This window comes from Camellia sinensis, chromosome 8 (assembly GCF_055761805.1).
Source record: "Camellia sinensis isolate YWXY chromosome 8, ASM5576180v1, whole genome shotgun sequence".
In the NCBI taxonomy this organism is placed as follows: domain Eukaryota; kingdom Viridiplantae; phylum Streptophyta; class Magnoliopsida; order Ericales; family Theaceae; genus Camellia; species Camellia sinensis.
The window spans coordinates 48588949-48661037 of record NC_138968.1 but is presented as its reverse complement, the minus strand read 5'-3'; the positions used below and the strand labels follow the sequence as shown (position 1 = coordinate 48661037).

Sequence of the window (72089 nt, the reverse complement as noted above, 5' to 3'; positions counted from 1 at the left end):
AGATTCCTCTCACAATCTATACGGAAAATTTCTAAATATACCTGTGTAATACTAGAGGGTGTATAACATACGTAAGATATGATATTTGTGAGTTTAATTATTATAAATGTTATAATTAAAATTTTTACAAGTCATAACTAAATAAATAAATAAAATTATAATCAAACATTACATGTAATATAACTAAAATAATTTCATAACTAACACTTCGATAGATCATAATTAAAAATCGAAAAGGTCATAATTAGGAGGCATATGGTACTGCCCCAAATATAAAATTTCCCAATACACCTATTAATTTGTTGAATTTGTCCCCTCTTTTGACAGAAATTGAGAGACCTATTTAGGTATATGGGGTCTATTATGAATATTGTTTCGATGATTTGAACTATTCATTTTGTGAGGCTCTCTATGATACACAAAGAGAACTCTACAAAATAAATGATTTAAATTATCAAAACATAATCCATGATCATAAGTTCAAACAGTTGAAATGAGATAACCTCAACCTTACATTATTCTCTACACCTACTATTTGTATTTCAAACGTTGTTTTTTTTAAAAAAAAAAAAACCTCTCAACTCCTATAATAAACACGGGTGCAAGAAAAAATATATTAGGGCATATTTAATTTGGAACAGAAAGCATCACAGAATAAATGATTAAATTATCAAAATATAATCCATGAAAAAAAATTCGAACAGTTAAAATGAGAGAACCTCAACCTTACATTATTCTCCACACCTACTAATTGTATTTCAAACGTTGTATTTTAAGGAAAAGCTCTCAATCCTTATAATAAACATGGGTGCAAGAACAAATATATTAGGGCATATTTAATTTGGATCCTTTTCATTTATGTTACATTGTTAATGATTTTGAAAAAGCCACTTCAAAAAGCTCCGAATTAGGTCTAGAAAGAGAGAGGGCAGAGCTTCTTTCTCTAGGTGATTTCCGGCCAAACTCCGGCGACTTTTTGGTGATCTTTGTTCTACTTTTAAAATGTAGATCTACATTCCTAGAGTATAGATTTCCCGTTTTCGAGTGTAGATCTGGACTTTTTATGCCTGAAATAGGAGTTTTGAGAGTTTTCTTCTCCGATTTCGGCATAGATTTTTTATTTTTCGACACTCACAATGGTTACCTCCTATCTAAACCCTTCTCCCATACCATTGTGGGTGTTCTTTCTTCTCTGGCGACAGTGGCAGCGGCAATGGAGACGTTGTCGACAAGGACGACGGGCTTTCAAAAAGATCTTGCTTTGCAGATCACATCTTTGAGCAAATTAGTAATTTTTCCTAACTCATAGTTGTTTTTTTTGTTTTGTTGTTTAGTTTGAATGACCCTTTAGGGTCTTATTTCTGTACTCTTGTTATTTTATTAATATATTGTTTCCCCTGTTCTCAAAAAAAAAAAGAAAAAGCCACTTCAACCTCTCTTTATTTTAAATTAAAAAATAATTAAAAATATTTTAAAATTTAATATAGTATAAGAATTATAAATCACTGATTTTAACTTTAATAACATCATATAATTGTATTAGAGATGTCCATAAGGGTGAGCATAGTCCGGATTGGACCGGATTTGGGTAAAACCAGGACCAATCCGTTATTTATGGTTTCTGAAAAATTGGAACCAATCCAATCCGTTTAAATCATGGAACCAATCCGAACCAATCCATTTAAATACGGATTGGATCGGTTTAGGACCACGGATTCACATAATTAAATAACAAAAATATATATATAACACTTTAATTTCATAAAAATATAAACATAGTGTTATATTAGTTCCACAATAGCAACATGTTTTTCTATAATAGCGACATACTGTTTTAGAATTTAAACAACTAGAAGAAAACTGGTTTGACCATAAGTATTTAGATCATTACAAATTAAAATTAAAAACTAACAAACAAAAATAATAAAAGAAGATATTATACAGTTTTATGTTTGAGTTTAGATTTTATATAAAATAAGAGAAGATACTATGGGGGAGGATATATAATAAAAATATAGACTATTTGTATACGGTTCGGATCGGTTCCTATCCGGAATCGTGGGGTTCAATCCGGAACCAATCCGTGGACTATGGATTTTTAATTCTTCAATCCGGAACCAATCCGCGGATTCAAAAAATCAATCCAAACCTATCGGATTGAATTGGACTAGATCGGATTATAAATTTCACGGATTCCTTGCTCAGCCCTAGATGTCCATTACACTTATGGTCTATTTTGACAATTAAGAAAAAAACAAACTTATTAGTTTATTGGCTTATTTAAATCATATCGGGTATGTTTGGTTTGTGTTTGAGAGATGTGTTTTAGAGATAAAAAGTACGAAAAGTTGTTTGGTTTGGTTTTTTTCAAAAGATGTTTTGGAAAATTATTTTGAGAGAGAGTTTTGGAAAAAGTGATTGATTTGATGTGTGTGAGAGAGAGATTTGTTTGGAAAATTTGTTTGGTTTACAAGTTTTGAGAAATTTTTTTGGGAAAATTTGTTTGGTTTGATTACTTTTAAAAACTTATTTGTAGAGAAAATTTTCCAAAAAACTTTCAGAAATACAAACCAAACGAACCCATCATCTTTCTATTTTTTTATTTTTATTTTTTTACGCTTTTTTTAAATTAAGGAATTGTTTGAGATGTTCTAAATAAGTGTAATTTTTTACTTTTTATGAAATATGGGTTGAGTTTGAAGTAATATACTAGAGAGGTGATATGACTTAAATATAATGATGTGACTTAAATATGATTGTGACTTTTTGACTTTTTAATTTTTTTAGAGGATGTCAAACCTAGCATAAAAAAAAAAACTAAAAAACACTAAAATGTTATCCCATAGTAAGCTTATAGGGGCAATTTGGAAAGATTGGTTTTTTAGTTTTTTTTAACTTTTCGACTTTTTTAAGTCACATCATATCTCTAATTTTTTATATTAAAAAAATCAAAAAAATTAAAAAGATAACCTTTTACTATCTTTTCAAAATACTACAATGGGATGATTTAAAAGCTAAATTTTAAACTTTTTTATCCTTTTATATATAAAAAAAAATATTAAAAAAATGATGTGATTTAAAATAAATTAAAATTTAAAATTAACTTTTTATTAGCTTTCTAATAAACCCTCTGTAATGGAGTTGCTTCCCGTATATCTTTGTTGTCGTGAGAATGTCAAAGAGTACAACGGAAGAGTACAACAGATGATGACAGCAACATTGACATTATGATTGTTGAAAAGTGAGAAGAGATTTTAAAGGCCATTGGTATATACTATTTTTTCTCTTTATTAATTTTTTTTTTCTTTTTATTAAAAAAAATAAGAAGATTGAAATTAGAAATAAATTTAGAATTTGTTTGGGATGTGAGTTAGTTTTTTAGCTTTTTAATTTTTTTGATTATTTTAACTTAGGGTTAAAAAGTCTCTCTTTAATGGACTTTTTAACTTTTTAAACTTTTGTGAAAAAAAAATGAAATGATTATGATTTGAATGAGATATTTTATTTTATTAATTTTTTAATTAATTTTTTATATTTTTGTTGTGACTTTTAGCCAAAAAGTCTTAAACACAAACAAATATGTATTTCTAAGTCATTGCAAGATCAGCATCACGTCGTATATTTCTCCATTGAATTAAGTTCGTCCATTATTTTCTCAGCTAAAAAATATATATAGGATGATGGTAGGAAAACTTACAAGCCAATAAATACTATTTCAAACTAATATGTCTATATTTTCAGTTTTATCTTCACAATACAATCTATTTACCTACAATTTTTAATTCATATCGATTCTCACAACAAATTTATTATTTTTTTAAGAGAAGTGATTGAGAGCCGAATTCCTCCGCCCCGAATGCCCCTAAACCACGAAACGACGTCGTTTCGTGGTTTTAATTTTTTTTTTTTTTTTTCAGCAGAAGAAGGGAGACGAAGACGGAGGAGGGAGAGGGGGAAGGAAGACGAAGACGGAGGAAGGGGAGGGGGAGAGGGAGGAGGGGGACTGGAGGGGGCCTAAAAAATGGGCTGGAGGCGGAGGCGGGGGGCGCGGCGATCGGCGATGGCAGAGGCGACGAGCAGAGGCATGGCGGAGGCGACGGAGGCGGAGGCGCGGCGATCGGCGACGGATCGGAGACGGCGGCGACCCCTCTCCCTCTCCCTCTCCCTCTCCCTCTTCCTCCGCTTCGACCTTCCTCTGCGTCGAAAATGGCAGAAAAAAAGAAAAAAAAAAAAAAAATTCGAGCCACATTCGAGCCAGGCATTTCGGGCCCTCAAACATTTTCCTTTTTTTAAAACACAATTTTTAAGACTACTATATCTATAAAAAAAACTTCACTCATAATTTATTGAGTAATAATTTTAATTTGCCATGGTGGGATACTCCATCAAAGGCTTAATGGTAGGACCAGTGATCATTTAGAGTATATATTTAAAAGTAAGTGACAAGTGGGCAACTTAGCAAGAGTTTTTTTTTTTTTTTTTTTTTTTTAATATTCTTAAAAAAAATAATCTAGAGAATTGACCTATTTCAAACTATTTGAAAAACTAACTTATTTTTAAAATCGCGTTTTAAAAATATAATTTTAAATTGAAAATTGTATTTTCAACATGAAATCGCATGATAAAAATGTAATATATCTTTGTGAAGTCCATGTCATCATAAATTTACATTTTTAAAATGTGGTTTCAAAAAAACAAGTTAGTTTACAAATAGTTTAAAAAGTGGATCAATTCTCTAAATTTTTTATTTTTTTTTAGAATTAAAAAAAAAAAAAAAACACTCACTTAACAAAGATATGAGATCACCCAAGAAATTGGGCAACCTAGGGCCTCAAATGAGATCACTTTCGAAATTGGGGAACTAATGGCCCATTATCTAATGGGATGCAAATGAGAAGCTATTTGCATCAGTTTTCTTCCATCTCTAACAAGGATTTTTTTAATAGTTAGACATGTTTTAGCATTGTTGTGTATTATAATTAGTCAATAATCTACATTTTTTGAAGCCCAATTGTTGCACATTGGTTTGGATTGGCCCAATTTAAGGCTTCGTGAGCAACAACGATGGTGTCGGTTGTAAATGCAGATTTGATCCCAGGGATAAGGGATGAGAAATTGCCCCCATTCCTATTTTGTCCCCGTGTTCCTAGTCATGTCCTGTGTAATTTTTTGTAGCTTCAATAAGAAAACAAAAAGGGGATAGTATTTATTTCATTGCCGTAATTTATCGACCCCCACCCAATTATATGTATTAATATTTTTGTATGTATTTATATATATATATATATATAATTTAGTTTGTTTTATATAATCAGATTAAACTATTAAAATATTACACAAATTTCATATTTTTCATGTTTTTATTTATTATCATACATCTTTTAATTATTAGTGTAAATTACACTTTGTACTTTTGCACTTTGCACCAAATTCTATTTTGGTCCCTACATATGAAATCATAATAATCAATTCTTTGCATTTTTAGTCAAATCTCACTTTGGTTCTTACACAAGTGTCAATGTTTGATAAGTGCTTGAGCCTCTATTTGGCAAGTGAGGTTGGAGGCTTTTTTGGCTATTTTAGCCACAAAAAACAAAATAGGCTATTTTAGCCATAACAAACAAAACATCACATCCAACCCATAATCATTACATTCTTCTCTCACAAAAAAACTCAAAAAAGCCAAAAAGCCAAAAAGCCATTCCCAAACCAAGCTTTTAAGCCCAGGCTAAAATAGCCAAAAAAGCCAAAAAGCCAAAAAGCCAACCCACTTCCCAAACCAAGCCTGAATGTTTAAATTTAAGCCCCCAAAGTGCATTTGTTAAAGGGTTGTTTGGGATGATCTAAATAAGTGCACTTTTTGACTTTTTATAAAATATGGGTTGGGTTTGAAGTGATGTGGTAGAGAGGTGATGTGATTTAAATAAGATAATGTGACTTAAATAGGATAGTGACTTTTTAACTTTTTTGTGTTATGCCAAGCCTAGCCTAAGTCTTTAATTCTAATTATTTGATATATTTGAAGGCATTTTTGCACTTTGTAAGTATTCGAGCTCTTAATGTTAAAGACTATCAATTTGGAGCTCCTGAGAACTTGATGGAACATGTATTGAAATCCAAATCAAGCCAAGGGAATGAAGTGTTGAAAGTTGAAAAAGAGCAATCAAGTTTCTCTTTTTGTGCATGAGTACAAAGTCTAAGTGTTTGAACACTTGAGTTGTTACGGAGAAAAATATTTTGTGTATGTGTGCTCAAGTACAGACGCGACCTGCTCAAGCACAATCTATTTTGAATTTTATTATTATTAGGGTTGTTTTTAGCACATATAAAAGCTAGTAGGTTCTTTGAAAAGGGGAGATTTGGGACCTCAAGTATTGAGAGGCACGAGAGAGAAGAGAGGGAAGGAGATCCAAAGAGTTTTTCATGGAGATTCAACCGAAGTTTTGGATCCCTCTGCCATGAGCAACTATATTCTCCATCTTAGGGTTTGATGAAACCCTAATCAAGTAATTAGGATTTTGTATTTTCCCCATGGATTTGATTTATTATGATGTTGATTGTATAACATTTATAGATTTGCAGTGCAAACATGTTCTTTATTTCAATTCATATGCATTTACTTTTTGTGATTTTAAATGCATAATTATACAATGGTATTTCTCTACATATATTGAAAATGTCGGATGAGTCATACCAAGGGAAGACAAAGCGTGCCTATGACCATAATTTAGCATAGGTGCTTTGTGCCAACTGATGATGATTCATGCTCGTGATTTGAATGTATGAATATTGTTGAAGATGTTTTTGGGACTTATAGCAACAATACATCATTTTCATCATAATAGTTATTTTTCATTAAGTGAATCAATAAACCCTAGTTAGGAGATTGGTGGTGAATTCAATAGCCCTAAGATTATCACTTCAATATCCCAACTCAATTTTATGTTGCTTTTGCTTATTTTTAGTTTTTAATTAATTTAGTTACCATCATATGAACAATCTTTGTTGAATTAATTTAGGAATTATTCTCAAAATTGCAAATTTCACTTTACCCCATTGTGGTTTGAGCCATAAGTAGTTTACCTCTTTAACATTTGGAAATGACCACATAACCCCTACGTGGTTTGTGGACTGAAATGCACTTTAACCCCTGTGTTTTATTCCATGTGCGATTTACCCCATTAAAATTTGAAAATGAACATATAGCCATTTTATGTCTGCCACGTGTTTAATACTTGATGTTAAGTTGGATGAAATGTTTAACAATACACTTCAATCCACAAATCATATGGGAGTTATGTGATCATTTTCAAACGTTAAGGGGTAAACTGCACATGACTCAAATCACAGAAAGGTAAAGTGAAGTTGGCTTTCTAAAATAATGTACACTTAGCCTCGTTGTCCCTATTGGAACGATATCTGGTCTTAACCACTATTCCAAGAGTAATAGTTTCCACTTGGTTTTTAATATTTTATTTTTGGTGAGAAAAACGACCTACCAATACCTTGTTTCTATTACTCCATTGTTTAAATTTTTAACAAATTCCAGTCATGTGACAAGAATATGAGTACAAAATGAGAGCAAGAAAGGAAAATCATCTACATTTCCCACCAATATACTTTGTCCTGCATGATAAGCGTGTAAGAGTTACATATTACTATATATATATGTATGTATATGTTTGTATGCTAAAAATTGGGACGAAGAGACAAGAAAATAGAGTTTTTGAAATTAAAAAAAGGCAACAAATAAATTGAAGAGAAAGGAAGATAAATAGACAGAAGGCTGTATTATTCTAAAAAACAGAATTTCGTGATTCCAATTTATGCGAAACCCTAGTTCATCTCCTTAATTGTTCGCAATCTATATTTTGTTTTAGCCTAATATAGTTACAATTTAATGTAAATTTTGGGACGAAATGTGTATTAGTGAAAAATGCGGATGATTTTTCTCTTTTGCCCTCATTTTGTAGTCATATTCTTGTCACATTATACTAATTTCTATTAAAAACTTATACGCTGGAGTAACAAAAGGGGGACTTGACACTTGGCCATAAATATAAGGGATTGATTGTCATGATTTCATATGTAAGGCCAAAGTGAGATTTAGTATAACATGTAAGGGTTCAAAGTGTAACTTACCATAATTATTATTACCTATCAAATGATATTTTTCATATTCCATATCATATATATTTCTCATTAATATACTTCTTTTCAACAGGGTGCCAAATTACTCTGACAACACCCCGTGTTAGGTTTTTGTAATTGACAATCTTGTTTGGCAATCTCGTTTGACAAAATTCCTTTCCGTTGAAATTTTATTCTCTTTTATGTTTTAGTGAGGCTATGAGTGTTTAGATGCGAATCCAACTCGAATTGTGCCTGTGCAGAGGAGTTTGTGCTGACATTTCGTATCTTGAGCATTCCTTGTTTGACCCTTCGCTAACTATATGCATGGAGCAATCATTTGTGCACTTGAGCGGTGAAATAGAGCTTCTAGTATTTCAGCATACATTCAGAACTTCTGGAAAACTTGATTTACTGCTCGAGCGGTGAAGTGTGCACTCGAGCGGTTGGCGTATATGTTTTTCACCACTTTTCCTCACACTGTTGGAGCGGTGAATTGTATGCTCGAACGGTCTTCGCAACCCTGTTTTCTATAAAGTGCGTCGTTTGTTGTTTTTAGGGTTTAGCCCGTCCAGATTCTTAGAGAGGAGAAAAATACGAAGCGTTCTACATTAGAGGGTATATTTATATGAGTTTCCTTGATGTATAGAAGGTGATCGATTGATCAACGAACAATAGAGTGTCAAACATCAATGGTTGATTTTGTTTGTTTATTCACATAAAGAGAGAGGTGTTCTTTAGTGGATCCTGCGTATCTTAGGCCTAAAGTTTTTGTCGATTCTAGAGTAGCTCATCGTCGTGGATTCAACATCGGCATTATGGATTTAACGTCGGGCAAAGCAGTTCCGTGGCGAAGATGGTGTTGGAAGAGACAGATTAGGCTTGATTCAATTTGGACGTGAATTCGATAGGTAATTGAGAGTACTCATGTGTAATTCTTTTTTATCTTTTTAGTGGATTGTTTTGTAGTTTTGGCCTGTTTTTTTTTTTCACAATTGAAGATGCTCCAATTGTGATTTTTTTCACGTTAAATCGTTATGTCGATTTATTTTGATTGTTTGATTGGTATTGTTATTTACTGTTTTAAATTGAAACATAATCACAAATCAATATCTCGAGGGTTATTTAGATTTTTCACCTTACTCCTACCTTATCCACGTCACCTTCCCGATTTCCCTCAACTAAAAACCCGACCTCACCCATAGCTATTCCTACTTGAGTCCCACTCCAAAACCATAAAAATGAAAAGTTAAGTTTCTCTAGTTATTGTTAGGGCCTAGTGAGCCTACTGCAAACTAATATCGATGATTTAAAGTTGTCAAACAAATTATATATCAAAAAAATAAGTTGATTAGATATCGATAATTGTATAATCGCATCTGATGTTTTACATTGATAATTTACTTATTCATCCCTACAAAATAAATAATTTTGATCACCGAGATAAATCTGGCGTGGGATACCAATCCCCAACAACAACTGGGAGAGAAACCCTACAAAAAAATTTTAATGCTTCATCTTTCTACAATGGGCTGGAATTTTATGGGGCACTTTGAAAATTGTACTATGATTTCCAAACTTGCTTGACTTGTTGAAAGAAAAGAGTGTTTGGCAACATGGAGTTGGGGCTTTGGAATTGGAGGCCCAATTCCAGATGCGTTGTTTGTTTCTCTAAATAGGCCTTAGGGTTGGAATTTAATGGTGAATATCTGATTTTAAATGTCCAGATTCTACAAAACCAATTCCATTATTGTAAAATAAAATAAAAAAGGAAAAATTATAAAAAAAAAATAATAATAAAAACTCAGAATTTAAATTTGTACCAAAATAAATTTTGAATTTTTAATCTTATCAATTTAAACCCTAAATTTTTTATTCATTTTCAATCTAAACAATTTGTCTATTTTCGTTAAGTAAAATCAATAGAAAAATATATATTTTAGTTATTAAACTTAATGAAAATAGTATTTTAGATGTTTTATGTATATCTATATTGAGTTTAATGATTAAAATATTTTTTTTATCGATTTTACTGAACAACAATTTGTGAATGTTTAGATTAAAAATAAATTAAAATATTAGATTTTAAATTAACAAAATTCAAAATAACAAAAAAAGCATGCTTTTCTGACAAGTTTGATAAAATTGAGATCCAATAGTGCCAGATTCCTCTCATATTCTATACGGAAAACTTCTAAATAAACCTATGTAACATATGCAAGTTATGATATTTATTAGAATTTTTTAAAAATATTTTTCAAAAAATTTATTTTTTTGTTTTTTGTATTTTTTTTCTTTTACTAAATTTTTTTAATATTTTAAGTAATTTTTTTAATTTTTAGACATACCTAACATAAATATACCTAAAAGTATAAAAAAAAATTGTGAAAAAACCTTTTAAAAATTCACTAAATACCAAAAATATAAAAAAAATACGAGAATTCAGTATATTTTTGTATTTTTATGTATTTATTAATTTTTTAAAATATTTTTTCATAATTTTTTTACTTTTTAGATACATCTAAGTAATGTGCATCTAAAAAAATTAAAAAAATGTTTAAAATTTTTAAAATATTCACTAAAAACAAAAAAATACGAAAACTAAAAAACTCAATTTTTAAAAAACTTAATCCAAAAAATTCAAACCAAACACATTGGTTGGAGTGTTTTGAGAAGTTGATAAAAAGCTGACTTTTTGACTTTTTGACTTTTTTGGTGACTTTTTTAGCAAAAAAATTGACTTTTTTGCTAAAAGAGCTAAAAAATCAAAAAACTTACTTTTTTATCTTGTTGCCAAAAGACTCTTGAATAGTGCCAGATTCCTCTCACATTCTATACGAAAAACTTCTAAATATACCTATGTAATACCAAAGAGTGTATATAACATATGCAAGTTATGATATTTGTGAATTTAATTATCATAAATGTTATAACTAAAATTTTTACAAGACATAACTAAATAAAAAATAAAAAGTTATAATTAAGCACTACATGTGGTATAACCAAAATAATTTCATATTAACATCACAATGAATTTTAACTAATACCTCAATAGATCATAACTAAAAATCAAAAAGGTCATAATTAGGAGGCATATGGTACTATCCCAAATATAAAATTTCCCAATACACTTATTGATTTGTTGAATTTGTCCTCTCATTGGACAGAATTTGAGAGACCTGTTTAGGTATGTGGGGTTCATTATGAATTTTATTTCGATAATTTGAACTGTTCATTTTGTGAGACTCTCTGTGATACACACAGAAAGCTCTACAAAATAAATAATTTGAATTATGAAAACATAATCCAAGATCATAAGTTCAAACAATTGAAATGAGAGAACCTCAACCTTACATTAGTCTCTGCACCTACTATTTGTATTTCAAACCTTATATTTTAAGGAAAAGCTATCAATTCTTATAATAAACATGGGTGCAAGAAAAAAATATATTAGGGCATACGTCGTTTGGCAAATTTGACTTTTTGGTTTTTTTGACTTTTGTAGCCTGAGACTTTTTTATTTGTTTGGTTTTTTTGTTTGGCTTTTTTGGCTTTTTTGCATTGGAATGACAAAATAGCCCCCCACTTGAAAATGATGCTTTTTTGACTTTTTGTTTATATATGGGACAATTTGGTAATTTTGCATCAAAAGTCAGTATTTTGTCATTTTGTGATTTTGTGACTTTTTTTGTCCTTATGTGTTTATTTAGTCTCAATATGTTTACCAAACGAAGGCTTAATTTGACCCAAAGAGCTCTACAAAATAAATAATTTAAATTAATTTAAATTATCAAAATATAATACATGATCATAAATTCAAACTGTTGAAATGAGAGGACCTTAACCTTACATTATTATTCTCTACACCTACTAATTGTATTTCAAACGTTGTATTTTAAGGAAAAACTCTCAATCCTTATAATAAACATGAGTGCAAGAAAAAATATATTAGGGCATATTTAATTTGGATCCTTTTCACTTTTGTTTACATTGTTAATGATTTTGAAAAAGCCACTTCAACTTCTCTTTATTTTGAATTTAAAAATAATTAAAAATATTTTAAAATTTAATATAATATAAGAATTATAAATCACTGATTTTAATTTTAATAACATCATATAATTGCAGTAGAGATGTCCATTACACTCATGGTCTATTTTGACAATTAAGAAAAAAAGTCTTAATTTATTGACTTATTTACACCATATTATTTTCTTTTTTTTTACGCTTTTTTTAAAACAAATTAAAAAACACTAAAAAGTTATCCCAAAATAGGCTTATAGGGGCGATTTGGGAAGTTTGGTTTTTTAATTTTTTTTGACTTTTTTGAGTCATATCATTTCTCTATTTTTTTGTATAAAAAAATTTAAAAAAATCAAAAAATTTAAGGATGATTTGAAAAACTAGTAAAAAACAGACTTTTTAAAATTTTTATTATTTTGTATATAAAAAATAATATGATCTAAAATAAATTGAAAATCTAAAGTCAACATTTTTTTTGTAAAAAATGTTTTGGAACTCTAATTTTTAAGTTTTAAAGATAACTCTAATGAGTTAACAGTGGAATCCACCCATAATGATGTGATATTTTGATCTTAATTTATTTATTTATTTATTTTTATTCTTCACTATGTTATTAATATTTCATTAAAACACTAAAATTAATGACCTAAATTTTTTTTATCCCTAGCCTTTCAAATTATCCCTATGTAACGGAGTTGCTTCCCGCATATCTTTATTGTCGTGAGAGTGTCAAAGAGTACAACAGAAGAGTACAACAGATGATGGCAGCAACAATGACATTATGATTGTTGAAAAGTGAAAAGATATTTTAAAGTCGATTGGTATATCCTATTTTTTTCTTTTTATTAAAAAAAAACAAGGAGATTGAAATTGAAAACAAATTTAAGACTTAGGCATTGTTTGGGAAATGAGTTTGAGACTAAAATAGTTACAAAAAATAAAATAAGTTATTTTAATTATAACAAACAAAATATTACATTTAACCTATAATCATTACACTCTTTTCTCACAAAATAAGTCAAAAAATCTAAAAAGTCAAAAAGTCAATAAATTCTTCCCAAATTAAGCTTTTTAGCCCGGGTTAAAATAGCCAAAATAGCCAAAAAACCAACCCACTTCCCAAACGACACCTAATAATTTTTAACAATTTTTTAACTAAAATATGAAGTAAAAAATTAGTATATTTTGGAATGATTTTTTAATTTTTTACAAAAATATATGTAAAAAGTAGAAAAAAAAATAGAATTTTTAATTTTTTGATATAAATTATATATATATTTTTATTTTTTTTAGTAATTTTTTAACTTTTAGACTAAACCTGTTACATGCCAAACAAGGTCTTAGTCTTCGTTTGGAAAGAGCTAAAATAGCCTGGCTTTTTGACTTTTTAGCTAGATTTTTTTAGCCTCGTTTGATTTTTATTTTTGACTTTTTTATCTTTTGTAAGAGAAAAAATATAATGATTATGATTTGAGTATGACATTTTATTTTATTAACTTATGTAATCAATTTTATTTTTTATATTTTTTTATCTAAAAAGTCAAAACCAAACATAATTTTCATCATTTCTAAAAAACGGTAACACAAGTTTCAAAATTTAAATGAAAAATAAAATTTTTAATTATTTTCAATTTTTTTTTTTATTATTTTCTTCATCCACCACACCTCCACTACCACTCCTAGCATTTCCCTCAACTTTTATGTTTTTTAAAAATATATATATGTACTAAAAATATATATATATTTTTTATAGTGGTTATAAAATATATTTCTTAACACACAAAAAAAAACATTTAAAAAAAAACAAAAAAACAAATGGGACAAGGGGCACATTGACCGAGCTCGAGTCTGAAATCACTCGACTTACCGAGCTGATCAACTCGGCCGAGGCAGACAAACAGAAGGCTTTGGCCGAAAAGAAAGACCAATATCTATACAGATAAGGATCTAGGCTGACGAGGTTGACAGGAATAACCAACATTTGTCTCTCTTCAGCCGAGATAAGGATCTAGGCTGAAGAAGTTAGCAGGAATAACCAATATTTAGCTCTCTTTAGCCGAGATAAGGATTTAGGCTGAAGAGGTTGGCAGGAATAACCAACATTTATCTCTCTTCAGCCAAGATAAGGATCTGTGCTGAAGAGGTTGGCAGGAATAACAAATATTTATCTCTCTTCAGCCGAGATAAAGGATCTAGGCTTGAGAAGGTTGGCTGGTATGACCAACATGAAGTAAACTGATTAAAAAGCTAATAAACCAAGATAGCTATCTCGGCCAAAAAAATTCAAGACATGCCAATTAAAGTTGAGAGACAAACACAAGTAGGATATGAGCCGGGCAAAAAGAATGGAAAAATAGCAGATTTCATTCAAGATTAGAACCACATTACAAGAGGTGGGGCTTCAGCCCGATTACAAATTCTTTCAAAAAGTTAGCATCAAAAGAAGAAAATACAAGATTAGGCAAATAAATCGTCCAGATCTACATCCAGGTCAACCCGAGCTTCACCACCTGGTAGCCCGGCTCCAGCAGGTAGGTCGGTCATAGCCACATCTTTAACCGTAGTGGGCACTGGTAGCTCCACCCGAGCTGACTGAGCAGTTTGGAGACCATGATCTTTGGTATCAACTGAGGCGTTGTTTGGCTCTAGGGATGCCTCCTCATCCTCCTCCCCCCCTACTTAGAGCAATTTTTGTTGAATGGCATTGGCATAGTCCGCCATGTAACTTGGAATGAAGTGAGGAGGAGGGTTCTGGAAGACCTCGATTTCTTGGCCATAACCAAGCTTTGACACAGCTGTCTTTTATCTGCATTTGAAAAATATATCCTTTGCAGCCTCACATTGCAGGATGTAGGTGGCTTCCCATTCCTTGTAGCCGCGATCCTCAACATCTTCCGCGCTCTTTCTCAGCTCGGCTATTTCGGCGTCTTTTTTCTTTTCAAGCTTGGCCAGCTCGCGCAGATAGCGTTCTTTCTTTTCGGCCAAAGCCTTCTGTTTGTCCGTCTCTGCCAAGTTGACCAACTCGGTAAGTTGGGCAATTTCAGACTCCAGCTCGATCATTTTTTGTTTGGCTTTGTTGAGCTTGGTCATCCGTGCGTTGGCATCTGCTACGGCTAGTCGCGCTGTCTTACGCAGCTCCAACACACGCTTATGTGCAACGTGGTTCTTCTGCATGGCCTGCAAAGAATGGACTGAGATTATAAGTAAAACTGAGCAAATAGATGTACAAAATTGGAAAATAAAAAAATAGAGTATTTGCCAACACCATTGACTTAGTTGCCGAGCAGATGGCCTTGAGCTCGGTCAAGTGGTCGTGATGCTCCATGTCGGCTGGCAGACACACGCTCTTGGCAAGGTTGAAGGCCAGCGTGTGGTCCCTGTCTGCAACCACTGAGTCTGTGTTCGAAATAGCCCGGTTCTTATAGGTCATCTTTGGTGCCCACTCAGAATGACTAGCTCGGTCAGAGAGCACGGGTTCAGGGCTTGGCAGCGTGGTTTCAGGGGACATAGTGTCATCCTCGTCAACTAGGCGTTGCGGCTCGGTTGAAGCAGTTCGTACGCATTTTCTCGACTGAGATGAGGAGGCCCTAGCTGTTGAAAGGGCCACCATAGCTTCATGTGCCTAACTGGCTTGAGATGTCCCGATTTGAACCTCGCTGGCGGGAGTTGTTTCGGTGATTAGTGCTTGAACAGCTTGGCGCTTGGCCATTTCTTGTTCTTCTGTTAAGGAAATAAGGTTGATCTGTGGCAAGTTGGGGTTCGGTTCTGGTAATGGTTTGAGAAGGAAGTCAATTACCCTGGTCTTCCTCCTTCCGCTGTATGTGTATGTCGGTTCGAAGTTCTAAAGCTCGGCCCAACCACGATGTTGATACCGGAGCGCGGCGCGAAAGGAATCCTGGTTAGCGTATGGGTATTGTGATTTTAGTTGGTTCAAATTTGTAGAAAAAGAAAAGTTAAACGGTTAGCACGACGAAAGGTTATAAACAACGAAATAAAACAGGTAACTAAGCCGAAGTATTCATACTGGCTCCTTTTATTCCAATTAATATTGTAACCCGGTATCTAGGCTTCCTGGTCTTCAAAATTTCCAGAAACCCAAAAGAAGTCGTCGTCATTCAAGTCTTTGTTCGGTGTATTTTTAATTATTTTCTCTCGACCTCTTCTTATTCTTAACTAATACACCCAGCCGTCATCATTTTGGCCAAGCGAGTATTGGTAGAATAGCTCCGCCAATCCGAGGTTGAGACCGAGCCGACGGTTTAGCTCGGCAATGCCATTTATTATTCGGTAAGAGTTGGTGCTGAGTTGAGTCGGCCATAATCTAGTTTGCCTGAGGAACTCGCATATTAGTGGCTGGACTGGGAATCGGAGACTGGCCTCAACAATAGACATTACGGTGAAGGAAACGATGCCGATTTTCCCCAGGGCGTGGTATCTAGTTCGGCTAACGAAAGGTGAACATCATCAAGAATGTTGTAGTCCTTACGGAATTCGGCAATGGCCCCTTGTGAGTTTACTAAGAACCGGTATTTACCCATCTAATGTAGATTGTTTATAATTTAACACGACAGTCTAGCTTGGTTTTGAGATGATGTTGAGTATCTTGGTTAAGGGTGCAAAGGTGTGACTGGCCGACCTAGTCAAAGTGGAGAATAAAAAGTGTTATGCCCAGATCACTGAATCGGGCTAAGCAAAAAGGCCAAAATTGAGATAAACCCTAGTTCGGCTAAAATGGATTAGAATCCGTTCTTAGTTCGGTTGTAGCTCGAGTTTTCCAGCTCGGTTATTAAACAGTGGGTCCTTACGTCGGTCGAAACACAAGGAGAGGTTTTCTAGTTTGGTTGTGTGAGCACCTATTACAAACAGGTTCCTAGTTCAGTCGTGGTGTTATTTTGGATCGAAAAGATTGCATAAACAGATTGATTGTGATATCCAGCTAAAGTGTGATTAAAGTCTGGGCATGGGGTTTTTGGGGATTCATGTTAAGACTACAAGAATGTGTTTCAAAAAACATGTGCACATACTGCTATACTATACATGTTTACAGAATAAATAGAAAAAGAAAGGGATTGAGCAACTTAAGTTTTTAAAATAAAAGGATGGGGATCAAACCAGTGCCAGCACGAACACGAGCTTTGTAGGTGCTATGGTCGTGAGAATGAAGACTTAGAAGGCAGGGAGCGGAGATGAACAGTGATGTGTTTGATTAAAAAATGAGGTGTTTTGTATAAAACACTAAAATGGGCGGGACTATTCCAAATTTTTGAAGTACGAAGATGGCTGTGACAGTTGTATTAGACCAATGAAAGCAAGCCACATGTCCAGGGGAATAGATAACGATACATATGTACTTGAGAGGCGAAACGACGTATCGAGTTAATTGACAAGACGTTTCTGAAATCGGGAAAATGGGTGACTCGGTTGAGAACGAGCTCGGTGGTATTACTTATTTTAATTCGGTCAGCTTAGCTCGACTGGAGAAGAATAATCCCAAATCATGCGCTGCAGATGGAATTAAGGGGCAATTGAGTGGGTAATTTATATAAAGCTTGGGCCAAGCTAAGATCGGTAGAAAGTGGGCCGAGCTATGAGTCGAGGTGAATGGACTTTGCGAATTGGGCCCTGTTAGCCCGGTCAGAAATGACTATATTTAGCTCAGTCTAGGTAATTTGAACAGAGGTATAAATGAACGACAACCGAGCTAAGCATCGCTTGTGAAAGTGCCGAGCTAAGGGTATTTGAAGGTTAGAGATAGGTCGGTCGTACTGTTATTATACCGTGGTAAACCTATCCCACTTGGTTAAGCAGTAATGAGGGGGTGGAAAGATGAGCATTATCTTTCTAACTCCTAGGAAGACTCTGCTGAGGAGAATAGAGTCCTACTAGGAGTGTGCAAACCATTTCACTTAGTTGATAGTGAGTAGGGTGTGTGATTTCTAAGAGGATTCACATAAGGAGAGTTGGAATCCTACTAGGATTGTGCCAAGCGGAATCTATAAAAGCTCATAGTAGGACCTATGTACAGGTATCACAACTTTGATTCTCGAATATACAGAGCTGTTGTCCATTTGTCTATTTTACTAACTTAGGCATCGGAGAGGTATCCGGTACACACCCGCTGGCTAGCTCACGTTTGTGTTTTCAGGGAGTAGAACGATGACGTTTGGAGAAGTGTAGACTTGATCAACAGGATTATACGAGAACATTATTTCGTGCTCGTATAGTAAGTTTTTGTCATATTTAGCTCAAAGAAAATATAGTTCGCCCAATAGTTCATATAACTATTCTCTAAGACAGAAAAAATGTTAGAAGTTTAGATTTCGAGTTAATAGAGGGACGAAAGTTGACAGTTGTGCCCATTGCACAACAGTCACTATTGTGAGGGCAATGGGCCTATTTCGAGTTCCATCTCGATGATTTGAATCGTTCATATTTTAAGTTATGCTGAGTAGAATATTCTTATAAAAAATCATGTTGATTAAAAATCATTAACTGTTTAGATGAGAAATTGTCATGTGTAACACGTGATGATTATATTAAATTTTATGACTACATTACCCTCTTTTACGTAAAATGTACCCGTCAATAAATATATGCGAAATACTATGGTACACACTCCTTCAAAGGTTGTGTACCATATGCACTTGTTATGTATTTTTGTAGTAAATATTATGTATTTTTCTAGTAAGAGTTATGGCAATTTGTAGTTCAGAAATAAAGTTACACATTTTGTGATTGTGTTACGCATTTTTATGGTAATATTAGATTTTTTTTATCCAAATATTTTCTAACCACAAAATGTGTAACAATACCACAATATACGTAACATTATCACAAAAATGCGTAACTTCATTTTTTAACCACAAATTGTTGCAACTCCTACCAAAAAAATAAAAATTGAAACATTCACCACAAAATATGTAAGACCATCTCCAACGTTTTATCAGATCCATCATCAAATTCAAATTTGGTGAAAAAGTACATCTTTTTATGCTTCAATGGTTTCACTAAACCTGTACCAAACTGAGAAAATAGCAAATGTTTCACCAAACTAAGGATCTGGCCACCTTTCACCATTATACTGTGCAGGACCGTTGAGAATGGACCCACCGGATGTCCCCCACGGTCATCCTCTTTTTTGAACAATTCCTACAAAAATAGATAACACAGTGTTAGAAAATTGGTTTGTGTAACCATGACTTTTGACTAATTTTGAGCCTAAATTGAGATGGGCTTCGGACACCGATTAAAGTGTGTCCGGTTGGAAACACATTCTTTGCCGAGTGGTGATTCACTTCTTATATTTGGTTGGTCAAACCATTTTCCGAGTTAATACGAAATTGACTCCGAAAGAGACTTCAACAACACAGTAGTTGCTCTGTTTTCTTCATCATCAAAACAGTCTGAGCAAAGAAATCGAAAGGAGGAACTAATTTTTTATTTTATTTTATATTATCAAGAGATTGGCCAATGAGCACAAATTCTTAATCACCATGAAGGAAGGTTCCATTGGAATCACTATAGGAATCACATGAGTGTTGAGAGGGTAATTTATACTTATAAATTGGGCCAAGCTGGGTAATGGGCCGTTATGGGCCACATTGCAAAGGACTGAGTAAAAAGCCCGTGAAGTTACTCCGACCCAAGAGAGATGTAAAGTTACTCCGGTCCGCGAGAGATCTGAAGTTACTCCGGTCCCAAAAAGCTTATGATAAGTTTGGAGTCACTCATAAAGTTATCCCGGTTTGGACCGTGGTATTGGTTATTTCGGTCTAGACATACCATGGTTAGCATTGAGAAGAGCCGAGGTAAGACTAGTGAATGGAAGAGCCGAGCTAATGTTATCTCGGTCTAGTCTGCGGCTTAGCATAGCCGTGCTTACCTCGGTTATGTTGAAGTCTGACCATGGTAGAACCATCTCACTTGGTTTATGGAGTGAGGGGGGTGTTGAAGGATAAGCATTATTTTTCAGGAGTATGAATCCTAGGAGGACTCTACATGGAGGAGTAAAAGTCCTACTAGGATTGTGCCACGCGAAACCTATAAAAGCTCACAAATATCACCTATGGAGAGGTAACACAATTTTGATTCCTGAATACACATAGCTTTTATCTACTTATCTATTTTGCTGACTTAGGCATCGGAGGGGTTTTCGGCACACACCCGTCGGTTAGCTCACGTTTGTGTTTTCAGGGAGTAAAGCGACGACGTTTGGAGGAACGCAGACTTGATCAACAGGATTATACGAGAAGGTTTATTTCTTTCCCGTACAATTGGCGCCGTCTGTGGGAATTTAGACAAGAACAAAACCTCTTGATCAAGCTTTTCCTCTTTAGAAGCAATGGCGCACAATGAAGATTTGCCGCAGTCCGCCATCGACAGACAAACACCAGAGGGGGTTGCAAGACGCGAAGGCCTACCTTTTATCCCTCCTATGGCGGACTTAGAGCCACAGCGACAAAATCCCAGGAGGGATACAAGGGGGAGGAGGCGGACTAACAGCCCCCGTCACTCTCGTTCACGAAGTCCAAACAGACAAAGGCGGAGGATTGATCCTCAAGTTCTGGAGGACTGCATGAAGGAGCAAGATAAATTAATAAGAAAGATGGCGGCGGACATGGAGGCCATGAAGAGCCAGATGAAGGGAAAATGAGTGGCGACAAGAGAGGGGCGCAAAAATAAGACGTCCCCTCGCCGCTCAGAAGACCGTGGAAGGCATTCCACACCATCACAAGCAGAGAGTAGAAGCCTCAGGACATGCGATACTCAATCCAGAACCTCCAGAACTCGTTTCTCCAGGTCTGAGAGAACGAGATCATTGAGGTCTTACACGGAAGGAAGTACCTATCGACCCTCGCGCTCGCACCAGACATTATCCAGGCAGACGGAGTTGCCAAGATTGTCCGATTTGCGGAACATGTTGAAAGAAAAGGCACGATGGAAGGAGGATACTAGGGCGCGCAACCCTCACAGGGTATCTGCCCTTCAGCGGTTGGCTCCTAGGACGAATAGAAGCGTCGAGGTCGGAATGCCGTTGCCACGCCCTGCCTACGAACCAACGGACAAAGCATTAGCAAGGCTGCAGACCTCGCCGTTCGTTCCGGTAATTGAAAACGCGCCCCTTCCTTCAGGTTTCCTTCAACCCAAATTCACCACGTATGAGGGGAAGACGGACCCCTACATACACCTAAGCCACTTCCGCCAGGTTATGGCGGTATATCGGCGAAACGAGGCCTTGATGTACATCCTCTTCCAATCAAGCCTTGGTGACCTAGGCTTGACTTGGTTCGAAAAACTTCCAGAAGGCAGCATAGCCTCCTGAGCACAATTGGCGGAGGCGTTCGTCACGAGGTTTAGAACGAACACCAAAACCCCAGTGGAGATTGACCAGTTACTCTCCATCGACATGGGTGAAAATGAGACACTAAGATCCTACAATAGTCGCTACTGGGAAACATTCAACCAGATTGGGGACTGCTCCACCAATCTCGCCATTGCACAGTACAAAAGAGGCCTTCCAGTCGAAAACAGACTAAGGGACTCAATCACCATGACACCGCCCCTCACCATGGAGGCCTTGATGGAAAGAGTGCATCAGCACATCAGGGTGGAAGAAGATGGCGCCCGTGCCAAAACAAAATCTGGCACGACCGCAGTACCAGATAAAAAGACCACAGCAAAGATCAACGTGGTAGAACGTCTGAACAAAAACGGATGAGGTAGGCGAGACAACGGAGAGGACCAGGATAAAAGATGGTTGAGAATCCGCACTGCCATAACAACGGTATTCAAGAAACCGATCTACCGGATTCTGAGCGAAATACGCGATGAGCCTTTCATCAGATGGCCAGCTAAGCTAGGAGAAGCACAGAAAGACTACGACGAAATATCGCGATACACTTTCCACAAAGAAAAGGGGCACCGCACTGAAAATTGCATGCCATTGAGACAGCATTTGGAGGAGTTGGTGGCTGCCGGTCACTTGGATAAATACATTGAAGGAGGGACGCAACCAGCCCCCCAGGACCACAATAACCCCAATGGAATGCCAATTGACGCCCCACCTCAAGGTGTGATCAATGTGACACATGGAGTATTCGAAACTGAGCGTGTATGCGAGCTCAGAGGGTCGATCAAGAAGGCTGAGCACTTAAGGGAGGTACTAAGTGCCTAACCTACCATCAAAAAAGGGAGGACAGAGGCCACGAACGTCATGTCTTTTTCAGACAAAGACTTGGAAATAATATATTGCCCTCAGAACGATGCACTGGTCGTCACCCTCCGCATCAAGGATTATGACGTCAAGCGAATTCTGATAAACCAAGGTAGCTTGTGTGAGATAATGTACTACGACACCTTCAAACAACTGAAATTGGAGGACAAAGACCTGGCACCAGCTGTATCCCCCCTGATCGGATTCAACTCAATGCCAGAATGGCCAATTGGCAAAATTATCCTACCAGTAAGGGCAGGAAGCGTGACAAAACAAGTGGAATTTTGGGTGTTGAAGGTCCCTTCTACTTACAACATAATCTTGGGAAGAACATGGTTCCATGCCATGAAATCAGTAGCATCATCCTACCATCAAGTAATTCGGTTCCCCAACAGAGCCGAAGTAATTGAAGAGGTCTTTGGAGACCAGATTATGTCCAAGCAATGCTTTGTCACGGTTAATGGCAGCCGCGCTGCCAAGGGATATGTTCATTCGGTAGAAGAACTTGAGAGCAATGAACTGTTCGCAGATGTCGGCAAAGCAGCTGATCAAAAAGCGGTGGAAGACTTGGTAGAAGTAAGAATAGATGAAAAGAACCCAGATAAGTTCTTTTTGCTCGGTTCGTCGTTATCCAACACTGAGAGATTAAAGGTCTTGGAATTCTTGACCTCTAACATCGAAGTGTTCGCCTAGACACACTACGACATGCCAGGCATTGATCCAAACTTCATCTGTCACCAACTCAATGTCCACCCATCTGCCAGACCAATCATTCAGCGCACTCGTAGATCGGCACTCCACCACGCTGAAATAGTGGCGGAAGAAGTGGGAAATCTGCTAGAGGTAGGAGCTATCAGAGATGTGCATTACCCCAAATGGATTTCCAACACAATCGTGGTGCCAAAGAAGAATGGCAAATGGCGGGTCTGCATCGACTATAAGACAATCAACAAAGCATGCCCAAAGGACAGCTTCCCCCTACCGCGGATAGATCAATTGGTAGACTTAACGGCGGGGCACAACCGACTTAGCTTTCTTGATGCGTACAGAGGCTACCATCAGATCGCCATGTATAAACCAGACCAGGAGGTCACGTCCTTTACAACTCCAAGAGGACTGTATTGTTACAAGGTCATGCCTTTTAGCCTAAAGAACGCAGGGGCAACATTCCAGAGAATGATCACCAAAATGTTTGAGCCGTTGTTAGGCAGAACAATGGAGGCTTACATCGACGACATGGTGGTCAAGAGCAAGGATGAGAACGGTATCTAAGGGACCTAGGTGAGATGTTCCAGATTCTGAAGAGACACAAGTTGCGCCTTAATGCATCTAAGTACGCGTTCGGTGTAAGATCTGGTAAATTCCTGGGCTTCCTGGTGACCAACCGGGGTATAGAAGCAGACCCCTCCCAGATCAAAACTATTCAGGATCTGGAGAGACCTAACTCAGTAAAAGAAGTACAACATCTCACCGGCATGGCTGCTGCACTCAACCGATTTATTAGTCGGTCGTCAGACAGACTACGACCATTTTTTCAAGCGTTAAAAGCCAAGTTCGAGTGGGACGAAGAATGCGACCGCACTCTGGAAAGCTTGAAAGAATACATGTCTTCTCCACCGCTACTAGTCACCCCAATACCTGGAGAAGAACTCTTCCTGTACCTAGCGGTCTCTCAGCACGCAATTAACGCAGTGTTGGTTCTTGCGGAAGGAATCCAATATCTGCCCATCTACTATGTCAGCAAGACATTACTGGGTACCGAAACAAGGTATTTGCCACTAGAAAAACTGGCCTTAGCCTTAATGATGGCATCAAGAAAGTACTTTCACGCCCACACCATAGTTGTCCTCACAGCTTTCTCATTAAAAGCTCTGTTTGAAAAAGCGAACTTTTCTGGAAGAATCTTGAAGTGGGCAGTAGAGTTGGGACAATTCGACATCAAGTTCCAACCCAGAACCGCGATAAAGGCCCAAGCTTTGGCAGACTTTGTCGCAGAATTTACCCCAGGAAGTCATCATATCTGCCCAGTCGACCTGACTGACACAACCGAACTGCGGATAGAAGTTGATGCCGGAATAGCGCAACCCCTGGTGCAGTATACTCAGTCAGACCCCATGGCAGACCAGAGTAAAGACAGCAAGGAAGAAGCAAACCAAGCTACACCGAGCCAAGACTCACCAACAAATAAAGACTTGGAACGATCAGATAGCGATGGGCAGACAGCAAACATGGACCTTGAAGAAAATACCAGCAACATTCTTGACCCCACAACATCATCTGACCCCTCCACTTGCTGGAAGTTGTTCGTTGGAGAGATGTGGAAGCTCTTTGTGGATGGAGCATCCAACCGCCATGGTGCAGGACTTGGCATAGTCCTCATCTCACTAGACGGCCTGGTTGTAGAGCAAGCAATCAACCTTGGCTTCCCAGCATCAAACAACGAAGCGGAGTATGAAGCACTTCTTGCAGGACTCAAATCAGCATTCTACATAAAGGCCACCGAACTAATGGTCTATAGCGACTCACAGCTGGTGGTAAACCAAATTTCTGGCGACTATGAAGCAAAGGATGGCAGGATGGCCAAATACCAAGAATTGGTCAGAACAGAGATCAAGAAACTTGAAGTAGTAAGAATAGAATAGATTGGCAGGGAGGAAAACAGCAGAGCAGACGAACTAGCAGGCTTTGTATCAATGGCAGATACATCCATCCCTCACTCACTACTAATTGACTACCTACCGAGACCAAGCATTGAGGACCCTGAAGTAGAAAAGGTGTGTTGTGCCGAATTAGGCCCCTCATGGATGGATCCCATCATACTGTTCTTAAAAGACGGCATCTTACCGAAAGAAAAGAAAGAAGCCAACAAAATTAGAGCAAAGTCGCAGCGATTTTGGCTCTCCCAATCTATGGCATTATACAAAAAGTCATTCTCAGGACCTTATCTAAAGTGTGTCCACCCTAGCAAAGTAGAAGCATTCTTGTTCGAAATACATGAAGGCGAGTGCGGAAGCCACCAAGGAGGAAGGTCGCTAGCTTACAGAGCCATTTCACAAGGATACTGGTGGCTTTACATGCAGGCAGACTCAGAGAAATATGTGAAGAAGTGCGAGAAATGTCAGAAGTTCGCACATCAAATACATCAGCCGACCAGAGAACTCCTACCATTAACCAGCCCATAGCCCTTTGCAATGTGGGGCTTGGACATAGTAGGACCACTTCCAACAGCACTCGGAAACAGGAAGTTCTTTCTCGCAGCAACAGACTACTTCACAAAGTGGGTGGAAGCAGAAGCATTGGCATCAATCAAGGAAAAAGATGTGAAGAAGTTCGTCTGGCAGAACATCATTACTCGATTCGGCATACCTAAAGCCCTAATATCAGACAACGACACCCAGTTTGATGGCAGAATCTTTAGAGGCTTTTGTGAAGAATACAAAATAGAGTTTTACAATTCTACACCGGCATATCCTCAAGCAAATGGCCAAGCAGAAGCATCAAACAAGGTTGTCTTGGATGGACTGAAGAAAAGGTTAGAGAAGGCAAAAGACAAGTGGGCGGAGGAACTTCCTCATGTTTTATGGGCTTACCGCACCACACCTCGACGATCAACAGGAGAAACACCATTCTCTTTAGCCTACGACATGGAAACAGTAATCCCACTGGAAGTTGGCCTCCCCACAATTAGAAGCGAAAATTTTGATCCAGACTTGAATGGAGAAGCCATAGCATTGGAGCTCGACCTTGCCGAAGAAAGAAGAGAAAAAGCACTGATTCATATTGCCTCATACCAACAAGAGTTTTCTAGGAAATATAACAAAACAGTGCATCCAAGGCAATTCAAGATCGGAGATTGGGTGCTGCGCAAAGTAATGGGAAACACCTTGGTTCCAAGAGATGGCAAATTAGGGCCTAATTGGGAAAGACCCTACAAAGTGGTCGGATTAGCTGGCAAGGGGGCATACCACTTAGAAGATGAGGACGGCAAAGCAATTCCCAGGCCATAGAACACTGCCAATCTCAAACTATTTTATTTTTAGCTTTTCTTCACAATACTTGTAATTTTCTTTTTTCCCCAATAAAACAAGTAGTTTTCTTTTCAATATAAGTGTTTTATTCTGTAAAAATTGTTTTAGTGAGTTAGGGGCATTGAAAACATGGTTGGCTGGAAAAACCAACACCCCTCCTAAGCCCGGGATAAGGATCTAGGCTGCAGGACGTTTGGTCGGAATAACCAAACATTTTATTCTAAATTGGCAGAAATAACCAATTTAGAGGTTGGCTGGAAAAACCAACACTCTTTCTAAGCCTAGGATAAGGATCTAATCTGCAGGACGTTTGGTCGGAACAACCAAACACTTTACTTTAGGTTGGCTGGAAAAACCAATCTAAAGGTTGGCTAGAAAAACCAACACCCCTCCTAAGCCCAGGATAAGGATCCAGGCTGCAGGACGTTTGGTCGGAATAACCAAACATTTTATTCTAAATTGGCAGAAATAACCAATTTAGAGGTTGGCTGAAATAAACCAACTCTTGGTACTCTTTAGCCGAAGTAAAGACATCGGCTAAAAGAGTGGTTGGCTGGAATAAACCAACTCTTGGTACTCTTTAGCCGAAGAAAGGATATCGGCTAAAGAGTGGTTGGCTGGATTAAACCAACTCTTGGTACTCTTTAGCGGAAGAAAAGACATCGGCTAAAGAGTGGTTGGCTGGATTAAACCAACTCTTGGTACTCTTTAGCCGAAGAAAAGACATCGGCTAAAGAGTGGTTGGCTGGATTAAACCAACTCTTGTACTCTTTAGCCAAAGTAATGACATCGGCTAAAGAGTGGTTGGCTGGAACCAACTCTTGATACTCTTCAGCCGAAGTAATGACATCGGCTAAAGAGTGGTTGGCTGGACTAAACCAACTCTTGGTACTCTTTAGCCGAAGTAAGGACATCGGCTAAAGAGTGATTGGCAGGTATAGTTGCAAATGTTAAAGACCAATATAAAGTATCTCGGCAAGAAAATATTAGTCTGAACACAAAATAAATACAAGCATGGTAGCAGACCGAACTGAAAGTTGAAAGGCTCTTCATTCAAAATTCAAAAGTACAGAGAAAAGAGTTCATTCAAAACCAGTTCAGAAAAATGTTACTCCAGCCGGGTTACAATTGTCCAAAAGTAGAAAAGAAAAGAAAATACAAAATCAGTTAAAAAGATCATCTATTTCGGCGTCAATATCAGTATCAACATCAACCCGAAGACCGGTTTCAGACGGGAGCTCGGCTTCGATCGGAAGTATGGTCTCCGTTGGAAGCATGGTATCAGTTGGTTGCTCAGAAGTCAGGTCTTCCACTGTGGGCTCCGCTCGAGCTAACTGATCGGCAGGATCATTGACGACCGGGGTACCGTTAGGCTCGGTTTCATCATCATCTGAACCCTTAAGGAATTGTTGCTGAAGGGTAGCAGCGTACTTCGCTAGTGAGCTCGGTATAAAGTATGAAGGAGGATTGAATACCTCGGCTTCGGGTCTATGACCGAGCTGCACCACGACCCCCCTCCAACAGCATTTGAAGAACAAATCCTTAGCTGTCTCACATTGTTGCATGTAAAGGGCCTCCCCCTCCTTGAAACCTGCAGCATTCGCTTCATCTGCCTTCTTTTTTAGCTCGGTGATCTCTGCATTTTTCTTTCTTTGGAGCTTGGCCAGCTCACGCAGGTACTTGTCCTTCATCATGGTCAGGGCCTTTTGTTTGTCAACATTAGTCGAGGTAACTAGTCCGGTTAGACAGGATACCTCGGCCTCTAACTCGGCTGTTCTCTGTTGGGAGTCTTTTAGCTCGGTGGTTTTTGCTTCAACTTCGGTCATAGCTTGCCTTGCTGTTTTACGAAGCTCTAACACACGCTTGTGTGCAATTTGACTCTTTTGCATGGCCTGAAAAAGAATGGAAAGAAACTATTGACCAGACCGAGCAAAAAAGCTGGAAAAATTATGGAGACCAGAGGGGCTACTTACTAGGATCATTGATTTCGTTGCTGACCGGATAGCCTTGAGCTCGGTCAACTGGTTGTGATGCTCCATATCAGGGGGCAGACATACACTCTTAGCCAGATTGAAGGCTAGCATATGGTCTTTGTCAGCCACCACTAAGTCAGTATCACGGATAGCGCGGTTTTGAAAAGTCATTTTCGGAGCCCACTTGAAGGAACTAGCCCGGTCGAAACGCTCCGGCTGAGGGCTCGGTGGAGGGCTCGGTGGAAGGATGGTTTCATCTTCATCAGCAAGGCGTTGCTCGGTTTAGGTAGTCCGGGCGCACTTGCTCGGGTGTGATGAAGAGGGTTGTTGAGATGGAAGGGCTACCACGGTCTCCTGAGCCTAGTTGGACGTTGGTACCTCGGCTCGGTTGGTTTCGGTTAGGAGGGCCCTTACTCTGTTCCTCTTCGCCATTTCTTCTTCAGCAGTAGTACGGACTAGGTTGATTTGTGGCAAGGTCGGGTCCGGTTCAGGAGAGGCCTCTAGCAAAAAATCTGTTACTCTGGCTTTTCGTCGGCTGCTATATCTATACGTCAGCCCAAAATTCAGTAGCTTGGCCCAATTTCTTTCAAGGTATCGTAGTGCGGTGTGAAGTGTGTCTAGGTTGGGGTAACTGTATAATGACTTAAGGTGGGCTGAATCTGCATAAAGAAGACAAGTGTTAGTTCGGTTAAGAAATAGGAGACCGAAATAAAGAGAAGCATGCAATAGAGCCGAGGAAATTATACCGGTGGTTTCTTTATTCCAGTTTATTCGGTCACCAGGAATCTGGGCTTCATGGTCTTCAAAGTTCCCAGAAACCTAGAAGAAATCATCATCGTTCAGGTCTTTATCCGGTGTGTCCGTTATTATTTTCTCTCAACGACGGCGTATTCTTAAGTAATAAACCCACCCGTCTTCTTTTGAGCCTATAGAATATTGGTGAAAGAGTTCGGCTAAGCCGAGGTTAATGCCATCTCGGCGGTTTAGCTCAACTATACCATTTATTATGCGGTATGAGTTTGTGGAAAGCTGAGTTGGGCATATCCTAGTTTGTCTGAGGAATTCACAAAGTAAGGGATGTACAGGGAATCTTAGGCCGGTTTCTACAATGGAAAGGAGGGTGAAGGGAACAAAACCAGGGTTTCCCTAAGGTATAATATCTTGTTCGGCTAAGGTGAGGTGGACGTCGTCAGGAATGTTATACTCCCTTCGGAATTTGGCCAAACCACCAGGTGTTTCTACTAAAAACCTATATTTACCCATTTACTCTTAAGTTATGTATAACTTTACTGTGATAACTCGGTTAAAAAAATGACGCTGAGTAGCTCGGTTGAGCGTACGAAGAAGTGCCTGGCAACCTAAGTCTGCAAAGTGAAAAAGAAAGGGGTTATGCATAGATCGATGGACCGTGCTAAAAAGAGATCAAGGTAAAATAAATGAAGTCCTATCTCGGTTATGTGAAGAACTACGGGTGTTAACTTGGTTTCAGTAAGGGGTCTGTTAGCTCGGTTTGAGCAAGGCATTTGATAGCCCGGTTGAGCCTCAAGGGGCAGCTTTCTTAGTTCGGTTTGAACTTGGAAGGCTAGTTTAGCCCCTAGATTCAGCTCGGGCATAGTTAAGGTTTTCAAGGCTTGACTTGTTAGAACTACAAATATAGCAATAAAGAGTTAGCTCGGTTGGTTGGTCCGGCTAGACTGACTTCCACTACAAACAACTTCCTAGTTCAGTTATATTGTGATTTTGGATCAACACTAATGTTTTTCATGTTATTTCTTGAATCAGAGGGACTTTATTACTATGTTTTTGCAGAAGATGCAAGACAAGGCAGAAAATGGAAGTAAAAAATGTTTTGCAAAAACACATAAAAAAATGTTATGGGCTAAACAAGTACGAAAGCCAGAAAAATAGAACAGGTTTGTGTTACTCACCAAAGTAAGAAGAAGGAAAAGGAAGTAGAAAATAGCCACAAACGCAAGCTTCACAAAATGTAAAACAATGGAGACGTAGGCAAGAGAGAGAACAAGATGAGAGAAGATGAATAGTGTGGTGAGATTCAAAATGAATAGGTTTGTTTTGTTTTGTTGCAAAAACTAGAGGCGGGAACTGTTCAAAATTCACTAAGTACGAAGACGGCGTGACAGCTGCCTTGGGCCAATCAGCGTATGCCACGTGTCATGGAAATGAGAAGCGATTCAGTTGCTGTGATTGAAGAGACGTTTTGATCGGACAAGGAGAGCCCGGTATGGAATTAGCTCGGCTGGGTAGGCTAAAAGGTTTTAGTTCGACTGGAAAAGCTAAAGGGTTTTTAGTTCGGTTGAAAGGCTTAAAAACCTTAGCTTGGCTGGTAAAACAAGTAATCTCTATCATGCTATGCATATGGAATTAAGGGGCAATTGAGAGGGTAATTTATACTTATAAATTGGGCCAAGCTGGGTAATGGGCCGTTATGGGCCACATTGCAAAGGGTTGAGTAAAAAGGCCGTGAAGTTACTCCGGCCCAAGAGAGGTGTAAAGTTACTCCGGCCCGAGAGAGGTGTAAAGTTACTCCGGTCCGTGAGAGACCTGAAGTTATTCTGGTCCCAAAAAGCTTATGATAAGTTTGGACGTCACTCATAAAGTTATCCCGGTTTGGACCGGAGTATTGGTTATTTCGGTCTAGACATACCATGGTTAGCATTGAGAAGAGCCGAGGTAAGACTAGTGAATGGAAGAGCCGAGCTAATGTTATCTCGGTCTAGTCTGCGGCTTAGCATAGCCGTGCTTACCTCGGTCATATTGAAGTCTGACCATGGTAGAACCATCTCACTTGGTTTATGGAGTGAGGGGGGTGTTGAAGGATAAACATTATCTTTCAGGAGTATGAATCCTAGGAGGACTCTACATGGAGGAGTAAAAGTCCTACTAGGATTGTGCCATGCGGAACCTATAAAAGCTCACAAATATCACCTATGGAGAGGTAACACAACTTTGATTCCTGAATACACATAGCTTTTGTTTATTTGTCTATTTGTCTATTTTGCTGACTTAGGCATCGGAGGGGTTTCCAGCACACACTCGCCGGCTAGTTCACGTTTGTGTTTTCAGAGAGTAAAGCGACGGTTTGGAGGAACGCGGACTTGATCAACAGGATCATACGAGAAGGTTTATTTCTTTCCCGTACAAGTGCATAAACAATGGTTTGCAGATTTTGCATGGACTGGTCGACCGGCAGGCCAGTTGACCAACCGATCGTCTGCTCGGTCGACCGGTGATTTGATGAAAAAATCAAATTCTTCTGTTGGAGTAGGCGATATCAGATAGAGAAATTTGTCTTTTTTTTACTCAAATTTGATGAAAATTCTGATGAACCGTTGGAGATGCTCTAACACCACAAAAGTATACAGTAAGGTGTATATGGTACATAGAATTTCCCCATAAATATATATATACAAGTGTCGATATATATACATTTACATATGTGCACACAACAGACCACTCTGTGGTCATCTTCAGCAACTACAAAAGTTACACTTCATCAACGTTGCCGACCAACATCACTGACCAAGAGCTTCGACCAACGCTACCCATCAAGAGCTCCGACCAACATCACCTTCTCTCGCCATATGTGAAAAGTGGATGATTCAGTTCTAGCGAAGGGTTTTACAATGGAGATTTGGGGATTGTTTGCTATTCTGGAGAAAAGTCACCATTAAGGATTTCTTTAATAGAAAAAATCAAGCTAGAAGGTTTTATTGGTGTTCAAATTTAAAGTAGGGTTGAATTTTAAGGTTTTGGTCTATTTTTTTTTTTCCTTTCAAATTTTATTGTTAAAACTATAGGTTTTGTTGTTAATTTAATTTATGTTTTTTTTTTGTTCGTAGGCAAACCTATCTTGTGGATTCTTTTGCTGGTATGATCCCCTACTTGTCAAAGAGGGGAGGAGTTTAGTGCTATGTTGTTGAGGAAGAATATAGAGTTGAGAAGAGCTATTAAGAATGGTGGTTCACAGACAAGTAGTGACATGCAAAGAGCTGATAAAATGCAAAGAAGGATCACTCTGATTTAAAGAAAGATGGAAAAATTAGAAAAAATTAAACTAAAGCTTTGTTTGTCAATTATACATTTTAATTATAAAGTCAAAAAAATTATTATAAATTGTCACATCACTTTCTTTATTTTTTTTATATCTTTTTATAAAAAATTAAAAAATTATTAAAATAATCTTTCCTTAAACAAGACCAAAGAGATGTAGAAAGTTAGTGATGATATACAAATTGTAAACTGGTTGCTATATATTAATATGCTAGATATTTTGTCAATACATTGTAGCTATTGTATTGGTTGTGCTGAGGCAAAGAAGTAATTTTCGTGTTGTCATTAAATACGTGAAGTTGATTTCAAATTCAAATAGTTTGGGGGTAATTGTTAGGTTTAAAATATTAGGGGAATAAAGCGTAAATGATTCATAGTTTGAGGGGATTTGAAGTAATTTACCCTATAAATAAGGGGTGTTTGGGAAGAGGTTTGGGGTAAAATAGTTCACTAAAAGACAAAATAGATTAAAATAGTTAATAAGATAAAATGTTACATCTAAAGGTGTGAGCAATAGATATATCGATCTGTCCAAACTGATCCGCTGCATTTTGGACGGATGTGTGATGACGAGCGGACAGTTGCGGATTGATTTTTTCAAATCCGCCTAGTTTTAGACAGCTGGCGGATTTGAGGTTCCTTTGGCCGCAACTGAGCCGCCAAATCGTGAGCACCCCTAGTAATTTGTAAAACTTTGTGTTTTCAATGTGTTTAGATATTCTATTTGTATTTTCAATTAAAAAAGAGTTTAAATATTTTATTGAAAAAGATTTTTCAACTTAAATATATTTTTTGAACTGAAAAAAATATATGTATTATTTATCTATGTTTTTTGATTTTTAAATCTAACTCTAAAAATAATAAATAAAATAGATGATATATGTTGGTTGGTTTTTATTTTTAAAAACAGATATAGATGTAACAATACAAAGGCATACAATCTCTACTACAGCTTTGTTCATGATTTTGGTGGTTTGAATTATTTTTATATTTTAATTGTAATACTTTATGTGGATGAGGCACGCTGTGATTATAATATGTGGATGAGAATTATAATGATTTTAATATTCTAAAGTTTCAAACTTTATTTCTTTGGATGAGGCATGCAGTTATTGAAATACTTTTTTAAGTCATTGACTGTAATAATTCTTTTTTTAAGGAAGTGCACAAGTTGAATTATGTTAAAAATTTATAAATTTTAAACTGCCAAACTAATTCGCATCCATCCGCCAATCTGCTTAATCCATATCTGTCAGATTGGTGGACAGATGCAGATTAATTTTCTCCAATCCGCCAATCTGGCAGACAGATGACGGATTGGAGGTATTGTAACCGCAACCGACCCGCGCCCACCTATATCCAACCCATAATCATTTCACTTTTTTTTTTTTTTCAAATCAATTAAAAAAAAAGTCAATCAACTTTCCAAACATAACTATTTTAGCTAGGTTAAAATAGTCAACTAAAATAATCAATTTTCCAAACAATGCCATAAACATATCAAAATATTAGATATATATATATATATAAATAAATTATTAGTCATTGGATGATATTAAAATAATTTAGATTGTTATGCATGGTGATACAGTATAATAGAGTATATATTTAAGGTAAATAGACATGTGATATAATATGATTAGAATTAGGACCAAATTGACATTTTTTGAGGACTAAAACGACAAAAATTAAAACGTAACAGACTAAAATGACAAGAAACGCATACTTTAGGGGCTAAAATTATCCTTTATCCATATTGTTCACGTTATCAATGCAGACGAACGGTAGAACTAAGACTAAATTGACCCAAATTGACTCAAATTGACAATTTTGAGGATCAAAATGATAAAATTAATACTCAAGGGACTAAAATGAAAAAGAACGAATACTTTAAGGACTAAAATTTCTTTTGTCCTATATTTTTTTACTAGATTAACTCAAATAATAAACAACAAATACATTATCAAGGTCGGTGTTTGGGAACAAAATTTTTTAAGTTTTTTTTCACTAAAAGATAAATTGGTTACAAAAAAAAAAAAAAAAAAACACATCCAAATAAAATATCACATCAAACTCTATAATCATTTCACTTTTTTTCTCACAACATCACATCAAATCACAAAAAAATCCAACTATCTTCACAAACTTTTCTCCAATAATATCATACAACTAAAAAAACCCACTTCCTAAACACCCACATTAACAAAATTTATATTGATTTTAAAATCTTATTTTATATATTTTTTTAATAAGTTAGATAGAGTTGCATAACATATTAAAAAATGTCATGTCATGGAACTCATTAGTAAAAATAATAGTAAATTATAAATACATTTCTGAAATTTGTTTAAAATATGGATTATCATGGTAATTCTGCAAATTACATCTCGTCCCTTGAAGTTTCCAATTTAATAATAAATAGCCCATTTTATTACTAAATCATCAAGTCAATTAACAGTTTTTAATGATGTCAGAAATTTATTTCAATTAGCAATTCAAGTAATTTTATTATTATATAGGAGAATAATTAATAATTTCATTTCTTTAGTTAATTCTGTTAAATAAAAAATTCTGAAAAGGAGTTATTTATAATTTTTCAAATTACAGGGACAATTCGTATTTTGAGCAGATCTTATGGGGAATATTTATAATTTATTCTAAAAATAATATTAAAATGTGTAACTAATTATTCATTAAACTAGTTATTTGTGTGAACTTTATGTTAAGTTTGATACTAATCCGACTTTTTTAATATTCATATTATCAAATCATATAATATATGTGTTCATATAAAAAAAAATAGTCAATTCTAATTTACTAATTTCGTGTATGAATCAAATTGTATGGTCGTACATACACAAGAGGTATTTAAAGAGTTAATGTTTAATTACTCTTACTCCCCCACATAATATCTCTAATCTTTCACATTTTTTTATATTAAATTTAAATTTGATAAAAAAAATATTTAAAAATAATTTTCAAAAGGAGACTAATTTTTTATTATCAAATATTGGATGAAATTTGAACTAGATAAAAATTAAAAAGATGTAGCACTAAAAATGATTTTTTAATCAAATTTAACAAAAGAAAATTTTGAAATAAGAATAAAGAAATTAAAAAAATTTTGATAAAAAAATTAAAATAATTCATATCAAATCAATTTTTTTACACAAGTTTAACATTGAATTAGATGAAAAATGTGGGAGATGATCGCAATGGTAACAAAAGGAAAATGTTTGAGACCATCATAAATTTTTCACAATTCAATCCATAATGATACAACCTAACAAGTGTTAGTTTTTAATTAGTTAAATACTTAATGATATAGATCCTGTCGCTTTTTACGTGTATATATTTGTAGGTGCAAAATATGGACATTGTTGGTGACAAAAAATTTATAAAAAAGTGTTTGGCGATTTGAATAAGACAACATCGTATCTAGTATACACGAGAGATTCATTTAGGAATGGTCATTTTAATTCGATTCGTAAGGGTTCGTCTATACCTATTTGAACAGGACGAATTTTACCTAACCCGACACTTATATGGAGCGAGAGTGGACTATATTTTGGTCACGGAAAAAGAGTAAGACCCCTACTGGGAGTGACTCCCACCACCCCCAGTAAATTCTAATTGGTTCATATATATATATATTTTTTGTATCCTCCTATTGCTGGCCCCCACTTATATGTGGGGTATTGGGGGCCACCTTCAATTGGGGGTTTGAATCACAGTTGTTTTGGTCACCGACGACGGAGGTGGGGTGGAGGCAGGAATTGCCTCCCCAGGTTCGATATAATTAATAATAAAAAAATGTTTGGGAGCACTAATTAGTGCTCCCACTAATTAGGTGTCAGTGGGTCCCGCCATTAATGATGTGATATTTTAGTTTTGGAGTTGTATTTTATTTTATTTATTTTTATTTTTTTAATACATTAGTGCTATTAGTGGTGATGTTTTTAGTGGGATGAATTATTGTTGTTAATAATATATGAAAATAAAAAATATATATGTGCAACCCAGCACGAGCACGCGAGTCACGAGTCGGCGCAAGCCGTGTTATGCCAAAGCCTGATGCCACATACTCGCCCCTTTCTTTCCAATTCTTCATCTTTCTTCTTCCTTGCAGAGAAGACTACCCCATCACCCACGGCGTAAGTTGGCTTCGACGCAAAGTCCCCACACCGATCTAATATGCTCCACCCTCCCTTCTCCCAAACCATGATTCCCAAACCCCATTTCCCCCTGTTTTGATTCTCCCCTTGTTTTTGTTATACAAAATTTGATACACAATGATGGGCTATGAGAACGAAGAAACCCACCTCTACACATCCCCGGAAGATATGGAGAGTCTCGTCCTCGACGACCCATCCACCACCACCACCGCCGGCGGCGGAGAATCTCCCCACCACCACCCCCTATCCCCATCATCCCTCCCCCCCGTCGCTGAGATCGCCACCGATGATGATCCCCCACACTCTTCTCCATCATCGCCTTTTCAGCCTCAAAGCCCTAGCTTCGCTTTCAACTCCATCCTCGAACCCCCTTCCTACGCCGACGCCATCTTCAGATCCTTCGACGGAGACCACACCATCAACGGCGACATCAACGGCCACGATAGCTCCGGAGAACATTCGTCTTCATCGCCGTTATCGAGGTCTGACTATATAAGGATCTCCGTCTCCGATCCCCAGAAAGAGCAAGAGCTCTCGAATTCGCTTGTTCCTGGTTCCAACACCTACTATACTTATCTAATCACCACGAGAACGAACTTGCCGCACTTCGGTGGAGCTGAATTCAGCGTCCGGAGGCGATTCAAAGAGGTCGTGACGTTGTCGGATCGATTATCGGAGTCGTATCGAGGGTTTTTCATTCCGATTAGGCCGGACAAGAGTGTGGTGGAGAGTCAAGTGATGCAGAAGCAAGATTTTGTGGAGCAGAGGAGGGATGCATTGGAGAAGTACTTGCGAAGACTCGCTGCTCATCCGGTGATCAAGCGGAGCGACGAATTGAGATTGTTTTTGCAGGTGGAAGGGAAGCTGCCATTGGTGAGGTCCACCGATGTGGCGTCGAGGATGTTAGACGGGGCGGTGAAGCTTCCGCGGCAGCTTTTTGGGGAGTCTGTGGGAATGGTGGATCCGAATGAGGTGGTGCAGCCGGCGAAAGGGGGAAGAGACTTGTTGAGGATCCTTAAGGAGTTGAAGCAATCAGTTACTAATGATTGGGGCGCGACCAAGCCTCCGATGGTGGAGGAAGATAAGGAGTTCTTGGAGAAGAGAGAGAAGTTGCAGGATTTTGAGCAGCAGCTTAGTAATGTGTCTCAGCAGGTCAGTTTATCTTATTTAGTTAAATGCACATTTATATGCTTGGTTAATCTATTATGGGTAGTTTAAAATGAGGTATGCGTCTTGAAGGTTGAAGCTTTACTCATATGGATGTGTAACCATTTAGGTAGGAAATTGAGGAGATCAAGGAAAATTAATTAGTGGAGGCATTAAAGATAGTTGAGCCAATTTTGAAGCATTTGGTTGTTGATGATTTGCATATGTACTTCCATAATGATGACCCTTTTAATTTTACCTGTCTTAGTGGGTTATAGATAGGGAGAGGTTTCTCTCCAGCCCTCGTCTGGACTGGATTCACGGGCCGAACTGTTCATTTATTAGGGCTCTTAGTGTATATCATTCACACATATAGGATAACTGTTTTACTTACTTACAATCATTGTAATGCAAATATTAAGAATTCTGATAGGAAATGACTGAAAGACGAATGCATTTGTTCACAACTCAGAACTTTGTCATTTCTATTTATTTTGCAGGCTGAATCACTTGTCAAAGCTCAGCAAGACATTGGAGAGACAATGGGGGAATTGGGTTTGGCATTTGTCAAATTGACAAAGTTTGAGACAGAAGAAGCTGTGTATAACTCTCAAAGAGATAGAGCTTCTGACATGAAAAATGTCGCAACTGCCGCTGTGAAAGCTAGCAGATTATTTCGAGAATTAAATGCACAAACAGTCAAACATTTGGTGAAGTGGACGAATTTTGCTAATTTTTTATTAATGTACTTTTATATTCATCGTACTTATCAGGGGAAAAAAATAACTTATTCAATGTAGGTGGTCTATAACTGTCAAAGTAATCAAAGCTTCTTGACGACTTTTTCCTTCTAGGGGTATTCTTTAAAAATTGTTTATTGTAGTGAACAAGAGTAAAAATTTTGGTCCATTGTCTTCTGTCGTTGAAGGAAAATCTTGTTGCAGTTTTTTGTGCTCTTACTTATGCCATATGCATTGCAGGCTAAGCTCCATGAATATCTCGGTGTGATGTTAGCTGTCAACAATGCATTTACGGACAGATCAAGTGCTTTGCTGACAGTACAGACACTTTTATCGGAGCTATCTGCGTTGCATTCAAAGATTGAAAAGCTTGAAGCTGCTGCATCAAAAATATTCGGTGGAGACAGGGCAAGAATTCGCAAAATAGAAGAGCTGAAAGCAACTGTTAGAGTCACTGAGGATGCTAAAAGTTGTGCAGTCAGAGAATATGAACGGATCAAGGTAACATCTGTTGTACTGATATTCTAGGAGGTGTAATCAAAGCTGTGTGGTTTACATCTTTGACATTGGGATCCTTTTTACTCGTCAATAGCAACATTTTCAAAATTGTCTCAATTGATGTGATGACTAATGTGGTGCATGTGTTGTAGTCTGAGATATAGAAATTCAAAGTTGATTAATGACTGCTGCATTTTGAGTAAGAAAGTTTATGATTCCACTATAGAATAAGAATACTTCAGGACCAATAAACATTTTAGCTGTCTGTAATCAATTGCCCATCTCTACTCTGGCCCATAAAAAATGTATTGTAAAACAAGAATGAAGGGAAAAGGAGAAAGCATTCCAGCCTCAGTAACATAAATGATGAATATATGCAGCTTACCATTTTTGGATGATTGGACTATTGCTACACTGATTTAAGTGTATACTTTAATGCAATTTTTATACATTTATTTGCCTTCATTAACAAGATGCAAGATGCTAAGTAATTGCTGCTAAGTGTAAACTATGCTACACTGTATTGGTGTGAAATGCTACTGTATTGGTTTTCATGGATTACTACCTAGGTGTGGAAATAAAAAATTTGAGGAATACATCAGATTGCTGATGAAAATTTTATATTATTACAGTATAAGAAATGCAGTGGGAACTAATATTCAAATTCTCTTTAACCTATACAGCACATCTGTCTAACTCTGACTCTGTTGTGCTTTAGTGTCTAATCCTTCTACAGACAGTCCCAAACCCAGATAGAGGAGTAGGGTTGTGTGCAAGGGCGGACTGAGAGGGGGCTAGCAGGGGCAACCACCACCCCAAAGTTTCGAAAAAACTTCTTAAATATAGTGATATTAGTTATGAATATTTATAAATTATATAGGCTCGTCCCTCCAAGATTTTTTTGAGAAATTTAATATGTTTTAATCTTCACTCTTTAGCTCCAAGTTTGTTTCCCTCTCTCTGCATCTTATTGTTCTTCTTTGTTTCGGTTATTTCCCCCCCCCCCCCCCCCTTTTTTTTTTGTTCTTCTTTTGTCTTTGTTTTTTCCTTTATCTTTTTCGTTTTTTCTCAATTCTCTCTTCAACATAGGTAATCTCCATTTTCAGTTTTTCCCCCCTCTTCATCTCTATTTCAAAATTTCTTTTGCTTTCAATCCTCCCTCTTCTTCTTATTTCTCTATCTCTGTTCTCTCTCTTTTTTTCTTATTTTGTTTTGAGATCTTATGCTCGACGGAGGTCATGCTCGTCATTAAAGAGATCACATTAGTATTGAGCTTCATTTTTAGTTTGATATTTTTATAGTTACATGTGAAACTCAATTACAAGAATTAAACAACTGATTTAAGGAGGCTGTGATGGAGTTGTTGGTTCTTAGTTATGCGTTAGATCCTAGGAATAGTTATAGGTCTTTTAAAATTAAAGATATTTGCAAAACTTGAAAATAAATTAAATTTGCGTTTGCTGTTTCAGTTGCAAAACTATGAGATTGACATCCTTAGATATCTTGAGTTTCAAAAAAAGTTAATAATTTTTGAGTTGTGCAAAGTGTTTCTGAAAACAAAAAAGTTGACAATTTTTCCTCTTATCGATAGATTGGTTGGTCTTGATCTAATTTTACTTGTTTCTGTGGCGACAACAGAATGCACAATTTCAATAATGAAAATTGCCATGACTGAACTACACAAACACTTTTTTTTGGGTTAGATATATATGTTTGCTCCCCTGAGTTTAGAATCCTACGTCCGTCCCTGGTTGTATGTTAGGTTGCCTGATAGCCAACACATAAGAATTCCCATCAAATCTAGGAACATGAATCAATACAGCACATCTGTTTCTCTTTTAGTGTCAGCCTCTTCCGGCAGAATGTTAAGAATTTGAAGCTAGCCTCCTTTTTAAGTTACTTTTATTCAAACATAATTTTTCTCCAAAGCATAGCTTTTCCTGTCATGATGATTTACCTTTCAATTATCAGTCCTTATAGCAGCTTGTAGTATCTATCTCGTCTGTTGTGCAGGTGCCATAATGTAGAGAGTAGTGACAGCAAAGTAGACAATGTGAGAGTTTCTCATGGATTTGAGGAATATAATTTGTGGTCCAGATTCTTGTAACAGATGATAACCTTTAATTTGTAGCACCGAATGGCCATTTTATCTAATTTTTTTTATTCTTGGGATTGGGAAGGGCACTATTTTTTAAGATGGTGCAAGAAAATAGAAAATTTCGCTTGAAGAGCCATTATTGTTTATTATTCTTCTCGTTTTACTCTCCTAGGCTTATTAGCGTGCGAATCTGCCAACCCATGCCTGTTTGCTCCCTACATAAAAATTTTGTATTTTAATAGGAAAGGCAAAAATATATTTAGATTTTTTGAACTGTGGATGTATGTTATAAGTATAGCAGAGTATTTTTACTGATAATCAGTGTAGTTAGTCTGAGCTTCATTATTTTGTTTAAAGTAGATTGATTGACTACAGATTTTGCTGTCTAAGATCATTTCTGTGTTGCAGAGAATTGAATATTTAGCATTTTCACATCATGCTTAGCGGGCTGAGATGGGACAATTTATTTTTTCTGTATTCAATACGTTACTTTTTTCTCTTGTTCCCTTGGTGTATGCATACGTCTTACTCTTATTATTGACCTGCATTTGCACCATCTCACTGTTATTCTGCGCCTAGAGTGATAGGGCAATACTTTTCCTGCAGTTGAACTGTTCAAATGTTGAATCATTATCATTTGCTCTGTTATTAGAATCGCACAATTTGCATTCAAATCATACAATTCAATACGAGTCATTGGAAAATTGATATGAATAGGTTACATGAATAGCAAATAACTATGAATTGTGGATGAATTGTTGAATCGTGAATCAATCAATTCACTTTTTATTCGCTGAATCTGATTTTTGGGTTTATTTATTGCTAGAAAACAACCCTGTTAAACAACCTTTTTAAGGTCTGTAGGGTTATATTCCATTCGTTATCTTCCTTTCATAGACTCAAACCATAGAAAAACATATTTTCTCTCTACAATATTTTTGGCTTACATTTGAACTTCATCCAAGTGTTTGCATTTACAAAAAGAATCTTTTGAAGGCATTTTTGAGATGTTTTTGAGAATTTGGGTAGTTTACCCCTTTGAGGTGAGCTTCTTTATTACTTGTGATTTTTTTTTGTTATTGAGTTATTGTTGCTTGGAAATTGAGAGTTTGGGTTTGTTTTGTTTTCTTTTGATTTGTTAAGAATTGTTGATAAGAAAAACTTGAAAGGAAAAAAGGTAAGGTGGTGATCTTTCATGGGACTATTGCGTCCATGTTTTCTTAATTTATGATGAATCTTGGATTCTGGCTTACTTCTAATCCATGTATGTATGTACATCGTACGTCTATGATGTGAATCAGCATAAATCATGTCATAACCGACGACATGATCATCATTCAAAACAATATTTTCATTGATTCGAGTTTAAAATTTTCATATATATATAACATATCTTTAATATCTAAATGCACAATAATTTTATACTATGTAAATTAGAAATTATGCCTAAATCTTTAGGATGTACGATTCGATTCACAATTCGGAAAAGACAATTTCGATTCACGATTTGACGACTATGGTAATTTGTATATTTGCATGTATATTTATTTCCTTGTTTGGGATATTTTAGTGATTTCATTCAATATATTCAATTAAGAGAACAAAAGTGTGGTATGCCATTACTTGACCTCCACATTAGGGGATAGGAGTCAGACATTCAAGTTAATAAAATTTTAACTTTAGTTCACTTAGAATATGTACATCTGGGATGAAACCAGCAAATGAAACAATTGTATATCAATTATACCTTGACTTTCTCTTTTTTTAGATACTCAAAGATTGCTAGAATTGAGATTGTCTACATTGCATTTTATTGTTACAAAATAAATTATTGTAGCCATGGGGTTACTTAAATTTACGATTCACATTTTTGCATTCACATCAATTAGCAAGCATGAACAACAAACAAGAGACGTAGTTATTCCAATTAAGCATCAGATCACGAGCAAAGATTAGTGCATTTAATTAATTTTTTGTGTCCATAAGATAGACGGGTTAGGCTTTAACGCTCAATGTGCAATGGGGAAAGTGAAGGGTTAGGCTTTAATCTTTAGGGGGCTTAATCTTAGTAGTAGTACTTCTATTTGGGTGATGTTTAGAAAAGTGATTTCGTGCTTCCAAGTAAGAACCTTGTAAGCCCATGGCCTTGTAATCTAGTGGGCATAGAGGCAGCACTTAGGTGTTTGCAAGGGAGAGGTTGAGGGTTCAACTGCCCCAGGAACTAATCTAACCATTGACTTTAGCCTATCAGGAAAAAAAAGAGAGTAAGAAACTTCCTCCCATCGAAGAGAAATTCGCTCCCAACTAAGATAGAGCCTCTCAAATAAATAAATAAAAAATTAATTAAAAAAATGTGAATATATTTGTATAAAATATATACACGCTCCTATAGGCACTCCCAACGTTAGATACTTGTAATGCCCTCCTGCCCTCTATCCTTGCCCCTGCTCCTACTCTAACTCCAATCCCTGCCCCCTCTTTGTGCAAATAAGGGCTTAACCTTGAAAACCCAACTAATAATCCAAAAATAGAATGTGTGTGGTGGGTGATTTCATGTAGTAAGGTTTTTTTTTCTCGAAAAGCTCAATGGGTCTAGGGTGACTAGGGATATGAGCTCTGTTATCATAATCTTACACTTAGTGATTCGATTCATGTTTTGATTTGCACGGGCTTTACTTTGAAAACTCAACTAATAATTCAAAAATAAAATTGGTGTGGTGAGTGATTTTAATGTGGTAAGGCTTCTTTGTGAAAAACTCAATAGGTGTAGGGTGACTAGGGGTATGAGCTTTGTTATCATAATCTTATGCTTTGGGATTGGATTCATGATTTGATTTGCAATTTATGGATTATCGATATGAATCTATAGATGAATTTATTTTGGGAGTGAATCTATAGTGAATCGTATGATCATAATCGATTCATGATTCAATTCACTTTTAACGATTCATGCAATTCTTGAAATTATCTTGTCTGATATATTTCAACCATTTTTTTATTTTTATTTTTATGTTTTTTAAAATTTTTGTAGTGAAAATGATATAATACAACTTCTAAGAGTATTTAATACAAAAACAACCAACTGATAAGCATGATTTGTTCTTATTTTAGTGATTAAAGTTTTTTTAATAGGATCCAACTAGATAACACGTTTTTAATCTTTTCTTCTCATTTTTTTCATTTAAAATAAAAAATACAAATCATTATATATCGTCTAAAGATATTCAAGGTTAGTAACTTGTAAGTTGTTCTCATGAATTATCTATTGCTATTTTAGTCAAATAATTATAATTCAATATTATATGGGTCAGGTCACTTAAACCTACTGGTTCCTGCAATTTTTTTTATTTATTTATTTAAATTCTTAACTTTTTAAACTTTTTTTCGGCAGTAAACATACATGCCTTTTAAAGTGTTTTGGGTTTTGAAATAAATGATTCTAATTAATTCTTTCTTATTATTATACTCTATATAAGGTTTCTAAGTTCATTTTTTTGAATGTTAAGAGAGATTATACTATGATTTTTGAATAATTTTATGGTTGGTGAGATTTGGACCCACATCTTTTGCTATGAAGGCAATGTCTTCCCAATTATATGATGTAATCATGTCCTTATATATTAATGGGAACAAGCTATTTTAGTCACTTTTTGGCTTTTTACGAAAAGATGTGTAGAAAAGTAGAGAAAGTGATGTGACAACTTATAGTGACTTTTTGGCTAAAACATGTAGTTGCCAAACGAGGCCTTAAGAACTATTTTATAACATTTGCCAAAATCAATTTATTTTATTTTATTTTCATATATAAAATTGTTTGACATTTTGACAACATGATTTGATTGGTCCCCTTTTGCCCAATGCTCGTTTCATGTGTTCTAACCTTCAAGCAAATTGGTGTGTGCGTTGATAGATCTTTTGTTTTTTGTGGAATGGGAGAAGAGATTCCTTAATATTAAACAGGAGGTGCTTTCTAGAGTTGTATTATATCATTGTTTGTGGTGCTTGAGAGTTGTCCTTTGAAGTAGGGTCCTTCACCTTTTAAGTTTGAAAATATGCACATTTTTCTTTCAAAAGATCCTTTGAAGAGTGGTAGAGGAGTAGGTGCGATGGATTGGAGGGCTTTAAATTTATTAGGAATTAAAAATAATTAAGGGAGAGTTGAAGGAGTGGAATAAAGAGACTTCTGGAAACTTGAATGAGACCTAGGACGGAATTATTAGGAATATTGAGGAGTTGGATGGGACTGGGTCTAGGAATGGTCTTGATGAGAGTTAGAGGAGAATTAGAATTGAATTGAAAACAAAGATGTAGGAGATTACATTTAGAGAGCAAATTTTTTGGGGTCAAAAAGCTAAAATGAAATGGGTAAGGAAGGGGACATTAATTTCAAGTTCATTCATAGTGTCACTAATGGGAAGAGAAAGAAGTTCATTAAGAGATTGGAATCGGATAATGGGGTGGTTGCAGATATAGAAGATCAAATTGTTAATGAGATTTTTAATTTTTACGTGAGTCTTTATTTAGATGGGGGAGTCACAAGGCCATGGATTGAGGGTCTAGAGTGGGCACCAATTGGGGAGGATAGAGCTGGATGGATGGAAAGATCTTTTGATGGAATCAAACTAAGAGGTTGTTTTTGATTGTGAGAGAGATAAATCTGGGTCAAGATGGATTTTCTATGTCGGTTTTTCAAGATTTTTGGGATGTATTAAAGGAGATTTGATGAGAGTTTTTGTCGAATTTTTTGAGAATGGAGTAGTCAATACAAGCACTAATGCCACTTTTATTTGCTTGGTTCCTAATAAAGAGAAGTCTCTGAAGATTAAAGATTTTAATGGTTACATCTTTTATAAAATCTTGGGAATGTGCTATCAAAAAAACTACAAACATTGTTATGAGAGACCAAAGCTCATGGAGCTTTTGTGGAAGGGTGTTAGATTTAGATGTTGTGTTGGTTGTGAATGAGGCAGTTGAAGAATATAGAGGGCTTAATAAGGACGGTGTAAATTTCAAATTGGACTTAGAAAGAGTTTATAATCATGTAGGCTGGCAATTTTTGGACTTTGTAATGTGTAGAAAGGGATTTGGGGATAGATGGAGGAAATGGATTCGAGGGTGCTTGTCTTTGTGTAATATGTCAATCATTGTAAAATGGTAAGGCAGAGAGTAGTTTTAAGGTCTCAAGAGCTCTTACACAAGGTGATCCGTCGTCGCATTTTCTGTTTACTTTAGTGGCATATATTTTGGGGAGATTGGTCAATAGAGCTAGATTGGTGTGTTAAATTGATGGTTTTGTTATTGGAAGAGATTGTGCCCCTCTTATAGATGATACTATTTTTTTCTCTTCTGGGGATGATTCTAAGGCAGTCAATTTGCTTTCGTTATTAAGAATTCTTTAGATTGTCTTGGTATTAAAGTTAATTTGAACAAAAGTAGCATTGTTGGAATTAACATTCAACAGGATAGACTAGAGGGGTTGGCAGGAGCCTTTTGTGTCCTTCCATTGAGTATCTTCCTATTAAATACCTGGGACTGCCTTTGAAATCCTCGAGCAGAGTGTTTTTGGGCCCCAATGGTAGATAATATTGGTAAGACTTTGGAAGGGAGCCTTGTTCTCTATAGGAGGTAGGGTATATTGGTGCAATACGTGTTAGGTAGCATTCCCATTTACTAGTTTGTGTTTGAGACTCTGGTCGAGATGGCCAAGAAGATTGAAAAAATGATGAGGGACTTTCTTTGGTAAGGATGGGAGGCAGGGAAAAAAAATCATTTGGTGAATTGGGAGACTTTCACACTCTCCAAAGTAAAAAAGGGGTCCTGCCATAGGAAACATTGTGGCAAGGAATATTACTCTTTTTAGGGAAATGGTTATGGCGGCTCCCTTTAGAAAGTAATTGTTTATGGCATTCTATTATTAGAAGTACATAATAGGGTTCAAGCAAATGGAAGGGATCTTTTTGTGGTTCATAGGGGTAATTGTTGATCTTCTCAAAATTTCCCTCTTTTTCCTAGTTTCCTTTCATTGAGGATGGGTAACGGTGAGTTTGCTCAATTTTAGGATGATATTTAGCTAGGTGATTCTTCGTTTGATGTGTTTTTCCGCATTTGTGTCGGTTGGTTTGTTCACATAACGTTTCCATTGCATTTATGGCTCTTTCTTATTTGAATCTGATTTTTTGGGATTTCAATTGTTTAGGAATCCTAATGATTGGGATTTTTTGGGATTTCAAGTGTTGAAATCTTTGTTGGCCATGTTGGATGGGTTTTCCTTAAGATCGAATTTTAGATCCATGCGGGTGTGTTCTCTTCACTCTTCCAGGATCTTTTCATGCTAGTCCTTTTTTGATAACATCATTGATAATTCCATTGGTATTTCTGGCTTTCATTTTAAAAGAATTTGGAAATCATTTGTGCATCATAAAGTTAAGATTTTTATGCGGACCTTGGCTCATAGGCGTATCATGACAGAAGACATTTTTCAAAAAAAAGGAGACCTAATTGCAACCTTTGTCCTTAATGGTGATTCATATGTAAGAAGAGCGAGGAATCTTTGGATCATCTCTTTTTGCGTTGTCTTTTGGCCTCAGTATTATGGCATTGACTCTTTCAGTCAGTGGAAGTATGTTGGGTGGCACGGGCTACTTATGCTCAAATGTTTTAGAATGATTTTCGGGGTTTTGATTGCAACCATGGTTGTTAAAATCGTATGATTCACAATTTGATTCTTATGATTTGATACGAGTTTCAAACAAAATGATTCGATTCATGCAAATGAAACTTAAAGTGGGTGAATCTTACAATTCAATTGTGATTCACTACGTTACATTGTGATTCATTACGATTCACTACGATCCAAGTGCTTCAGTTTTGTTTACATAATGTGTTTTTGCAAAATAAAAAAGATATCTACTAATTTTATTGTATATACATATATACAAATTAGTTATATTGATATTTATTTCATTTTAAACACTATAATTTTATATGCATATGCATATACATATATCAAATAATATATTATGCTAAATAAAGTGAATCAGAGTCGATACAATTCACGATTCACTATTTTAGCAAAACAATTCATGATTCGCTTTGTGATTTGACAACCATAGTCACAACATTAAAGCGAAAGTTTTGTGAAATTGTGTTATTCTTTCAATTTTTTGGGTGGTGTGGTTGGAATGGAATGCTAGAATCTTTGATGATAGGACATTGAGCTACTTTGGGATCTAGTTCGATACTTAGTTTCTTTTTGGGCTTCTGTTTCTTCTCCGTTTTTAGAGGAACTCCATTCTTTGTTATTTCCAATTGTTGGAGGGTAGTCTATGATGTGTTGGTTTTGGAGTTGTGATTTTTTGTTTCTTTTGTTATTTTTTCTTGGAGGACTCCTTGTCCTCTTTGCAGTATTCTTCCTGGTAATAAAATCTTCATTTTGTTGCTGATCCAAAAAACAAAAATAGAAAAAGAAAAAGAAAAGAATGTGATATGGAGATAATGTTCAAGGAAGAAGCAATAGTCCTTTTCAAGAACACTTTGGACCACCACCAATCACAAACAAAGAAGCCGCAGCTGCCAGTTTAGGGTTTTCAAGTTGTCCAAGCAGCCCCTCTCACCTATTAGTTAGGTTAGGTATAGAAACAATGTAACCAAAGATCCTAACCTTTATTAAAAGCTCCTGGGCACTGCCACTTAAAGCATTGATGTGAGATGCATTTAGGTTGATTAGGACATCCCCATATCACAAGTTCTTATTTTTTTTTTTTTTTATGGTTGAAGGACGAGGTGTACATATGTTTTATTTTAGAGATTAATTTTACATGGTTACCTGATAAGTCTGTTATTGCGCAAATGGTAATCTGGTAGTACATTCTTACACTGACTCCTCTTCCACTCAGCGTTGTTAATCTTCTTCTTCTTCTTTTTTTTTTTTTTTTTCTCCAAGAACTGGTATGCAAATTGTTGATTTGTCCATGGCTTGGAGCCATAGCCACTTTGTGTGGAGTGGCTGCCAGTCCAGTTTGAGTTGTTTACAATGTTAACCATTTCCTTTCAAACTAAAAATCCTTTCTGCGCTAGGTTTTCTAATTTTGTATATTTTTGGGATGCCACTGTTTTGTAAGTTGATAGTTTAAAATTACATTTTCTCTCATTTTTGTAAGTTTGGAGGTTATAGATTTCTGCAAGAATTTGTGAAATTCTATTTTTGGTTCACCCAACTTATGAACCCCTGCTCGTCTTTTTTAGGTGAATACCCCTGCTCATCTTGCTTAGTTGACAGTTGTTACTACCTTTATGATTTTTGTTTTTAATTCTTAAAACATATATTCATCTTCATTGATCATTCAAATGCTTGAACTAGTCCTGTAAAATTACTAATTCTTGTTCTCTTTTTTGTTTTCCTCTTTGTGTTTATCCACTTGTATGCTTTGATGTGAAAATATGATTGTTAAACTTGCATGTGCTTGAAAATTTTGCAAAAAATATCACATTTCCTTTGTAAAACATATTTGGTGCCTTATCTGCAGGACAACAATAAGAATGAGTTTGAAAGGCTAGACAAAGATATGCACAATGACTTTTTGAGCATGCTGAAAGGGTTTGCAGTTAATCAGGTACTTTCTCCTTTCTTTTTTTGCTATAATATAAGAATGTTTCATGCTTTCCTCTTTGTTCAAGCTAGTTTTCTCCAGTCTATAATTTTTTCATCTAGAGTTGATGTCTTTGAAGGTTTGACTTGCATGATATTTGGGGAATTTTGTGGAGCTGTTTGGGTTTGAAGTGCACCAAATCAGTCCACTTTCTTTCACTATTTGGTTTTGGAAAACGTTGGTTTGGGGAAACTATGCTGTTTCTCCTACAAATATTATCAAAAATGCTAGATCTCAAAAATTCTATCAAAAATTTTACCAGATGTCCCACACCAATGTAAGACATTTGGTAGAACTTTTGGTAGAATTTTTGAGGTCTCTAGCATTGCTCGCTGTATTATACGTACCACAGTATACGGCTGTAGCCCTGTTTGATAACCCTTTGTGCTGGCTAGCAGAATAGTGAGTTCAGTGAGGCAACCTGCTAAGTTGTTCTGAATATGAGGTGAAAAATTTAGCCCATTCTGGTTGCCCAATATCACTGAAAATACATTTGATTGTACAACTTCATGCTTGGACCAGAAGAATTCATCTTTGTAAAGTGAAAAGATGGATGAGAGAGGCATGATAGGAGCTCATTTGCTTTCTACCTTCCCTATTTTTTTTTTTCATGCTAGAGATACGGCGGGAGAGCTTTCTGTTTGGTATCATTTTCATAACTATTGTTTTTGGAAACAAAACCAATGTGGAGTTTGAAAACGCTGACATTTTTGTGTTGTTTTCATTTTAGATATGAAAATAGTTGCAAAAATTGCAGAACAATGGAAAGAATTGCAAAAGTCGATAGAATAAAAATCATTGCAGTATCAGAAATGCTAAATGCTGGAGCCCCCCCCCCCCCCCCCCCCCAAAAAAAAAAAAAAAAAAAAAAAAAACTATAAAAAATTCTACACAATACTCACGTGAGTGTGGTTCCCTTATGGTGTGGGTCCCACACGTGAGTATTGTGTAAAATTTTTTGTAATTTTTCCCCAAAAGGAGGTGTTTTCAGAAGAAAAAAATGAACAGTTCGCCCAAAATCTGTAGTTTTGTTTTTGGAGAACAGAATAGTTCTAAAAAATGAGACCAAAGTGGGGGTAATATAGGTTTCTTCTGTTGAAACCTTTCACCTAGTTGCTGCCTTAATCTTGTATGATTTTCGTTCTGTGTGCTATATGTGATCCCTCTTTTCAATGAGTGAACAAGATAAGCTGTTTAATGCATGTATGTTAACAGGCCGGATATGCAGAGAAGATGGCAAATGTGTGGGAAATGGTTGCAGAAGAAACTAGTGGATATGCAAAAGATAGTAGCTAGCTGATGTCCCCTCTCCCTCCCTAGCTGTGAATTATTGTTGTTTCCAGTTTTTCCTGTCATTTCCATCCTTTGTATTTCATTTATGTACACTATAGTTTGAGTTAAGAAACACAACATAGTTGACTTAGGGAAGCTTTATCTGTTTGTTTGAGATAGGTACACAAATTGTATATTTTCATTATCTGATTTTGAACATTCACATTCATAAAGGCTTAATTGACGACTTTTTCTTTTTTTGCACTGGTTATCTTGTAAAAGCATTGCTTTGGCTTTGAGTGGTTGCTTACGAGTTGCTTACATTGCTGATATTTAAAGCCAAAGGAAAATAACAAATTAAGAATTCTTGGTTGGGTACATGTTTGCACTTGGGACTACTTGGATGGTGTTTACTTGTATATCAAATTCCAGCCTTTTAGACAGGTTTTGTTAATTTTCTCTCTGAACTTTGAGGTTATTGTATTGTGCTTGGGGTCCATCAAAGATGCAGACATTACCAAACTATGCAGGAGCATGTGGCATTAGTCTAGGACACTAGGTCTACTTTCTTTATTCTGTTTCTATAGTTTTGTTTTTATTTATAATTTTTTTTTTTGACTACGAACAAATTTGATATACAAGAAACAGAATTGCATATAAGTGGAAACAATTCATAGGTCCCGTTTGGTAGAGTTGTGGGAAAGTGATTATAGCTTATACATTAACAGCTTATATAGCTTATAGTTGTGAACAAAAGCTGATTTTTAACTTATAAATTAAGCTTCTCGTTCCCCACTCAAAGAATAATTTGATTTTTAACTTACAAAAAGTTATAAGTTGTATTGTTAAGCTGAACTAAACATATTAAAATATTTTAAATTAAACTAAAAGTTGAAATAAGTTGGAAATAAATCCTACCAAACAGGGCCATAGACAATTGCAAGTGAGTTTGTTTCTGGTACTAGTGAGCAGGACTTTTTATTGAGTGAGCGAAATTGTGGAATTTTTTTGTAAGATTTTATTAACATTTGCTCTAAGGTACATGTTAAGTATAAAAAAATTATTACGTTTATTTTCATGCACAATATACAATCTTTTTAAGTTTCAGAACATAGAATTAATTAAAGTGTTCATTCATGACAAATTGTTTTAGTTTCATAACATGGGAATAATTAAGGTGTTCATTCAAGAAAAATCCATTTTAGTTTCATAACATGGGAATCAATTGAAGTGTTTATCAAATAAAATCATGGTTAACTCATGACGAAACGTTCTCTTAACTGGAAAGAAAATCTGTATTTACAGACAAAAAGGAACAACCTACTTCAAAAAGCATCAAAAAAAGGTTCATTAATGAATGAAAGAATTGAACAAGGACTAATGTGTCCTCCTTATAGTCCCTATCCTACACCTAAACACTAAAAAGCCCAGTCTAAGGTATCCTCTCTTCTCCTATTCTTAATGCACTGTTAGCACTAAAATCGTGCCTTGAGATTACAGTGGCAGAACTTTCGAAACATCAAAATCTCGAGACACGATGATACAATCTAAACCATGTATTGAGATTAGGAACATAGATCTTAAAGACAGAGAATCCGTGTCCTAATAAAAACCCGATGCTTCGTTCTTAATCCTCACTAGTTGAAGGGACTGCACCACCGTCATCTCCAGAACTCCCGGGCCCTGTCTCCGGCGGCCTAATCTCCTCCAGCTGCTGAACAATCTGCTGAACCTCCGGCCTCGCTGATGGCGAAGGGTCGACACAGTGCAAAGCCAACTTCAAAGTATTCAACAACTCATCACCAATAGCATTTGCATCACTCATCAACTCCAAATCAAAAACCTCGTTAGTCCACTCCTCTTTCACTATCGAGGCCACCCACTGAGGCAAATCAGTACCGTTCATCGCCTCCCCGGGGGACTTCCCAGTCAGGAGTTCAAGAATGATGACACCGAGGCTATAAACGTCAGTCTTCGTGTTGGCCTTTTTGAGTTTTGAGAGCTCTGGTGCTCGGTATCCAAGTGCTCCAGCGGTGGCAATTACATTGGAGTTGGCGGCAGCGGTCATGAGCCGAGAGAGGCCGTAATCGGAGATTTTGGCATTTGTGTGCTCGTCAAGGAGGACATTGCTGGAAGTGAGGTTTCCATGAATTATGTTGACATGGGTGTGAAGGTAGAGCAAGCCTCTTGCTGTGCCTTGTGCTATCTTCATTCTTGTTGGCCAATCAATGGGTGTGTCTGGGCCACGAGCTGTAACCAAAAATAATTTAAAAAAAAAATGAAAAAATTGAAGAATTAGCTCTACACAATGGGGCTTATTATGATTGATAGTTCAATGATAAAAGTAAAGATAAAAAGAGAGACAAGAGAACTCTCTATTACCCTTTCAACTATTTACCAATGTCAACTTACTCAATTTAGCCTTCATTTAGGATATGAGTTGGCTTTTTGCCTTTTAAATTTTTTTTTTTTGACTATTTTAACTTGGGACTAAAAAACCTATTTTGGGATAGATTTTTTGGCTTCTATTTAGCTTTCGTTTGGGATGTGAGTTGACTTTTTAATTTTTTGACTTTTGACTATTTTAGCCTGAGGCTAAAAAATCTCGTTTGGGATAGGTTTTTTGACTTTTTTGAATTTTTTGAGAGAAAAAATGAAATGATTATGATTTAAATGTGATATTTTTGTCTTATTAGATTAAAAACCTATTGTTTCTTTTTGTAACTATTTTAACCCAAACCCTACATGCCAAATGAAGCCTTATTAATTTGTACATTTTTACCTCTCAAATATAAGACTAGTAGTGATATATTTTAAACTTGAAAGAATCAAAATATCTTATAGTTGAAGGTTTTCATATTCCTAATAATTAAGGGGTCCTAGTTCAATCAACCCTTGACATAAACCTACATAGAAAGAAAATAAAAATAAAAATACAAGTGTTCAAAACTAGTGGAGTTGGCTTGAATATAGAGTTTTTAAAATTTAATTTGAGATCCTAATGATTATTAGAATGTATGTAATTTTTGATTTGTTCATTTTTGAGTCAATTTTAAAATAGTTTCAACAAAAGGACAAGTTTTAAAAATGTTCAAATTCAATTTACTTATAATCAATTTCAAATAAATTTTTAAAGTAATACTATACAAACAGAATTTTTATAAAAAAAACTCATATCTCATCTATAGTTCTTTATTAAAATTCCAAATGCCCATTACTTTGGTTTATAATTACAAGAATATTATTTTCACATCATTATTATCTTAAATTTTATATCAAAATTATGCAGGTATATCATTTTTTAAATTTTTAACTAGGCTAACAGGTGTGAAATATGAGTACATTATTGAATGAAAGAGCTAAGCTAGTAGGAACTTTTTACTCACCATGGAGGAAAGATGCAAGACTTCCCTTAGGCATGTAGTCAAAAACAAGAAGCTTCTCTCCTTTGGGACCCAAATAATAAGCTCTCAAAGCCAAAAGATTGGGATGTCTGATCTTCCCAAGCACATTAACCTCTGTTTCAAATTCCCTCTGCCCTTTTGTTATCTTCTCCCTCAACCTCTTCACTGCAACTTGACTCCCATCCTCCAATGTGGCTTTGTAAACAGTTCCATAAGTACTCTTCCCCATAATCTCAGCAGTAGCACACAACAGATCATCAGCTGCGAAACTCAGTGGCCCATCAAAATGCACAAGCTTCCCGCCAGCCTCTCCCCCGCCTGCCTCCGCTTCACCGCCTGCTGGCGGTGCACCACCCTTCTCCGCCCTTGCTCCGCCTCCAGCCTCGCCGTCTTTCTCCTTTGCGGCCGCCTTTTTCCTGATCAAGCAGCAGAGCAATATGCAACAGAGTAAAAGTAAGACTAATAGGAGAGCCCCTGCGGCTATGAGAATTATGTCTTTGGTGTTCAATCTATGGTGAGCACGGGTTTTCGGGGAAGGAGGAGGAGAGGTACTAGGAGGAGGAGATAGAGGGGGACATGGGTTTGAAGGACTATACCCACATAGCTGAAGATTACCCACAAATGAGCTTGAATTGAATTTTTGGGAGAGTTTGATTGGAACAGGACCAGATAGGTTGTTATAGGAAACATTGAAGAAATTGAGACTTGTTAGATCACCAATGGAGTTGGGGATTTCTCCTGTGAGATTGTTGTAGGCTAAATCAAGTTGGGTTAGGCCGGAAATGTTCCCAATAGTGGCTGGAATGTGGCCGGAGAGTCGGTTTTTTCTCAAGTTAAATACTTTGAGCTTCTGTAATTGGTTTACAGATTCTGGGATTTGGTTATCAATGTGGTTGTTTTCCAAATTGAGAACAAGAAGTGAGGAGAGATTGGAGAGACTAATGGGTAAGCTTCCATTAATGGCATTGTCAGAGAGATCAAGTGTTGTGAGCTTATCAAGCCTTCCTATTTCACTAGGTATTGAACCAGTGATTTGGTTGTGACTCAATGAGAGCTCTTGGAGCTCACTTGCCTTCCCCACAGAATCAGGAATGGAACCAGAGAGATTATTGTATTGAAGAGCAATAAAGATCAGAGAAGGAGAGTGAGTGAGACTAATGGGGATTGAACCAGACAAAGAATTGAAGCTAAGATTAAGCCTATAAAGCTTGGTAGAGTTAGCAAGACTCTCTGGGATTGACCCAAAGAGTAAATTGTTACTGAAATCAAGAGTTTGAAGGAGAGGACATGACCCAATTGAAGCTGGAATCGAACCCGAAAGCCGATTATTGAAAAGCTGAATACCTCTGAGGTTTTGGAGAAACCCAAGAGAAGAAGGGATTGAACCTCCAATGGCATTGTCATGGAGGCTGAGCTTTCTGAGGGCTTGAAGTTCCCCAATCTTTTCAGTGATTCGGCCTCCTAATACCTTCCACGGAAGCTGAATCACTATGACTTGACCTTGAGCACACTTGATTCCTGCCCAACCCCCGGAGCAAGCTCCATATCCAGTGTCATTCCAGCTTTTCAAGAAGCCTTTTGTGTCAACAAGTTCATGTTTGAAGGCTTGAAGGGCTTGATAATCTGCCTGGGTGACAATTACACCATCCCAAGATTGGCTTGACACCGCTCGAATGGTACAAATCAGTAGGTGAAGAAACAAGAAAAAGTGTGAAAACCCAAAAAGATGAGAAGGGCTGGATTGAATTTTCCATTTCTCCTTCTTCTTATTGGCCTCTGTCTTTACCAAAAAATGAAGGCTCTGAGATGGGTTTTTGTGGAAACTGCTAAAGATTTGATTTTGGCAACCCATATATTATATGTATTGAAGAAGAAGATGAAGGGTGGTTTGGTTGTTGGTTTGGCTCTCTTTCTTGACTAATTTTTGGTTGAGTTTGTGCTAATATGAACAGTCTATAATATGATAGAGATACGTGAGGTTGACTAAACTAAACAGGGAAGTGAACTGTTGAGACATGGTTTTGTAGAGGGGAGGGTAGAGCCTAGAGAGGTGGGGTTCCCGTGAGGATCTTTTAGAGAGAGAGAGAGAGAGAGAGAGAGAGAGGCCAAAATGGAGGAATCTTTGTTTATTGGAAGACAAGAAAGTGTCAGGTGCAAAATGAGGCATTCAGAGGCTCTTGCTACCGAGAGAGAGAGAGAGAGAGAGAGACTGTGTCTAACGGCTAGTTTTAATGCCTGGTAAGTAGGAAATTTTGCACAAAGGCCAAGGGGTCGTCGGTTCGACACTGGGTCTTTTATTGTGAAGCCGCTCCCCTCTCCCAACGGCTATCTTTTTAGTGACGCCTTAACTATTGCACTCATCAATGTGGGAGAAATATTTTTTATTTTTCTTTTGGGGAAAATATCAGAAACATAGGATAAACATATTATGAACTGTTATCCTAGGATAATCCTATATGTATTAATAAATGTATTAATTAATATATTAATAAATGATGTGATATCATTTTAAATTTTTTGAATATTTATAATTTATATAATAGGTGGAGTTAGTAATAATAACATAACTGTAGTTGGTATACTAATTAATATAACACTACTGGTTATCATAAGTGAGTTTAATCATGTTAAACTCATCTATGTGGGATAGTTTGTTAGCTGTGATGGGTATTTCGAAAAACATGTCGTATTGTTTCAGGTACTTACCTGCATATGATATTTTGTATGATATTTCTGCATATGTACCGGATACATGAAACATGTACCAAAGTTTTTTTTTTTTTTTTTAAATTTTTGACGTACCTAGACGTACCTAGTATATACCCAAACCGTATTGAACCTTAGTTGAAACAATATTTTCTTCTATTACAGAATTAAAACTCCTTTCACTAGACTTGTTCTTTTATTTTTTGTTTTATACTTAGCATGACTTTAAAATTAAAGTATGATTTGTAAGTTATTTAATATATTGACATTTAATTTTGATATATACATTTACTTTTGACATTAAGGTGGTGTTTGGGAACTTGGTTCCCAAATTTTTTTCTCATTTTTTCCACTAAAAGACAAAAGTTTTGCAAAAAAAAAAAAAAAAACAAATACAAACAAAATATCATATCCAACCCCATAATCATTTCACTTTTTCTCTCACAAACATCACATCCAACTACAAAAACCCAACTATCTTCCCAAACACTAAAATTTTTTTTTCCAATAATATCCTACAACTAAAAAAACTACATAAAAACCCACTTCCCAAACACCCTCTAAGCCTCCGTTTGGGAAGTGGGTTGGCTTTTTGGCTTTTTGACTTTTTTGGCTATTTTAGCCTGGACTAAAAAGCTTGGTTTAGGAAGAATTTTTTGACTTTTTGGCTTTTTTGATTTTTTTGTGAGAGAAGAGTGTAATGATTATGGGTTGGATGTGATGCTTTGTTTTTTGTGGCTAAAATAGCCTATTTTGTCTTTTGTGGCTCAAATAGCCAAAAAAGCCCACTTTAGTTCTTCCCAAACGGACCCTAAATGTTAATTGTAGGTTGAACCTTAATAAATTAAACTATTTAATAAATTTTTGCATTATTCTAAATTAAAAATAAATATTTTTTTTTACAAGCGTACCAAACCGTCCCTGTATCTTTTTCTTTTAATTTTTTTTAAATTTTACCGTATCGACATACCCGTATCGTACAATATTAATACTCGTACCCGAACTCATGTTCATAGTTTGTTAGAAAAGTATCGATAATGATATGAATACAAATTTATCATAAAAAGTGTATTGATCTATTGAGATTTAGGGCTTGTTTGAAAATTTAATTATTTTAGTTTATTTTTTTTTGATTATTTTAGTCTGAGTAAAAAAATTGTATTTGTGACGATAGTTGACTTCTTTTTTTTTTTTGTTTTGTTTTGTTTTGTTTTTTTTTTTTTTGTAGTTGGTTTGATTGTTGTAGAAAAAAAAAATTATAATTTAGATGTGATATTTTATTTTATTAACTGTTTTAACTTATTTTGCATTTATTAATTATTTTAGCCAAAAAAAAAAAAAAAACAAAAAAACCAACTTGCCAAAGACCCCTTTACTTTGAATATGATTGACATCACAATTAGGTTTAAACCAGTTATCTATTGTATTATTTTTTTTATAAATTATTTTGTTCTCGTAGCATTGCTCCAAAAATATTAAAGAAGTCTTACTTTTTTAAAGAAAGTTTTCACTAAGGCCTCGTTTGGGAATCTTTATTTTTAACTAAAAAATTATTAAATTAACCAAAAAATCAACAACTCATACCAAAAAGTCAAAGATTTTCTTTTCTCTTTACTTTTTACACATTTTTTCGTAAAAAGTCAAAAAGTCATTCCAAATATACTAATTTTTTTAGCTCATATTTTAGCCAAGTAGCTAAAAAGTTACTAAATTAGCCTGTTTCCAAACGAGGCCTAAGAGCTTGTTTGGGATAAAAGTTTGGACTAAAATAATTATATAAGACAAAATATAACATCTAATCCATAATTATTTTATTTTTTCTCTCACAAAAGTTAAAAAAGTTAAAAAATCTATCTTAAACGAGACTTTTTAGCCTGAGACTAAAATTATCAAAAATTAAAGAAAAATGCTTGGTGGCTCGAATTTGTGTGGCCTGAATGACTTGAATATGTTAAAACGACGTCGTTTTACACCCAAAGTGATGTCATTTTGAGCCATTCGAACCATGAAAATTCAGGTCACCTAATATTGTCGAAAATCAAAAGGTTAAAAAGTCAACTCACATCCCAAACGAGCTCTTAGTTCTATAACACATGAAATAAGTTTTTCAATAGCTTGTTTGGCTTCTGGTAATAAGCGTATTTATTTAGAAAAGTGAATTTATTTATGTCATATTATCTATCTCTTTTTTTATGCATCTTTTCATAAAAAATCAAAAAGTGTACTTATTTAGATTATCCTAATTTGAATGAAAATTTTATTGAAAAGGGTGTTTAGTTTTAGTTTTCTAAAAATTGAGTTTTTTATTTTTTGTATTTTTTTAATATTATTTTTAGTGATTATTTTTAAAATTTTGCATTTTTTTTACTTTTTTAGATATACCTTACTTAGATGTATTTAAAAAGTAAAATGTTTGTGAAAAAATATTTTAAAAATTTAATAAATACATAAAAATATAAAAAAAATACTGAATCTTCGTATTTTTTAAAAATATTTTTGGTATTTAGTGATTTTTTTTAAAAAATTCATGAAAATTGTTAGGCGAGCCTAAAAATTAAAAAATTTTCTTAAAATATTAAAAAATTTAGTAAAAACAAAAAAAATATAAAAAATAAGAAAGTGGAATTTTTTAAAAAGTATTTTTCAAAAACTGAAAACAAACATGGTTCGTTTGTGGTGGTTCATTTGTGGTTTGACTTAGGTTGCGTTTGTGGTTGGACTTTTTAAGTAATTTTTTAATAAAAGAAAAAAGTTAATTGGTTTAAAAATAACTTTTTTTAGTTATATGAAAAAATATGAATTCTTTCTTTCTTTCTTTTTCTGTAATTTTTTTGGATAATGCACTTTTTCGCTTTTTTATCAAAAAAAAACCAAGTTACTAAATTTAGTAGACTCATTTAAGTAGTGTATCCATGTGGGTTACAATTACCACTATACCGTTGTGGCTATTCGAAATTTGACCATGATGTCGAGATCAGCTTTGGATTGATGATCAAGAGTGTTGTAAAAAAAATATAACTCCATGGCTTTTTAGGAAAAGAATTTAATATAGGAAAATGTTTTAGACTCTTTAAGTAGGTTTTATTATTATTATTATTATTATTATTATTTGATTATGGTAGGTTAAGTGTCCTCGATCATATAATCCACCCAATTCTTCTACCATATTATTGTAGATTTAAATTGTAATGTATCGCATTATTTTTAATAAGTCATATATAACATTATTATATTAGTACATTAGTTCTCATTAAATGAGATAATTATATTTGATTAACATACTTTCTTAAGGGACACACGTGTAGGTTATAATAGATAAATTTATTATTCAATAAGTTCTATGAAAATTAATGGCATTTTTTTTATCAAACACTATTAAAAAGTCACTAATTGTTAATTTTTAGTAACATTTGAAAATTTTGTCACAAAAAATATCACTAACTATAAGTTTTAGCGGCAATTTGAAAGAATTATCACAAAAAAATCATTAATTTTTAACTTTCAGCGACAGTTTGAAAAATTCATCACAGAAAAATATCACTAATTGTAAATTTTAATGGCAATTTATGAAAATGTAACAAAAAAAGTCACTAATTATCAATTTTTTATTAATACAAAAAATCGTCACAGAAAATTATTTTTAACAATAATTTTATTAAGACTTATTTTCAATAGGACTTTATAAAAATTAAATCAAACTATTAAGACTTGACTTTGGGGCTTACTAGGATCTACCTTTCTTGAAATAGTTTTCCGAACTACCTCATCATATAAACAAAACTGATCTAGTGGTGCTCTGACTAATTGAAACAATTCCAAATTTCAACAATTGAGGAAAATAAATCATACCCAATTGAGGTTCTCGGGCATCTTCCCTTTCATCGACAGGGTTAAAACCTCTTTCTTTTGGGAAAAATATTCTTCTAGGCCTCGTTTGGTAATATCACTTTTTAATTTAAAAGTTAAAAAATTACTAAAAAAAATTAACAATTTATACCCAAAAATTAAACATTTCATTTTTTCTTTACTTTTTACATATCTTTTCGTAAAAATCAAAAAGTTATTCTAAATATACTAGTTTTTTATATCATATTTTAGCCAAAAAATTAAAAAATTATTAAAAAGGTATGTTTCTAAATGAGGCCTTACTGATAATTTAGCTTACTTTTTTTTTAGAAGTTTTTATTAACAATAACATATGTTACTAAGGAAAAAAAATTATATCTGGTCTTGAAATAAACTTGTATTGTCTTAACTTATTTTTTATTAGTTAAAATATTAAGTCTTATTATGGGATATTTTAAAAAGGTAGTTAAAAGTTAATTTTTTGACTTTTTAAACTTTTTTATGTGAGAAGTGATATGATTTAAAATGAGTTAAAAGTAAATTTTTGACTTTTTATTTATGTTTCCAAATGACCCCTATTTTTGTATTAATTTTAAAAAGACAAAAAAGACAAGTGACACAAAATGAATAGTGTTGAGCATTATTTTAAGACTACCAAAATAACTTCTATTTTTAAGGAAAAATTATATGATAGTCTTGAGAAAACTCTACGTGACATTTTAATTTATATTTTATTAATTAAAATAGTAAAATTTATTATTTTTATATTATCTTTTGAAAATAAGTAAATAAATATTACACGAGCATTAACCAAACAACAATGTTAGAGATATTAAATTTTTTATCAAAAAATTTATCAAACACTCACATTGAACCCACATCCATGTGAGTGATTTGGTAGATTTGTTGATAATTTTGTTGGTATCTCTAATATTTTTCTAATTCAAAATCACCGAAAGTTCTTCATTTTAGGGAGAAATTATTTGGTGGTCTAGAATATGATCACGCGGTACTTTAGAAATATTATAATTGATAGAAGATGTGTGACTTACAATTTTGTATTGGATGATTGACAAATAAAAAAAGACATAGTGGATAGTATTTGGTGAAGAACCACATGAAGCACCACCCCGAGGCATCCCAAAAGTATCAAATAATTTTTTGAGCATTAGTCAATTCAATGCTTAATAAGAGGAAAAATTATTGGTTGATTACATGATTATATCTCACACTAATCAAAATTTATTATAGGAAACTTTTTTAGTAAATCCTCTTCTTAAGAGTTCTATTCTATCTAACCCATATTCTTTTTGAGTATTCCATTAGGTCCTATTTGAGGTAAGAATACCAAAACACCCTCAATCTCTCCTACACATATTTCCATTCTGAAATCAAATCTGATCAAAACACTCTTCATCATTCCATATTTCACTCCCCAAATTTTTCCTTCCCAAAATCCTTTTTGTTGCAGGAAAATCTCACAAACCCTAACCCTAGGTTTCACATTGCTTTGTCCACCATCCTACCATCATCCCACCATTGCCGACAATTGGAGGTTCACATCGATTCACCATTGCCATCGCGAAATCGACCAACCAATTGCGTTTTTTCATTTTCCCACCGTTCCACCATCATCAAAGCATTGCCAGCTACTAGAACCATACTCCAATGAAAAAAAACAACGTTGTGAACATTCGCATATATCGGAGTGTATCAACTCAACATGGGAACCAAATATAAGTACCTTTTTTCCTCTTTTTTGTGTAATCAAATTACATTTTTTTTTGTCTGAATGCAAACTTTCTCACATGTTACTATTGTTATTTTTGGTCTTTGTTGTTTATGTTTTTGCTGTTATTTTTCCTCTTTCTGTTGTTGTTGGTATTATTGAAATGATGTAAACTCCCAAATTTGGTGATTTTCCTAGAAAACAGAAAATTGTCATTATTTTGGATGTTGTTGTTGTTGTTCGCATGATGTCAACATTCACTTGGGGACCATGCCCTAAATAAATTTTTATATGATTGTGAACATTGTGTCAAGAAAATTCCCAAATAAAAACATTTTTTCTAGTTGTAGTTTGATTTTGATGTGAACCTTGACATTGTGAACATTAATGTTGTTCATATTTGTCCGCTTAATATTCACATCACAATTGTGTATATTGAAAATATGTGGTTTGTGGTTACTGAATGGGTGATGTTGCCATGTTGTTTGCTCATTTATTACCACTATGAATATTCACATTGGTACTATTTGCTTATAAATGTGTACATATAATCATTGTCTTACCGTGAATTGTTGTAACCAAATGTTGATGTGAACTTTAACATTCTCTTCTATAGACATAGACATATCTAATATTATATGGATGTGTAAATATTAATATTCGGTGTGACCACTACTATTTGTACCCTAGCAGTAATGTGAATATTTACATCTCCAATGATGTGGATGTTCACATTACTATGTTTGTCACCTAAATAGCACTTTGTTGCTTTTGCTTATATGAATATCTTTGAATGTGAATATCCACACTGACTAATGATGTGTTGATGTCAATGTGCATGCCTACCCTACCAATTCTATAGAAATCAAATTTAATGTTCATATAAACACTTACTATTTGTGCATGCCCATGTAACAGATGTTGCATCTAAATTTTGCACAAGAGAAAGAGGGAGGAGTATCATGTCAAAGAAGAGAGCATGCCTCTAGAGAGCAACACCCCATCGACATGATACATGTCAATTATCAATCAAACATTACAGGCTTAGTAAAACTGATGAGAAGCACCCAATTCTTGGATCTTCAGCTAGACTACTTGAGGCAAATCCATTGTTCGATGGTTGGGGTTGTCTACCATATACTAGCTATACCAGAATACAGTGTTAGTTTTTTTATTTTTGTTTTTGTTTTTGTTTTTTTTTTGTATCTTTGATAACTTGTAGTTGAAAACACTTGACAACATATATATAAATCAATGATATACTTCTCACACACCTATGTGTTTTGATAGTATATTTGGTGTTGATGTGTTGCGTGTGCTAAACAATATAAACTGTGAATATTCACATCTGTTTTCTTATGTTGAAGTTTGTGTGAATGTTCACATCTTAATTTATGTTCAGTAAATGTGAATGTTCAAATTATGTCCTATGTTTACTGTGGTTGACTACCGATGACGGACCTATGGCTGGGCATTGGTGGCTACAGCCCACCCCAAAATTTAAAAAATTTGTAGAAATTTTTTTTTCCAGCCCACCCCAACCCAGTCTCCTAGTCCAGCCCAGCCTCCTAACCTTTTCCAGTTTAGCCTCAAATAAGGGCCAATAGTTTTTTTGTTTTTTTTTTTAGATAGGTAGCCCAACAGTAGCCCAATACTTATCCAAAAAAATAAATAGACAGCTTAATAGGTTTGTATTTGTTTAAAGAGGCAGCCCAAAAAATAGGCAGCCCAATCAACTGCTTCTCTCAGACTCTTCTTCACTTCCTCTTCTTCTTCTTCCCATTGGTGGTATAGGTACTACGCTTTCATGACTTTGACTTTTTTTTTTTCTTTCTTTTTTTTCTTCTTCATCTTAATCTTATTTTGGTTGAGAATGGATTTGATTAATCTTATTGCTCTTAATCTTATTTGACATTTCATGACTTCACAGCCTGAATGGATTTTTTTTTTTAATTTTTTTTTCTTCTTAATCTTTTTTGCTCTTAATCAAAAGAATCTTTTTTGCTCTTAACCTTTTTGTTTTATATTACTCTTAGTTTTTGAACTTTGAACAATTGTTTTTTGGACATATATCGAAATAATGAAAGCCTAAATGAAAATTATTGAGGATATATATAAAAACCCTAATATTCAAAATTATTGTGAATATACTCTGGTTTAATATTAAACAGGGCTTTTTTTTTTCTAAAAAAAAAAATTAGGTTATAAATAATGGAACCTCCACCACTCAAATAAGGAAAAACCTTTTCTCATTTTATCAATCAAAACAGAAGTCTAGTAGTACAACACCCAATGTTGTTGAAACCTCATTTTTTTTATGTGTAACCGCCTTCCATGCCTCAAGCAAATAAACTAAGCGAATTTGATTCAACTGTTATTGAACGGGATCCTGGTTTACGCTTACAAATTTACGAATATCTGGTTAATCAACGGGATGAGGTTAGACGAGCTTATGCGAACTTGGGGCCTTATCAACCTAAACTTGAGTATCCTAGGTCCTCATTTGGAAAGCAGAATCGCCGATTCCAACATATTTGGTTTAAAAAATTTTCTTGGCTAGAGTATTCTCCTTCAAAGGATAAAGCATATTGTATTTTATGCTTTTTGTTTGATCAGCCAAATAAGTTGATCAGTCATTCTGCACTTGTTGATGAGGGGTTTAACAATTGGAAGAGAGTAAATGATGGATCCAAATGTGTTTTTTTGCTTCATGTCGGACTTGTATCTTCATCGCATAGTCATTATGTTATTAGTCATGACAATTTAAAGATATCTTCCCAATACATTGAAAAAGTATTGAATGCGCAATTAAAAGAAGAAATTTTGAATAATCGAATGCGGGTAAAGGCAACAATTGAAACTATTCAAGTACTTGCTCTTCAAGGACTTGGTTTTAGAGGTCATGATGAAAGCTCGACTTCATTGAATTAAGGTAATCTAATTGAATTATTAAAGTTCAAGGCGAGAGGAAATGATGCACTTGAGAGCATTATATTAAAGAATGCTCCACAAAATGCCAAATACACTTCTCTAAAGATCCAAAAGGAGATTTTGCATATACTTGCTAACAGAGTTAGGAACATGATTTTTGATGAAGTTGCAAGAGGTTATTTTTGTATTCTTGTTGATGAATCCCGAGACAAGTCTAAAAAAGAACAAATGGCCCTTTATTTGAGATACGTCAAGAATGATGGTTTGCTAGGGGCAAGGTTATTTGATATCGTGGGTGTCGAAAATACATCTGCATTGACTCTTAAAAAAGAGATATCGAATATCCTTTTTCGATTTAATCTCCCTATTCAAAACATGCGTGGTCAAGGGTATGATGGTGCTAACAATATTCGTGGCGAATGAAATAAATTGCAAGCTTTATTTCGTAAAGATTGCCCATATGCATATTATGTACATTGCTTTGCACATCGTCTGCAATTGGCCTTAATTGCGGTAGCAAAAGATGAGCCTAATGTTTGGCAATTTTTTTCTCACTTGAGTTGTATTGTCAATCTTGTTGCTTCTTCTCCAAAACACCTTGGTGAGTTAAAATCTTTTCACATGAGTGAGGTTGAAAATATGTTGGCTAGTGGTGAGTGTCAATCTGGTAAAGGGGCCAATCAAATTGGTACCTTGCATCGAGGTGGAGCTACTCGTTGGAGCTCGCATTATGACTCTGCTAGAAACTTGATTGATATGTATGAGGCATCTTGTGTAGTTGTTGAAAGTCTCAAGAAGAGTACAAATCAACAAATTCGCAGGCAAGTTATTGGTGTTTACAAAGTAATGAAAAGCTTTGAATTCATATTTGTCTTGCATTTGATGGACAACATTTTGGAAATCGTGAATACACTTTGTCAAGCTTTGCAACAGAAAACTCAAGACATCTTAAATGTGATGAAATTAGTCTCCACAACAAAAGCTCTCCTTCAAAAACTTAGACAAGATGATTGGGATATTTTTCTTGCAAATGTGGTGTCATTTTGCAATCGACATAACATTGTGGTACATGATATGAGTTCTCCTTATGAAGAGGGTACAAGTCATCGTCGTCAACAAGATCACATAACAATTGAGCATCATTATCACTTTGACATATTCAACTTTATAATTGATTTTCAATTGATGGAGTTAGAACATAGATTTAATGATAGGGTAGTGGAACTTCCTTCTCTTAACTCGGCTTTGGATCCTAGTGGCAATTTTATATCTTTTAATGTGGATAATATTTGCAATCTTGCCGAGAAATTTTATCCTCAAGATTTCACTTCTTAAGACATCTATGCTTTGAGATGCTTGATATTGTTTGTGATCTCGAGTTTCATAAGATATCTACCCTTGCCGAATTGTGTCGAGAACTATTTGTGATAAGAAAGTTCGAGCATTATACCATGATCTACAAATTGATTCGTCTTGTGTCAACCCTTTCTGTTTCTATAGCGACTATAGAAAGAGCATTTTTGGGTGTGAAGTATGTTAAAACTGACATTCGTAATTCAATGGGGGATGAGTTTCTTACCGATTGCTTCTCTTTCTACCTTGAACGAGACCTTACTTTGAAAATTGATCTAGATTCTGTAATCGATGAATTCGAATATTTAAAGGCTCGTCGAGCACAACTTTGTTAGATTGTTTTCGATCAATATATTCAGATATTAATTTAAATTATATTATTAAATTCCCTTTTTTCTTATGTGGTTATACTTAAAATATAATGTATAATTTTACCTTAATATTCACCCACCCCATCGACAAATCCTGGGTCCGCCCTTGTTGACTACGGATGTTAATATTTACATTATACATTAATTAGGTGTATGATCATATTAGAATTAATGTGAATTCTCACATCTATTCATTGCATTGTGAATATTCATATCGTACCGTGGTTGACTACAAATGTTAATATTAACATTATACATTAATTATGTGTACATCCCATGAACAAACATATCAGAATTAATGTGAATCTTTACATTTATTTATTGCATTGTGAATATTCACATCATGTTTGTGTCTAAATAAACAAAATGGTCCTTGAATATTTGCATCATCAATATTACATCATGATAATGAACACAACAAAAACATATACACCATTCAATATTATATGAAAGTGCAAATATTAACATTAATTGACAATACATATGACAAAATTCTACTACAAAAACCAGAAAACCAAAAACAAAAAATCCATAAAATCTCAAACTCTCCAAAAAAAAAAAAAAAAAAACCATCACACATGTTCTCATCTTCATCATTATCACTACCCATGCAATTCCAACATTACATCAATCCAACAGCAACCACTGCATGTTGAACCTCCATTGATTTGGCAAGCAAGAACATACTTTGAAGCTCATCATCACTGTCCAAATTACATCTATTAATCCCAGGTAGCCGATAGAACGATAAAACACAATTAGCAGATAACTCGTTCCATTTTTCACACATACACTCCACAAAACGTGAATAAGATAACACTCGCACTACATTTTTACAGTGGTACTACACCCATATGAGCACACTAACAACATGAAGGTATCCATCTGCTACAAAAATATAAAAACAAAGAAGTGAATAACCACATTATAGCTAATGATATGTAAACATTTATATTGTTCACATAATCTGAATTATCTAACCAAATAGAGATGAAACAGAACAAGCAAACAACTTATCCTATTTTCACACAAACACTCCACCAAATGCGAATAACACAATGCGCGAACCACATTTATTACAGTTGTACTGCAACCATATGTGCACACCAACATCATAAATGTATCCATCTCTTGTAAAAGCACAACAATACAAAAGTTAACAACCCCCGTTATAACTATACGAACAACAACACATATAATAACCCATACTATGTATACAGTTCCACTGCTAACTCCAGAATGAAAACTACCACCACCATCCTTACGTAACATAAAACATTTAACAAAATCAAAATCATACCATCAAAATAAGGTGACAATACATAACATGCCAACAACCCTCCATAATGATATAACAAATAAGATGTGAACATTCACATTGTTCACATACTCTGAATTACCTCGCCCACACTGAGCCTCATTAAGCAAACATAAAAAACTCATCAAACAAACACTTACATTACCATATATTCCAAAAAATGCATGAAATCTAAATAATTCAAAATGAAAACATGCATTCCTCACATAAATCAAAACATAACATAAAACGAACATACATTCATATACAAAGTATATGTCTATATATACATTTTACACTGCTAAATCCAAACTCAAAATATCACCACCTTTATTACCGATGAGATGTGAACATCCAGATTGTTCACATAATTTGAATTACCTCACTAACACAAGGCCACGTAAAATGCATATAATTTTTAAAAAAAGAGCATCCAATCCATATAATTCAAAAAATAGAGCATCCAATCCATATAATTCAAAAAACAGAGCATCCAATTCATCACATAAATCAAAACATAAACTGAACATGCATTCATAACCAAAACGATACTAACCTTAATCATACAATTTTGCACTCGTCCTCTACCTCAAAAACACTAATTTCACCCAGTTATACTCCAAATAATATCACAACTGAACACCGTTGGAGCTGTCATCTTCACTCCCAAATCACTGAACCCTACCACAACGGTAACAATGAAATCCTAGCACACTGAAACCTTCAAACGAGTGAGCAAAAATTGAAACGTATTCAATTGAATCAGAATCAAAATCAAAAGTGTGAATACTACAAACTACCAAAATAAAATGAAAAAAAAAAAAAAGGGAAACACATATATATATATGTTATCCCAAATAGGCAACCCAAGAGGGGGGATGAATTAGGTTATTAAAAATTTCACAATATTAAAAATAACACACTATTCAGAATTTTAATAACTAAAAAAAACATAATAATAATTATCAATATAAAAGTAGGAGAGATAGAGAGAGAAAATCAAACACTGCGATTTATAGTGGTTCGGCACGCCAGGCCTACGTCCACTCCCCAAGGAACCTCTTTGAGAATTTCTTTACTATCAATTGAATAAATACACCACCAAGCTTGTGGATTTGGCACAGGACTTACTCTTATTTATTGAGCCTCACTCAACAATAAATGCCTTATCCTTACAAAATTTCTCACAAAAATAAGGAATAAGAATAAGTGGTACTTGAACCCACTTTTACAATAATTCTCTCACAAAGAGTAGATATGAAAGTGTAAGAACAAAAGCTAGACTTAGATCTGAAAGTGAAAGAGCAGAATACAATTTGGAGCTCACAGAAAATTTTCTCTTCAAGTTCTTAATTTTTCTCCACACACAACACTTCTATTTATACACAAAAATATACCCATTGGACGCTCCTTGCTGACGTCATGGATGACATCTATTTGTTTCAACTTTTCATCATGAGGCATCCTTTGTTCCAACTTTTCATCATGAGGCATCTTTTCTTTTTGTCAAACATAGTGGCCGAATTTGAACAAAACTCACAAACATGTGGGTTTTGATTAATATATATAGTATAAATATATATATATATATATATATGAAAAAAAAATCCTGCAAAGTTCACATTATAAAGATATAACTTTAACATTTAAATTCAAACTTCAACATGTGAATTAAAATTAATATGCTGCAATTTTGCAACCATTTCTTTGTGTATTATATCATGTATGATTTTTCACATGCTAATAATTAATGTTTCCACACACTAATATATATGATTGCTTCCGTGATGTAAGCTATTATATGCATTGTATATATAATGTTATATATATAAAGTTCTAATCAAATATTTGCATACATAGAAAAAATCTCTTTAATAATATTTATGATGGATCTGAAAATATATGCCCTCTTTAAAATATTGTATATGATATAGAGATTTTAAACTAAATATATCTTACCATTACATTTGGATATATCACTTTTGTCAAAAGAAGACAATTTATATTCGTCAAGATAATACAACCAATCAATCATTTTTGTCAAAATAATATAATTAATCAATTTTTAATTTTGTCAAAAAATGAATAGTGATCAGCCTAAATTTTCAAAAAGTGAATAGTAAAGTTTTCAAAAATATTTTTATTTAACTAATATTTAACAAATATATATATAATTTAAAAAGATAATATTTTGTGTCAAATATATATGTACATTAAAAAAAATTCAAATTGTTACAAATAATATTTTAGACATCATCAAAATTAAATAATATGATTAACAATAAATAATACAAATAATATTTTAGACATCATCAAAATTAAATAATATGATTAACAATCTCCCCCTTTTTGATGATGGCAATATTTGTATGGATTTGACACAAAATAAAATTGACAAAACCCTGCAAAGCAAAAATCATATTTTTTTTATCATCTCCCCCTTTGACATCATCAAAATAAAAGATGAAGAGATGAAACAAACACATTTGATAAAATAATCTGAGCGGCCAAAAATAAAATAATTTGCCTTCTGTCTTGTCGGAATCATTATGCGGATTTTGGAGCATCTCGAGCGCAGAAAATATTGACAAACAAAAGATTTGAGTAGATATACATCGAGTAATGGATCAATGGAGTGTATAAAAAGTGATACAGATCATAGGTAAAGATATGAAATCATCAAGTGTGGGAGAGAAAGATTTGTTTCAACTTCTTGTGTAATCATGTCATTCCTTACCTTGTCTATCAATGAGTCGGATCTGCATGAGATGCCTGTAATGCAGGCAAATGAGAGAGTGCCAGTGACGCAGGCACATGCTATGCCTGTAAATAAGGGTTCTAGTGTTATTGGTAATCGAAATGATTTCGATACTATTAATAACACTATGACTCTTAATATACAGGCCATGACTGCAGTTTCCAATATGGCGCGACGATTACAAGCAAGAGTACAAGAAAATCAGCAATGGAGAGATGAGGTGTGCTTGTTAAAACAACAAGTAGTTAATATGTGTAAAGAGAAGAAAGAGTTAAAAAGGAAAAATGCACAGTTGGAGAATGCAGTGCATTATTATGCAACGGTGATAATGCCAAGACTCACAGAAATCGAAAATAGAGAGAGGCATGTAAAAGAGGCTCATGAAAAATTGTTGAGAGAAGTGAAAAAGAAAAAATCTGTGAAGCCTTCTGAAAATTTACATGTAATCGAGTAATATTTTCTTTTTCTAAAATAAAATCGCGAGCATTTCTTCCTTTATTTATTTATTTATTTATTTATGTTATTTTATTTATTTATTTATTTATTTATTATTATTATTATACTATTATTATTTTTTAATTCTGTCGTTACACAAAAAAAATTGTTTGTTGGTGCAGATAAAGAGTATGGCAGATAAAAAAAAATGTATTAATACTCTCCTTAAAATTATGCACAGAAT

General features: G+C 34.9%; 4 protein-coding genes across 4 annotated transcripts; 3 read left to right on the top strand and 1 right to left on the bottom strand.

The window, feature by feature from the left end:
• The first annotated feature begins 36448 nt into the window (after positions 1–36448).
• Positions 36449–51281, top strand: LOC114315767 (sorting nexin 2B). The gene is made up of 5 exons (XM_028262370.2): positions 36449–37765; positions 38260–38469; positions 38740–39000; positions 49621–49707; positions 50959–51281. The coding sequence occupies exons 1-5, from the start codon at positions 36731–36733 to the stop codon at positions 51037–51039; spliced, it is 1674 nt and encodes a 557-aa protein (XP_028118171.1). The 5' UTR covers positions 36449–36730; the 3' UTR covers positions 51040–51281.
• A 1058-nt stretch (positions 51282–52339) lies between these two features.
• Positions 52340–56679, bottom strand: LOC114315768 (putative leucine-rich repeat receptor-like protein kinase IMK3). Its single transcript, XM_028262371.2, has 2 exons — positions 54402–56679; positions 52340–53265 (listed from the first exon to the last, which is right to left on the bottom strand). Exons 1-2 carry the CDS (start codon positions 56269–56271, stop codon positions 52643–52645), a joined length of 2493 nt encoding a protein of 830 aa, XP_028118172.2. The 5' UTR covers positions 56272–56679; the 3' UTR covers positions 52340–52642.
• An 8355-nt stretch (positions 56680–65034) lies between these two features.
• Positions 65035–66054, top strand: LOC114315754 (uncharacterized). Its single transcript, XM_082885155.1, has 2 exons — positions 65035–65568; positions 65656–66054. Exons 1-2 carry the CDS (start codon positions 65035–65037, stop codon positions 66052–66054), a joined length of 933 nt encoding a protein of 310 aa, XP_082741281.1.
• A 198-nt stretch (positions 66055–66252) lies between these two features.
• LOC114315755 (uncharacterized) lies at positions 66253–66966 on the top strand. Its single transcript, XM_028262355.2, has one exon. The coding sequence runs from the start codon at positions 66253–66255 to the stop codon at positions 66964–66966; it is 714 nt and encodes a 237-aa protein (XP_028118156.2).
• The last annotated feature ends 5123 nt before the right edge of the window (positions 66967–72089 follow it).

Bases quoted from the DNA above. Each gene is read 5' to 3' on its own strand.
- LOC114315767 (XM_028262370.2), top strand. From the start codon at position 36,731: ATGATGGGCTATGAGAACGAAGAAACCCACCTCTACACATCCCCGGAA. The intron at 38,470-38,739 runs GTGAAGTGGACG...TATGCATTGCAG, and splicing joins CACAAACAGTCAAACATTTG to GCTAAGCTCCATGAATATCT. The intron at 39,001-49,620 runs GTAACATCTGTT...CCTTATCTGCAG, and splicing joins GAGAATATGAACGGATCAAG to GACAACAATAAGAATGAGTT.
- LOC114315768 (XM_028262371.2), bottom strand. From the start codon at position 56,271: ATGGGTTGCCAAAATCAAATCTTTAGCAGTTTCCACAAAAACCCATCT. The intron at 53,266-54,401 runs GTGAGTAAAAAG...TTTTGGTTACAG, and splicing joins TCTTGCATCTTTCCTCCATG to CTCGTGGCCCAGACACACCC.
- LOC114315754 (XM_082885155.1), top strand. From the start codon at position 65,035: ATGCCTCAAGCAAATAAACTAAGCGAATTTGATTCAACTGTTATTGAA. The intron at 65,569-65,655 runs GTACTTGCTCTT...GAATTATTAAAG, and splicing joins CAACAATTGAAACTATTCAA to TTCAAGGCGAGAGGAAATGA.
- LOC114315755 (XM_028262355.2), top strand. From the start codon at position 66,253: ATGAGTGAGGTTGAAAATATGTTGGCTAGTGGTGAGTGTCAATCTGGT.